The following is a 60,948-nucleotide window of genomic DNA, read 5'->3' as shown; positions in this document are numbered from 1 at the left end:
GACCTTTGAGAACGATTGGTCCTTAAGTCCCTCAGTAGTCACCTAGTCATAATCAATATGAAATCCCATCAATAAAAATAAATAATAAAAGGTTCATAATCTAAAACCTCACTCCCGGGGCCTCAAATCGTACCAAAACGGTTAGTAGATTCGATCCTGAGCCTTTGGAAATGAAACCCCGGGCCTAAACCCTTGAAAAACTCCTCCCTGACACAAAAGGAAGGGGCAGGCCGCGACCTGGCCTAGTGACTCACAACGCTCCCTCAAGACATAGAGCAATCTATCTGGGGTATCAGGGGCGGGCCGCGACTTGGCCTAGTGAGTCGCGGCGCGTCTGCCTAACAGAGCCCAGGGGAGGCTCTGGCTTGGGTCCAAGTCGCGACTTGCATGAACTTGGTCGCGACTTGACCCAGCGAACCCAACTCCCCCGACCATCTTCTCAATTCAAACCAACCAAAATCTTTACCAATTAAATCCCAAAATCACTGCCAAGCATTACCACAACATATCCATCATTTAACCAACAAAACCTAAGCTTTTTAACATTTAAAACCTCATCAAATAACCACTTCTAAGATCAAAACTCTCAAGCTTAAGAACTAACTCAAAAACAGAGCAAACCAGAAAACTATGGCTGAAATCTTACCTTAAACACAGGTTTGAATCCCCTCCAATGGCTGATCACTAGTCTAAAACCTCAAGCTTTGATTCCCAAACTTGAACCCTCAATCTTGTTTCAAAATTCAAGCCAAGAAGAAGAAGAAGAGAAGAAGAAGAAGAAAGAATCGGGAGAGAGAAAGAGAAGTGTCTGTGTTTTGCTACTTAAACCTTCTACAACCAGCCATCCTAATTTAAAATATATCCCTTGGTCAAAAGACCAAAATGCTCCTAAGCCCATTTAATTTCTATACAACCACCCAAGGGCAAAACAATAATTTCTCATTTATCTCGCTAATTATAATTAATGTACTCCAATTCTTATTATTCCCAATATTCTCAAATAATAATTAAATCATAACCCATTACCCGTTCATTCCCGGTAATGTACTAAGCATCAAATTACCCCAAAACTTATCCCGAGCCTGGAAATTAATCCCGTTATGACCAAACTGCTAATCTTGCATTCTAGGATCGTCTCATGCCGAATAACTCGAACGTATCCACATTATAATGTGGTCTTATCCATAAATCACAAACATGCACATAAATATACAGATATGCAATTATCATCATATATTCCACATAATAATGCATTTAATCACATAATTGCATAATAAATCAATTATGACCCTCCTGACCCCCTAATCCAAGCATTAAACCTCATTATGGATTTTAAGACATTACAGAAATATTTACCACTCATTAAGATTAAGTTTTGTTTAAGTTTATAAAATATTAATTAAGATATATGTTGTTTTATTGTGTTGTTGAAGCCTTTTTGGATGTTTCAAACATTTCAGACAACTTGTCGAAATTTCAGACGAGGTGTCGAAAGTTTTAGACGGGCTATCAAAATTTCAGACGAGGTGTCGAAATTTTTAGACAGACTGTCGATATTGGAGACTAGTTGTCAATATTTCAGACGAGTTTGGTTTTAAGATTGGGTTTGCTTAGGAGCAAAAATGTCTTTTTGGATTTGGGACTAAGTCAAGATGAGGTTTTGGGCTAAACACTCTAGCAGATTCACGTTCATCCCCTCTCACTCTCACTTTTGGTCACTCTAAATAATACACTTAAGGAAATTCTTGAAAGTCTTTTGAAGTTTTTTGAGAAAAAGTGAGATTTGTTGATGTTAGGAGCTGTTGATGACACTCAATCATCTTATAGTCCGACGAGTTATTATTAACATGAATTTTTCTCTATCATGTATGTGTTCGGAGAGAGTCCCATTCAGGACAATATTTTTGTGGTTGATTTGGTTGAGAACAATTACCTTGTTGATAAACCGTTCGGTTTGGTTTTGGTCAATGAGCTTTTACTTTTTTATGGCTACTATTCTTTTGTCTGGTAAAAATAAAAACCCTAGCAGACCGAACTGAAAATGATTGTGATGTCATCGTAATTAAGTGTTGCTTTGATGACCTCTTCTTCAGTGAAGAATTTAAAGGTTGATAATGAGTTATCTTCTTGCCGAGAGAGTTTTTTCTTTAAAATTAAACCACCGTTTTGTTTGAAAAATTGTTCTTTGAGTTGCATTAGCTTTCTTTGCTTTAGAACTAAGTAGAGCCAAGAGCTGTTGATGAACAAGGTAATAAATCCGATTGCCACACCTATATAAATATTGCAAAATTAATTAATTAAGCAGCATTAATAGCACCTATAAAAGAAAAATATTCATTTAGAAATTGAATGTTTTGAGGTTTATTTAGTTTATGGGGATGGACTTATATATTTAGAATAACTTTCTATCTTTGATATATTTTTTTTAAATTACTTTCTATTCTTTCATTTTTTTCCCAATATTTTAAATTAAGTTATATATTTTTTAAAATAGTACATTTTAAATTATATATATTTAATTTTTGAAATAATTTTAGGGGGCAAAAATAAAAGAATAGAAAGTAATTAAAAAAATTAATAAAAATGAATAATGAAAAAGAAGGGAATATGTTTTTTTATTGTAACAATTTATTTTTTCTTTTAAAAAATATTTTTAAACTTAAATGTATTTAAAAATAATTTTAGTCTTTTATTGATTTTTTTAAATAATTTTTCTTTAATTTTTTAAGAACTAATAAAAAATAAATTTTTAAATTTTTATAATTAAATGGGGCACAATTTAGTAATTGTCAAAGTATGAGGGACAAAAATGTTAATTATTTTATGCAAATCATAAATGGGGCACGATATGATAGTATTAATAGTTCATGAGTAAATTTTAACCGACCGTATATTTTAAATGACACAATTTGATAGTGTCAAAAGTTTAGGGGACAAAAATATTATTATTTTATATGCATGTAACTGACTATTTTGAATTCTATTTTCGACATCATAAATTATTTAAAATTTTCTAAAAATTAGTGTAATGCATACTATAACTACAATGTATATCATCGTATAAAAAAAAATTAAATTATAAGTTATCATGCCAAAAACATATTTGTCTATACCAATAAGGACAAAAGCAATGCCCTAAAAATACCCCTATAAATTTAGAGAAAAAAGATAATCATTATGAAGGCAAATCAATTCATACATAAGATATATTAAAAAATGAAGACAACTATCCACTTTTTTTTTTTTTTTTTTTTGACAAATCCACCTAAAAATAACTTTTCTAGAAACACTGGTAGTATATAACTAACAAGCTTATGAAATAGAATATGACTTGGGGAGCTTTTTTGGTAGACTAATTTTTTCATTATCTGATAAATCAAATTTCAAACCGTTTGTATTACAAGTGCATAAAAAATATACATGTCTAACATTGCTATTGTATTGTCAAAGTTGAGATATAATTTAAAAAAAATTCATAAAAAATTAAAATTTAATATTCAATAAAAATTGATAGTATTTTAGTCACATTAAAAAATATTTTGCTTAAAATTGGGTTTAGGAGATTATATTGAATTGTTTGGTAAAATACTCAGGTCTAAAAAATATTTTTTTTAAATAGAGGATCTAAATTTGTAAAAATGCAAAACACAATACCAAAATAATATAATTTTTAGTATTGATAAATATAGAAGAATAATTTGACATAATTAAAAAATACAAAAATATAACTAAATGTTTAGAAAAACTAAAGGTAAGTTATAGTAAAATGGAAAGAAAAAAGAAAAAGAAAAGTGAAATGGTATCTTCAAAATAAAAATTGAATGAAATGTTGATTGTTCAAAAAAAAAGAAAAAAAAACATACCCACACATTTGTTGTTATTGTTGTTTTTTTTTTTTTTTTAAATAATTGTTCGACTGACGAGGAAATATATAAGTACTCAAAAAACAAACTAAGAAAAAACCAAAATCCCGCCAAAAAGTTGATCATGGCGATCGACTGTCTCATCCTTGGTAAGTGGTAAACCCACCGATGAATTCTGTACCATCTGCAATTCTAGGGCTTTTAGTTTGGTTACGGACCCATGATCCTTGAAAACTGTGGTTTCAGGCGCAGGGCAAGAGGTGGGGAAGAGCTGCGTTGTGGTCTCCATCAATGGAAAACGAATTATGTTCGACTGTGGGATGCACATGGGCTATCTCGATCATCGCCGATACCCCGATTTCTCTCTCATCCCAAATTCTGATCAAGGACGTTCCGGCTTCGACCACGCCATTGATTGCATCATCATCACTCACTTGTAAAACTGAGCTCTCTTCCGTATTTTCAATTCCAAGTTTAGTTTAAACTTATTGCGATTTTGATAAATTTGTGTTTGTGGGTTTTGGTAGTCACTTGGATCACGTTGGCGCTCTTGCATACTTTACTGAAGTTTGTGGGTATCGTGGACCTATTTACATGACGGTAAGTGTTTGATTAAATGTTTCACTCATTTTTTTGAGGTATGAGTTATATGCTAACGCGAGCTTGCTGAAGAGTAATTTTTTTTTTCTTTGGCCATTAATAATGCGTTGAATGAATTAGTCTGTTGACATTAAATTCTTCCAAGCTGAGTGTGGCTCAATAAGAACTATACTTTTATTTATTCAGTATCCAACGAAGGCATTGTCTCCGCTCATGTTGGAGGATTATCGAAAAGTAATGATTGAGAGGAGGGGTGAGGAAGAACAATTTACCTCTGATCATATAGCGGAATGCATGAAGAAAGGTACTTTTATATAAATTAAATTGTCATTCTTTAGTTCAGATAAGGGCTGTTGAAGGTTATATATCTTTAAAGGTAATTATCCCATTGCGGTTTCCCTTTTCCCTGCTTCATTATCTTCTCACTCTGGATCACTAACTTTGGGGATGGAGAGTCACATCTTTGCTTGGTTTGGTGAACAAATACAATCTTCTGAGTTTATCGTTTAATGTATCAAGCTAACCTGCCTAGGACTTAATTATTTGAGTGAAATGTAGTTTCCTCCTTTCTGGACCCGCCCCCTGCTTTGTAGCGGGCTTTGTGATCTGCATACTACTGGATTATATTATTTGCAATGCACAGACACTCACAATAATGTAACTTGCATGTTAACTGTTTTGGAAAATGTATGTTAGCTAAAGTCAAGTCTCATTTACAAAGGTTTGTGATTGCTCATTTTTCCATTGTGTCCTTTTACTCCTTCATCATATTCATTTTCCTCCTTTAATCTTTTGTATCTGCTTCTGTCTCTCTCTGTTGGAGATTACAAGAGTAGTTTACGTATTTATCAGACCTAAATGTAAAAGGTAAAAGCTAGGTATTTAGGACATTTATTTTAGTTATGAGTAAATAGAGTTTTACTTTGATTGGGATTCTTCGAATTAGACTTCTAATTCATTTAGAATTTGGAATTTAGTTTCCTTGTTGGTCAATGCTTTGTTTGCTAACAGGATAGTTGTGTTTACAGTTTTCATATTTGACAAGAAGTACTAAACACAGTTTTTGTCTGTCTAAGAATTTATTCTTTTTCTCTCTCTCCTTGTTTCTTTTATTGTTCTACACCACTCTCTCTCTTCCTTGATAAGGTTCTGCATCATTCAAATTAGACATACATTCATATGATGACACCAAATGTGATGGCATCCTTGCTCCAAACTGTTGATTATCATTCACATGCTGCATTCACATGATGGTCATTTCTGTGCTGTATACTCCAAAATTTTCTGCATCCTCATTCCAAACTCTTGGTTATAATGCTCATGCTAGATGCTACAACTAATAGCACGAATAAAATAAAATGACTATTATCTTTTTTTGGTACTCTGCTTGCCTATAAATATCACAAGTTTCTCATTTTCTTTCTTTCCCATTGATAGATGTTTAATATTAATATATTGATTTTTAAAGGATACTTACCACACTTTCTGTTCTTCGCTATTTTATTTTTTGCTTGAAAATCTGATAATATTTTTAGTTACTTAATATGTATCCTGGAAAGATATTAGATGGTAATCTTTTATTTGAGACACATGCTCTGCCATGGTCCATTTTTTTTTAAATCTTCTTCCTTTGTTTTTGTTTCTTTGCAGTTATAGCTGTTGATCTAAAGCAGACGGTTCAGGTTGATAAAGATCTTCAAATCCGTGCATATTACGCAGGACATGTATGCCCTCTTAACTTATGACTACTCACTAAGTAATTCAAAGTGATACTGGGACTTTCTCAATTCTAATTTACCCTCAACTAGAAATTTCTCTTGAGTTACATTTGTTCATCTGCTCTTTCATGATAATACTTAGACCATTCTTTTACAGTTGGTGTGTCGTAACCATCTTCCATGATATAGCGAGTGAATTTTGATTTTGTATATTATTTGAGAACACATCACTCATAATCAGCAGTTCTTCTTACACTCTATAAAACAGTTATTAATTTGTTATTGTAGGAAAATTTCATAACTGAAGTTCCTTGAGTCCTAATTGTTTAATATCTGAAGGTTCTTGGAGCTGCAATGTTCTATGCAAAGGTAGGAGATAGTGCTATACTGTACACAGGAGACTATAATATGACACCAGATAGACATCTTGGAGCTGCTCAAATTGATCGACTGCATTTGGACCTTGTTATATCCGAGTATGGAATGTATACCTGTGCTTTTGTAGACATGCTTACTGTTTGTCATCTAGCTTATTTGAAAAATGTATGGACTAAGATATATGCATTTCTAGTTTACAATTCTGTTTGTGTATATTTTTTTACCTATCTGTTTTGATTGACAAATATGTTACTAGACCTTCTTGTATTTTGTTGTAGTGACAGCAAAATAAAATTAAGATGCTTTTGTTTTCAATTCTTTTGTTTCAATTTGTTGTCTTAGGAGCATAGAGAACCAACTTATAATCGCTATTAATAAAATCTATTATCAACTGGGGATATGCTTATTCTCTTGTGGAATGGTGATGATTTATTACCTTCTGGTTTTGTCCTATGTATCTTATGGTTTTGGAATATCAATTTATTCATCCTTGTTAAATTATTTTGCTTAGGCTCAATCTCTTTGACACTAGGTGTAGACATGTAATGTACCGTACCTTCTTACATTCTTTAAATTGAGCAAATTTGTTCCCATTTGAATTTTGTTTGCTAGAGGCCACTTTGACTTTGACTTTTTGTTATATCCCTACTTTTATATTCTAGCACAAGGACATATGTGCATTTGTGAACATATCTCAATTATGTGTATTCTCTTCTCGGTCTGTTAATGGTAATTTAGGTTTCTCTTTTTTCTACTATTGTATCCCATCACAGGTCTACATATGCAACAACTATACGTGACTCAAAATACGGTCGAGAGAGGGAATTTCTCAAAGCGGTATGTGAATAACAAACACTCCTTTTAATGTTCTTGCTTATGTGTTTAATTCACATATAAATGATTATGTTTTAACCGTGCAACTTCTGTACTTCATAATATGCAAGTGTTAACATGTGATTCAGATCACCTGTAAGTTCTATCTTCTGCAACCGGTGGCAGGCTGGCAGCCAAATGTAGATAGATGTTTAAATATATCAATTTATTGTTGAGTGAGTAGTTGGTTTCTTTTAAGGGTCTCATTGTCTTCTATTGGAATTTATTTTGTTAAACTCACATTAGAATTCTAGATTGAAGGGCATAATTGAGCACCCGTCACACTGCTTTATATTATACAATGAACACGTGGATAACAATATTGTATACATTACACAATACTTGTAATACAAAAAAATCTTGAATTATAATATTTAATTGGTTGTACTTTTTTGCATGGTTTGTGCATGTATGTCTTCTAAGTCAGACAGAATAATCCATACATTTCAGTGGTTGAATTCTTTTTAACAGATTTGTACTATGATCTTGTGGATGGACCCTTTACCTTTTTGGTGATGTTTGCTTGATATGCCTGTGTCTGCTATTGTTATAGGGGCTTGCTATGTCATTATTGATTTTAGTATTTTCTCAAAATTAAAGCTTGACTAGTGTTTTAAGTTTTAAGCTTTTCTTTATTTTGGTATCTTGCTTTACTAATTCTTCAGTCAACTTTATTAGGTTCACAAATGTATCTCTGGGGGAGGAAAAGTGCTTATACCCACATTCGCTCTAGGAAGAGCTCAGGTATCCTACGTTGAGATTGTCACTTTGTTACATAATGACATGTTTGTTATGAAGTTCTACTCTTTGCCTATTCCAATTTTGAATAAAAAGAGTAAATGAAAAACTTTGAGCCTTGATCAATTGCTCAACATTGTTAAGTTATAAAAAGCTATGTAGTTTGTAGTCTGCACTCTGCGAGTTTATTGTTCTGACCTTTGGAGCTCAAGTTTTGTTTGAGGTTCTTGTTTAGATTTGTTTCTTCCTAGATACAGATAGTATCCTTGATATGTTTCGTATCAAATCTTTTTACTCATTTTAGTTTGCTAACCAGCAAACAGACAAACGAGGCATATTTAATATGCATACGAGTTGGGAGATGAAAGTGAATTTCGGACTCATTGGATATTTTATTCAATGCCTTGTTTTCTTCTGGAGATCTAGCAGAAAATACTTTGTGTTACATGTTGTCAGTAGATCATAATCTTCTGACTTACACTAAAGGCCAAACAGCAGTTCAGTTGGAACTTGGAACTAACCTCAGTCCAGTTCAGTTCTCAGCTCCCTAATCTATCGATTTTCTACATATATTGCTTGCATTGGTTGTTTCCTCAAGGGTCCAGTGACCTTTTATAACTATTGCATTTGCTTGTTTTCTGTAACCACTTGGATAAATTACATCCATCTGTTCATCATTTTCTTCTTATAAGCCATAAGTTGCTTTGTGCTGCTTTAGAGAGTCCTGAATTCACACCACCAAGCATAGATAGAAATTTGGAATCTATGTAACCTTTTCTTTGCTCTGCATTACTTGTCATTTTATTAATTTTTAAATGTCGATTTTTCTGTCACTGGAAGATTTTTGTCATGTGTTGACAATACTATCATCAAGCAGGAACTCTGCATCCTGTTAGAAGATTACTGGGAGCGAATGAATCTAAAGGTTCCTATATACTTCTCAGCAGGTGTGTTCCAGTTCTTTTGTACTACTGTCAACTGTTTGACCAATGACTGTAGTATTTGTTGTTCTTTCAAAATGATATTTCTCCTGTCCCTGCTACGTGTACCAGGTTTTAAAAAGCCATATGTACCTTCTGACCTTGCCCGAGGCTGTTTTTTTTTTGTATGTATGATGCGATTTGAACTTTGAAGTATATTGTAGCACCCTGTTGATGATCATAACTCTTTGCAAATTCAAAAACTTAAAAATGACTTACATCCTTATGCACAGTTTGATAAATTATTTTATTCATTTTTAACGTGTGATTGGCACAGCTTAAAGACTTGAATTCAAAAAATTTAATTGAGGCAAAGGATCTGTGACAATCTACATATTTTGTTCATCATAGACACTTAAATGCCCCATCTTCCAATGATAAAGTATAATCAGGAAGAAAAAACTTTAGGAACCGAATGGCAGAATGACCACTGCTGACATAGAAACTCCTCTGGTTTTATGCTTTGCATGTTCTTAAGGAGTACTTGCATTCTGAAATAGTTTTATTATGGAAATTTTAGGAATGACTGCTTCAGATGGTTTATCAATTTCTTTGGTGAATGTTTATTTTTCAATGTGTATTGGTGTTTCAAATTTCTGTGGAACTGGAACATTTACATGTGCTTTTTCAGGTTTAACTGTTCAAGCCAATATGTATTATAAAATGCTTATCAGTTGGACCAGCCAGAGGATCAAGGAGACATATTTGACCCACAATGCATTTGATTTCAAATATGGTATGTGATTCGTTTTTTACTTACTGGAAATACAGTATGTTTTCGGTATTATCCATCTAATTCTAAATGAGTTAAGTACTTTTCGGTTCAATTAATGATATATTATATATTTCCTTGTCAATTTCTATGGCAGTGTTCTGTATGGTAATGAGAGTAAAAGACATAAGAGTAGTATGTCTGCTTGATACCTAATCTTTTGAAAAAGCCATCCACCACTCATATGCATTTGGTTTTGATGATGCAGTTAAAGATTTTGACCGTTCAATGATAGATGCGCCTGGACCCTGTGTTCTCTTTGCCACACCAGGAATGATAAGTGGTGGTTTTTCACTTGAGGTTTTTAAACATTGGGCTCCTTCAGAAATGAATCTTATTACACTGCCTGGGTAGCTAACTTTCCTATCTTCTTACAATGAAAAAAAAAATGCTATTAGATCAGTGATTGAAAAAATGTACTGTACCTATTCGGTTGGTCCCTGAACAATGGTTGTAAAAACACCATATTGGCTTTAAGACTCGTCATTATCTGTGAGCAACATAGAAAATACATGTTCTTTCATAAAGTAAGCTCATCATAAACCTCAAATTATTAACCGAAAAAATCCAATCTATTTAAATGTAACATTTCTGCTCAGGGTTTACCATACCAATTATTTTTATTATGTTGTATGTGTGTCAACCATCAATACTCTGCATTTAACAAATAAACCAACTTAAATTTTGTTGCATGCTATGGTTTTCCTTACACGACTAATCCTGTTGATGTGTATCTTTGTAGGTATTGTGTAGCTGGAACCATAGGACATAAATTGATGTCAGGGAAACCTTCCAAAGTTGATCTGGACAAGGACACTTGTGTCGATGTGCGATGCCAGGTTTATTCTCATCTCTTACCTGCTACATATTATTTGCATCATTCACAAATTTTCTTGTATTACAGATATATCACTACAAGTTATGTTTCTTTTTTTTTTCAGAAAAATCTAATATAAACTTGTATACTTTGTATCTTCTTCTGCTTCCCTAATTCAAAGTAAATACAATTCATTTATCTGAATATATACAAGTTCAGTCAAAATATGAATGTGTTTTCCCTGAATAAAAGTTAAAGATAGAAAATGTGGAGGGGAAAATATTTTTGATGTTTGGTAAATAGGGATGAACGAAAACTAATTTTGTGCAAACTTTGTATTTTATCCATTTAAAATTATTTGTAAGTCTGGTGTATAAGGTTAAATTAGTAAAATAAAATCCCGTGACATGCATCAAGCAAATAAATTTCTGTTATATATATGAAAATGCAAATGCACCTAAAAGAAGAAAGTGATCCTCCCTCCAAAACATTTTCGATGTCTTTCAACTGTGCCTACTTAATTGTTTGTTTCACTTCCTTTAGAAGGAGCCGAGGAATCTTTTGCTTTTCTAATATATTATGTTTCTTTCTCTATGTGAAGATATAAACTATTTTTTTTGTTTTGTTTAATGCTGTCCCAATAATTTTTTCCCTTCTTCTTTATGTTGCTAGATTCATCAATTGTCTTTCAGTCCTCACACAGATGCCAAAGGTATCATGGATCTTATAAAATTTCTCTCCCCTAAACATGTAATACTTGTTCATGGTGAGAAGCCCAAGATGGCAACTTTAAAAGGTAGAATTCAGTCTGAACTAGGCATTCCATGCTATGACCCTGCAAATAACGAGACAGTATCAATTCAATCCACACAGTATGTGAAAGCAGTAGCCTCTGATGCATTCGCCCGGAGTTGCTTGAATCCAAACTTCAAGTTTTTGAAAAGCAGCTCAGACAACGGTTTGCAAGTTACTGATGAAAGGGTATCTGAGGGGATCTTTGTTCTGGAGAAAAGCCAAAAAGCAAAAGTCGTACACCAAGACGAGCTTTTGCTCATGTTGGGAGAAAAGGAGCACAAAGTTGCACATGCCTTTTGTTTTCCTGTTCATATCGGCAACGTAGAGAGCTCAGAGCGGTCTGACACAGGCTTTTGGCTTAGTTTATTATCTGCAAGACTTTCTGATGAGATTTCTGCAGGGATTGTCCAAGCTTTTGAAGAGCATATTCAAGTAGAGTCATTTCATCTGTCCATTTGCTTGAATGATAGCTGCCCTCATAGGATAACAGATAATTCTCAAAATAAATCTGAATTGGTATTTTGTTGCTGTACTTGGTCAGTGGAAGATGAGAAGATTGCATGGAAGATCATTTCAATTTTGAAAAATTTCAACTTGAATTCAACCAGCGGTCAACCGGGGCAACTACACACATCTAATAATTGAGGAACTTCTTGATCCGTTTTCTGAGCAAGTTTTTAACCAAAGATAAATCATTTTTTCAGTCGATCTAATTCTAGCAACTGACAATACTCAATAGTAATAGTTCTAAACTCCTCAATTTAACCCCAATCTCTTGTTGCATATTGGTGTAAGTTGAATTTGCAGGACTTTTAACATGTACACCTTTAATATTGTGAGATGTTGGTGCAGTTTTTTCCCAAAATTCCACATGCGGGTTCAAACTATGATCATCTCAATTAAGAAAGGAGCACAAAAATGATGACCTTGGAAAGGTTTTCATATATGGTCTTATTGTCTTTTCTTAATTTTAGCACATTTTTTTTAATTACACACGAGGAAAATTTGATTCATCAAATTCCAACAACTTAAGAAATTGATTACATTCATGGTTTTACTTTGAGGTTTGTTGAGATGCTGAATTTGATATTTAAGCTGGTTTACATCAACTACTGACTAGATTTGTTGGTCTGACTGACTCCTAAAATGGAGAAGGATAATCACATAATATTATTATTATTATTGTTATTATTATTACTACTACTAACAAAGTTGGTTCACTGTTAAGTAATAGAAAAAGACAAATAAAATAAGGCTTTTTATACAAGCATACAACTATTATAAAGAAATGATAATAATGATACACTTTTTCTATTTTCATTATTAATGCAAAAATAAGTTAATCATGGTAGAAAATCACAAAATGTGGTTAGCATTAATGGAAATAAAAAATCAATCATTACCATAAATAAAATATCCCTCATTACTATTCTGTTATAACTCAATTAACACCACACAAAAAATTGATCATTCATGCATCTGAAATTAAAGAGCAAGAAAAAATTATGTCAAAGTTGTGCCAAAAAATCATATATTCTGATGATGCAAAATTGTCTACCAATTGTAACATAAATTAATAGGTTTATATTATATTGCGGACCAATTGCAATATAAACCAATATGTTTATAATACACTACAATAATTCACAATAAATTAATAATTATGAAACATATATTTAACTAATTAGTTTATATTTGATCAAACACACTCATATTAAAGATCACATTTAAAAAATTTATAGGTTATTTAAATAAAAAAAAATAGAATAATATATCAAGAAACGAATATATTTATTTATATTTCATAAAAATATTTCAGAAAGGCTTACGAAATAGGGAGACTACTCTAAAAGCTTTATGGTTTATTAAATAACAATATAAACCAAATAATTTATAAGAATTTGTTTGAAAGAAAAAAAAAAAAAAAACTAAAAAGATATAAATCTATTACTTATCCATTAAAGGAAAATTTATTACACACTCAGCAAGTCAGCCCGGTAACTTCATCCGAATCCAAAATTGTCTGGTCCAACCACTAACTTCATCCTCTTCTTCATCCGAATCCGACCACCACCACCGCCTATCGTTCTCTCTCTAAGTTACTCAGAGACGAAGAGAGAAAAAACATGAACTCCCGCTTCACGACCCTAGGCCGAACCCTAAAATCGACCTCAAAAAAGCTCTTCTCATCTTCCACCCAATCCACATCCACCAGTTCCCAATTCCCTCAAACTCTAGCGGGGCTCCGAGCTCGATTGGCCGCCGAATCCCCCTCACTCACCGATTTCGCCGAGGATCTCAACTCCAATAGCCCTTATTCCGTCGAGGTTGGGACCAAGAAGAATCCCCTTCCCAAGCCCAAATGGATGAAGGAGGCCGTCCCCGGAGGCCAGAAGTATGTCCAGATTAAGAAAAAGCTCAGGGAATTGAATCTCCATACCGTGTGCGAGGAGGCTCGATGCCCCAATCTCGGCGAGTGTTGGTCCGGCGGTGAGACCGGCACTGCCACAGCCACGATCATGATTCTCGGTGATACTTGTACTCGGGGTTGCAGGCGAGCTTTTTTTTTTTTTTTTTTTAAGCTGAGATTTATTTGGGTTTGGTAATGTGCTTGGGATGTTTTCTCAGCTTTATTTGATTGAATTTGGTGGTACAGGTTCTGCAATGTGAAGACTTCAAGAACGCCGCCTCCACCTGATCCTAATGAGCCCACCAATGTGGCAGAGGCGATTGCGTCGTGGGGGTTGGATTACGTGGTGATCACTAGTGTGGACCGGGATGATTTACCTGATCAGGGGAGTGGTCATTTTGCCGAGACGGTGCAGAAGTTGAAAGAACTGAAGCCAAATATGCTCATAGAGGCATTGGGTATGTTTTTATTTTCTTTCTTTGTGGTGTTTTGAGAATCTAATGAATTCAAGCGCTGATATATGTCTTAAGTTGTTTTCTTTTTCTTCCCATGAATGTTGTTTAGGTTATGAGTTTTAATTTTGCGGTTAGGTTACAAATTTGTGTGCTGAAAGCCTGATACAGTGCGTATATGAGTGTATATAACCTTGGAAGAGTCTGATGAAGACTGTATAATGCATTTTAGTTTTTAGTGAATTTCATCACCGTTGAACACAGATTCATGTGTATGCAACTCTGTTTTCATATGGTTTGGATTAGTGAGCGTCAACTGTTCTATCTGATTTATGCTCATCCTTTTCAGTTTGGTCATATGCTTTTGTAATATAGTTTTGCTTCTGTATTGTGTAGTTCCTGATTTTCGAGGAGACAGCACGTGTGTTGAGAAAGTTGCAAGGTCCGGGCTAGATGTATTTGCTCACAATATTGAAACAGTTAAGGAGCTTCAGAAGGTAGTGCGGGATCATCGGGCAAATTTTGAGCAATCTCTAGAAGTTCTCGTGATGGCTAAAGACCAAGCTCCTGCTGGAACGCTTACAAAGACTTCAATAATGTTAGGCTGCGGGGAAACACCTGATCAAGTTATGAAGACGATGGAGAAGGTGAGAGCTGCTGGTGTTGATGTGATGACATTTGGTCAATATATGCGACCTTCCAAGCGTCATATGCCTGTTTCTGAATATATTACCCCTGAAGCTTTTGAGAAGTATCGCGTCCTCGGCATGGATATGGTATGGCTTTATCCTTTTGGTTTTCGTAATCTGTACATGCTAATGCTATAGGCTCTATATGTTTCATGCTATCACATTTTTCTCTTATAATATTTTGTCATTATGTTTGCGGGATTTACTTATGTTACTTTATAGTATAATTTTGTGGCTTGAGTTGATTGTGAACTTGATGTGGTTGTTAATTATCTAAATTCTCGTCAGCTCCTTAATGGTCAATGGTCAATTAGTTAATTGTCTTTCTTTTCCACTTCAAGTGCATGTTGGAGCTTGGAACCGTTGTTTTTCATGCATTTTATCTGTTCCTGTTGTGAAAGATTATCAATCTAGCTGGAATTGATCTTCTTCAGTTTGAAATTAATTGAAACCATATACTCTAGCTGCCTCCGAATTTGTTTGCTTATTAATATCATATACTTGGTTGTTGACTAGCTTGTCACCAGTGCTCTGACTTTGCTAACAGTAATTTTAGCTAATTTAAGAATATCTTTCTGCATTAGTTTCTCTACGGCCCTATACATATGTATTTCTCTGCTCTTGGTGCAACTGCAGCCGGCAATTGATGATTTTTCTGATCCAAGCAAGGTTGCATAGCTGTTCTCAATTCAGCTCTGGCATTTGTTTGCTCCTGCATTGTCAGATGTTGGAAGTATTTGACCTGTACTCATTATTTGATTAATGCAATCACCTTTTAAATTTTCAAATTTTCAACGACCATGAAGATGCACATTTCTTGGTTTCTCATGTAGTCATGATTAAGAAATTAGGTTAGCTTTGCAACGTGACAGCATTCATCATGCAGGACATAATCAATGCTCAACTATTACTATTTAATCATATGCTGTAATAATTGTCGCATGCATCAAAACCTCACCTCATTATTTTCAAACATTTGTTGATACTCACAGATATAGCATCTACCTCATGTTAGTAACATTAGTTTGTTTGATTTGATGAAACAGGGATTTCGTTATGTGGCTTCTGGTCCTATGGTCAGGTCATCATACAAAGCAGGTGAATACTACATCAAGTCCATGATAGAATCTGATCGAGCTGCATCCTCTTCTTAACTTTTCTCAAGTGACTAAGAGGTTCCTCACCCTTTTCTACCCTCTTGTACGTAATTTTTTTATTGTATCAATTCATAAATGGTGCCCTCGGGTCTATTTGTACAACCAATGATTTACACAGGCTCGAGATCACACACGGCCTCGTCATTGTACAATCGAGGTATTATTTCTTCGGGACACTGTCATTCATAAATATGCTTTGCCAATATCCTATTCCATAATAGTTTTATCATTTTTATTTATCAAATAAGTACGGTACTAGAAGAGCAGTGTAGCTGGAGTTGTAAGAAACTGGTAGTGGTCCGGATATAGTCTGAAATAAAGAATTCTTATGTTAACATGGTCTTCCTGTTATCCTTGATGAGCCAAAACCATATTCCTCTCTCGGAAGCTGTCCTTCCGCATCATGATCATTGAGTTGTGAATTGCATACATATCATGATCATTGAGATTGATTATTGTCCTTGAGTACAGTGCATTATGCATGAAAGCATGAACTGTTGTTATCTGTTGCAGTCTAAAGACTATAAAGATGCAATGTTATACATATTTGTTGCGTTGTGGACTTGTGGATAAGAATGTTTATACATTTATTAAAGCACATTTGTTTTTTATTATATTATTATCTATTTAATTTATGAAAAATAGGAATTGATATTAGTGAGAGATGAATTTGACAGAAAAATGTTATAAAAGATGATAGATTATCATCTTTAAATTATGACAAATTTATCAGTTAATCTTATTTATTTAAGGCTTGCGGTTTAAATTTCTAGGCAAGGTGTTTAAATTTAAAACATAGTTGGTTAAATAGAGTTGGATTATAAATAGAGCTTAATGGATAAAAATTTGATACCATTTAGCCTTGTGGTTCAAAATTTGATTCCATTTAGCCATGTGGTTCAAAATTTGAAGCCATTTGCATTGTGGTTTAAAGTTTTATGAGAGTGGTTTAAATTTAAAGCTTAGTGGTTTAAATTCTTAGGCAAGTGGTTTAAATTTAAAGCTTAATAGTTTAAATTTAAAACTTTGTTGTTTAAAGATACTTGGATTATAAACCATTTAGGCAAATGCCATTTTCCCCGCCGCGGCGCACAGAGGGTAGAAAAGGGCGAGGAACCTCTTAGTTACTTGAGAAAAGTTAAGAAGAGAATGCAGCTCGATCAGATTCTATCATGGACTTGATATAGTATTCACCTGCTTTGTATGATGACCTGACCATAGGACCAGAAGCCACATAACGAAATCCCTGTTTCATCAAATCAAACAAACTAATGTTACTAATATGAGGTGGATGCTATATCTATGAGTATCAACAAATGTTTGAAAATAATGAGGTGAGGTTTTGATGCATGCGACAATTATTACAGCATATGATTAAATAGTAATAGTTGAGCATTGATTATGTCCTGCATGATGAATGCTGTCACGTTGCAAAGCTAACCTAATTTCTTAATCATGACTACATGAGAAACTAAGAAATGTGCATCTTCATGGTCGTTGAAAATTTGAAAATTGAAAAGGTGATTGCATTAATCAAATAATGAGTACAGGTCAAATACTTCAAACATTTGACAATGCAGGAGCAAACAAATGCTAGAGCTGAATTGAGAACAGCTATTCAACCTTGCTTGGATCAGAAAAATCATCTATTGCCGGCTGCAGTTGCACCAAGAGCAGAGAGATACATATGTATAGGGCCGTAGAGAAACTAATGCATAAAGAATTCTTAAATTAGGTAAAATTACCGTTAGCAGAGCCAGAGCACTGGTGACAAGCTAGTCAACAACCAAGTATATGATATTAATAAGTAAACAAATTCAGTGGCAGCTAGAGTATATGGTTTCAATTAATTTCAAACTGAAGAAGATCAATTCCAGCTAGATTGATAATCCTTCACAACAGGAACAGATAAAATGCATGAAAAACAACGATTCCAAGCTCCAACATGCACTTGAAGTGGAAAAGAAAGACAATTAACAAATTGACCATTAAGGAGCTGACGAGAATTTAGATAATTAACAACCACATCAAGTTCACAATCAACTCAAGCCACAAAATTATACTATAAAGTAACATAAGTAAATCCCACAAACATAATGACAAAATATTATAAGAGAAAAATGTGATAGCATGAAACATATAGAGCCTATAGCATGTACAGATTACGAAAACAAAAAGGATAAAGCCATACCATATCCATGCCGAGGACGCGATACTTCTCAAAAGCTTCAGGGGTAATATGTTCAGAAGCATGCATATGACGCTTGGAAGGTCGCATATATTGACCAAATGTCATCACATCAACACCAGCAGCTCTCACCTTCTCCATCGTCTTCATAACTTGATCAGGTGTTTCCCTGCAGCCTAACATTATTGAAGTCTTTGTAAGCGTTCCAGCAGGAGCTTGGTCTTTAGCCATCACGAGAACTTCTAGAGATTGCTCAAAATTTGCCCGATGATCCCGCACTACCTTCTGAAGCTCCTTAACTGTTTCAATATTGTGAGCAAATACATCTAGCCCGGACCTTGCAACTTTCTCAACACACGTGCTGTCTCCTCGAAAATCAGGAACTACACAATACAGAAGCAAAACTATATTACAAAAGCATATGACCAAACTGAAAAGGATGAGCATAAATCAGATAGAACAGTTGACGCTCACTAATCCAAACCATATGAAAACAGAGTTGCATACACATGAATCTGTGTTCAACGGTGATGAAATTCACTAAAAACTAAAATGCATTATACAGTCTTCATCAGACTCTTCCAAGGTTATATACACTCATATACGCACTGTATCAAGCTTTCAGCACACAAATTTGTAACCTAACCGCAAAATTAAAACTCATAACCTAAACAACATTCATGGGAAGAAAAAGAAAACAACTTAAGACATATATCAGCGCATGAATTCATTAGATTCTCAAAACACCACAAAGAAAGAAAATAAAAACATACCCAATGCCTCTATGAGCATATTTGGCTTCAGTTCTTTCAACTTCTGCACCGTCTCGGCAAAATGACCACTCCCCTGATCAGGTAAATCATCCCGGTCCACACTAGTGATCACCACGTAATCCAACCCCCACGACGCAATCGCCTCTGCCACATTGGTGGGCTCATTAGGATCAAGTGGAGGCGGCGTTCTTGAAGTCTTCACATTGCAGAACCTGTACCACCAAATTCAATCAAATAAAGCTGAGAAAACATCCTAAGCACATTACCAAACCCAAATAAATCTCAGCTTAAAAAAAAAAAAAAAAAGCTCGCCTGCAACCCCGAGTACAAGTATCACCGAGAATCATGATCGTGGCTGTGGCAGTGCCGGTCTCACCGCCGGACCAACACTCGCCGAGATTGGGGCATCGAGCCTCCTCGCACACGGTATGGAGATTCAATTCCCTGAGCTTTTTCTTAATCAGGACGTACTTCTGGCCTCCGAGGACGGCCTCCTTCATCCATTTGGGCTTGGGAAGGGGATTCTTCTTGGTCCCATCCTCGACGGAATAAGGGCTATTGGATTTGAGATCCTCGGCGAAATCGGTGAGTGAGGGGGATTCGGCGGCCAATCGAGCTCGGAGCCCCGCTAGAGTTTGAGGGAATTGGGAACTGGTGGATGTGGATTGGGTGGAAGATGAGAAGAGCTTTTTTGAGGTCGATTTTAGGGTTCGGCCTAGGGTCGTGAAGCGGGAGTTCATGTTTTTTCTCTCTCTTCGTCTCTAAGTAACTTAGAGAGAGAAGGATAGGCGGTGGTGGTGGTCGGATTCGGATGAAGAAGAGGATGAAGTTAGTTCGTTGGTTGGACCAGACAATTTTGGAACACTTTTAGATTATGACGGGCCTTATTTTGAAAACTTATTTGGGCCATCTAATCTTGAAAAAGGGATTACTTGATAAATACCCAGTTTTAGGATTACTTGACTAAAATTAGTCATTAAATAAATTCAGTTGAATTTTACCCATTATTATAATGACATTTCCCATAATTATTATAATGACATTTTCCATAGTACCCTTGCTTATATACATGTAACTTAGGTATGATTAAAGGGTATAATTGGTGAACAAATACAATCATCTGTTTTTATCGTTTAATGTATCAAGCTAATTATTTGAGTGAAATGTAGTTTCCTCTTTTCTAGACCCCCCCCAATGCTTTGTGATTTGAATACAACTTGATTATTTTATTTTCAATGCAGAGACACTCAAAATAATATAACTTGCTTGTTGACTGTTTTGGAAAATGTATGTTAGCTAGAGTCAAGTCTCATTTAGATAGGTCTGTGATTGCTCGTTTTTCCATTGTGTCCTTTTACTCATTTATCATATTTATTTTCCTTCTTTAATCTTTTTGTATCTGCTTCTGTCTCTCTCTGCTGGAGATTACAAGAGTAGTTTACGTATTTATCGGACCTAAATGTAAAAGGTAAAAGCTAGGTATTTAGGACATTTATTTTAGTTATGAGTAATTAGAGTTTTACTTTGACTGGGATTCTTATAATTAGACTTCTAGTTCATTTAGAATTTGGAATTTTGTTTCCTTGTATGTCAATGCTTTGTTTGCTAACAGGATAGTTGTGTTTACAGTGTTCATATTTGACCAGAAGTACCAAACACAGTTTTTGTCTGTCTAAGAATTTATTCTTTTTCTCTCTCTCCTTGTTTCTTTTCTTGTTCTACACCACTCTCTCTCTTCCTTGATAAGGTTCTGCATCATTCAAATTAGACATACATTCATATGATGACACCGAATGTGATGGCATCCTTGCTCCAAACTGTTGATTATCATTCACATGCTGCATTCACATGATGGTCATTTCTGTGCTGTATACTCCAAAATTTTCTGCATCCTCATTCCAAACTGTTGATTATAATGCTCATGCTAGATGCTACAACTAATAGCACCAATAAAATAAAATGTCTATTATCTTTTTTTGGTACTCTGCTTGCCTATAAATATCACAAGTTTCTCATTTTCTTTCTTTCCCATTGGTAGATGTTTAATATTAATATATTGGTTTTTAAAGGATACTTGCCACACTTTTTGTTCTTTGATATTTTATTTTTTGCTTGAAAATCTGATAATATTTTTAGTTACTTAATATGTATCCTGGAAAGATATTAGATGGTAATCTTTTATTTGAGACACATGCTCTGCCATGGTCCATTTTTTTTTAAATCTTCTTCCTTGTTTTTGTTTCTTTGCAGTTATAGCTGTTGATCTAAAGCAGACGGTTCAGGTTGATAAAGATCTTCAAATCCGTGCATATTACGCAGGACATGTGTGCCCTCTTAACTTATGACTACTCACTAAGTAATTCAAAGTGATACTGGGACTTTCTCAATTCTAATTTACCCTCAACTAGAAATTTCTCTTGAGTTACATTTGTTCATCTGCTCTTTCATGATAATACTTAGACCATTCTTTTACAGTTGGTGTGTCGTAACCATCTTCCATGATATAGCGAGTGAATTTTGATTTTGTATATTATTTGAGAACACATCACTCGTAATCAGCAGTTCTTCTTACACTCTATAAAACAGCTATTAATTTGTTATTGTAGGGAAATTTCATAACTGAAGTTCCTTGAGTCCTAATTGTTTAATATCTGAAGGTTCTTGGAGCTGCAATGTTCTATGCAAAGGTAGGAGATAGTGCTATACTGTACACAGGAGACTATAATATGACACCAGATAGACATCTTGGAGCTGCTCAAATTGATCGACTGCATTTGGACCTTGTTATATCCGAGTATGGAATGTATACCTGTGCTTTTGTAGACATGCTTACTGTTTGTCATCTAGCTTATTTGAAAAATGTATGGACTAAGATATATGCATTTCTAGTTTACAATTCTGTTTGTGTATATTTTTTTACCTATCTGTTTTGATTGACAAATATGTTACTCGACCTTCTTGTATTTTGTTGTAGTGACAGCAAAATAAAATTAAGATGCTTTTGTTTTCAATTCTTTTGTTTCAATTTGTTGTCTTAGGAGCATAGAGAACCAACTTATAATCGCTATTAATAAAATCTATTATCAACTGGGGATATGCTTATTCTCTTGTGGAATGGTGATGATTTATTACCTTCTGGTTTTGTCCTATGTATCTTATGGTTTTGGAATATCAATTTATTCATCCTTGTTAAATTATTTTGCTTAGGCTCAATCTCTTTGACACTAGGTGTAGACATGTAATGTACCGTACCTTCTTACATTCTTTAAATTGAGCAAATTTGTTCCCATTTGAATTTTGTTTGCTTGAGGCCACTTTGACTTTGACTTTTTGTTATATCCCTACTTTTATATTCTAGCACAAGGACATATGTGCATTTGTGAACATATCTCAATTATGTGTATTCTCTTCTCGGTCTGTTAATGGAAATTTAGGTTTCTCTTTTTTCTACTATTGTATCCCATCACAGGTCTACATATGCAACAACTATACGTGACTCAAAATACGGTCGAGAGAGGGAATTCCTCAAAGCGGTATGTGAATAACAAACACTCCTTTTAATGTTCTCGCTTATGTGTTTAATTCACATATAAATGATTATGTTTTAACCGTGCAACTTCTGTACTTCATAATATGCAAGTGTTAGCATGTGATTCAGATCACCTGTAAGTTCTATCTTCTGCAACCGGTGGCAGGCTGGCAGCCAAATGTAGATAGATGTTTAAATATATCAATTTATTGTTGAGTGAGTAGTTGGTTTCTTTTAAGGGTCTCATTGTCTTCTATTGGAATTTATTTTGTTAAACTCACATTAGAATTCTAGATTGAAGGGCATAAATGAGCACCCGTCACACTGCTTTATATTATACAATGAACACGTGGATAACAATATTGTATACATTACACAATACTTGTAATACAAAAAAATCTTGAATTATAATATTTAATTGGTTGTACTTTTTTGCATGGTTTGTGCATGTATGTCTTCTAAGTCAGACAGAATAATCCATACATTTCAGTGGTTGAATTCTTTTTAACAGATTTGTACTATGATCTTGTGGATGGACCCTTTACCTTTTTGATAATGTTTGCTTGATATGCCTGTGTTTGCTATTGTTTTAGGGGCTTGCTATGTCATTATCGATTTTAGTATTTTCTCAAAATTAAAGCTTGATTAGTGCTTTAAGTTTTAAGCTTTTCTTTATTTTGGTATCTTGCTGTACTAATTCGTCAGTCAACTTTATTTTTTTGAAAAAGAAACAGAGGTCAAAGACTGACCTCAAATCAAAATAATAATAAAAACCCTCACTTGTGGCGGAGGAAAACCGTGGTTACAAAAAAACAACAAAACAGCCCAAAAAAACACCACTAACCCCAAACAACTAAACTTAAATCCAGAAATTGGCCCAATCTCTAATAAGTTCAGAGAAGAGAACCCCCTCAAAAAATTTGTTTCTATACACCCAAGTTGCCACCCAAAATTTTATCTTATCCCAAATAGTGTCTACAGAATTTGATATATCTTCAAATAGTCTATTATTTCTCTCTAGCCATAAGGCCCAAAAAGTAGCCAACACGGTAGTTTACCAAAGACGTGAAACTCGCTTGCCGCCCCCTAACTTAGTGAGAAACAATTGAGTACAGTTAGAGGGCATACACCAAAGAATACCAAACTCAGCTAAGGCTTTTCCCCACACTTCTCTAGAGAAATGACACTCCAAGAATAAATGGCTAGTGGACTCCCCTGCCTGCTTACAACAAACGCACCAAGCAGGGGACAAACAGTGATAGGGTCTTCTTCTTTGCAGGTTGTCTTGAATATTAAGTTTATCATTGAAAATCAGCCAACCAAACACTTTAACTCTTGATGGAGAGACTTTTCCACAAAGACTTCCCCCAATCCCAAACTGAACCCAACTGAGCGTAGCTTAACCTCCAAAAGGCCGATTTGCAAGAGAAAACTTCATTACCATCTGGTAACCACGCCCTTCGATCTTCTAAAACTACCGGTAACGCCACCCTTTCTAACAAAAGAAATAACTGAGAGAGACTGGTGACCTCCCAATTGAACAAATTCCTTCTAAAACGCAAATCCCAAACCTGACTTTGGAGGCCCGAACCCCTGTCTAAAAACACCATGTCCCTTATCAAAACATTTCTGGCCAACGAAATCAAAAATAAATCTGGGAACTGATCCTTTAAGGGAACACCGTTAATCCAAATATCTTCCCAAAAGCGGATTCGATCCCCCTCCCCCACCCTGAAACTAACAAACTGAAGATATTCCTCGTAAAGGGAGGAAATATCTTTCCACGGGCCCCGAACAGACAACCTCCTCCCTCTACCAGTGTCCCAAAAACCTCCATCCCCACCATACCTACTCAGCACCACTCTATGCCACAAGGTGTTCCTTTCCATCGGAAAGCGCCACAACCACTTCATAAGAAAAGCCTTATTTCTTGCATCTAAATTTCCAATCCCAAGTCCCCCGTGATCCCGAGATTTACAAACTTCTTTCCACGAAACCAGATGATCCGACTTAGACTGATCAGCCCCTTCCCAAAGAAAGTCCCGCATCAACTTTTCCAACACATCCACGACCCCTTTAGGGATACGAAATAGCGACAAAAAATACACCGGTATAGAAGAAAGAACCGATTGGATAAGAGTCAATCGGCCTCCCCTAGAAAGGAAGGCACACTTCCACCTATCCAACCTCTTAGCACAACTTGAAACCACGGGCTCCCAAAAACCTTTATTGCAGGGTGAATCCCCCAAAGGAAGACCCAAATACTTCATAGGCCACTGACCCGCCTCACACCCAATCTCCCTAGCACGAAGCTTCACTATCTCCTCCTCCAAATTAATCCCCAATAACTGGCACTTTTGCAGGTTAATAGAAAGGTCAGAAACTTCGCTAAAAACTTTCAGAATATCCAACAGGGCTGACAAGGAATCATTATCGTCCACAAAAAAATCGTGTCATCTGCGAACTGAAGATGGCTGACTTCCACCAAATCTTTCCCTACTTTGAAACCTCGCAAGGCGCAGACGCTCTTGGCCTTATCCACCATCCTGCCCAAGACATCAGCCACCAAGGTAAACAAGAAAGGTGAGAGAGAGTCACCTTGGCGAAGACCTCTAGAACCCTTGAATTTCCCCCTCGGTCTCCCATTTAAAAACACGGAGAAAAAAGTAGTAGACAAACACCCCAGAATCCACTTTCTCCAAACTACACAAAAACCTTTCTTATCCAGAACGAAACCCAGGAAATCCCAATCGACACAGTCATAGGCCTTAGCAAAATCAATTTTGAAAACCCAACCCTTCTTGCCTTTACTACGATACTCCTCCACTGCCTCATTAGCCACCAACACTGTATCCAAGATTTGCCTGCCCTCTACAAAAGCACCTTGAGTCTCAGCTATTGTATCAGAGAGAACCCCTCTAAGGCGACCGGCCAGGACCTTAGAAATGACCTTGTATAGGCTAGTGACCAAACTAATTGGCCTGTAGTCTCGAACACGACAACTATCCAGCTTCTTCGGAATGAGGCAAATGTAAGTTTCGTTGGTCCTCTGGTGAATAACCCCATCCTTAAAGAAGCCGTCGAACACTGCTTGGAGATCACTCTTAACCGTGTCCCAGTTATCCTGATAGAAAGCTAAAGAGAATCCATCAGGACCCGGAGCCTTAGACCCATCACAATCGAAAACTGAACGACGAATCTCCTCTTCCGAGAACGGCCTCTCAAGGAGAGAGGACAAAAAAGAGGGAATAGGCTCCCAAGAAATTCCTTCGACACCAATCCACCTCCTAGGGACCGAAGAATACAACGAGGAGTAAAAATCAACAATTGTCTTTTCTATATCAGCATCTTTGTCAAGGATAGTCCCATCTTCCTGCTCAATTCGAGAGATGAAATTTCTAGCTTTACGAGCGCTGAGGATACTATGAAAGAGCTTGGAATTTGAATCTCCTTGTTTGGCCCATTGACATTTCGACTTAAACCAAACTCCTCTCTCCTCTTCAAATACAACTTGGTGCCAATCTTCCTTAATCTTCCTTCTCTCCGAAAGAAGTTGATCATTCCACTGTCCACCTTCCTCCAACCTATCCAACTCGAACATCCTTCTTTCCAAAGAATGTTTAAGCAAACATCTTGAACTAAAAACCTCCTTACTCCACCCCTTTACTTTGTCTTTAACCAATGAAAGCTTTTCCATGAACCCATAACCCGGCCACCCCATCATCTTAGACGAATTCCACCACTTCTGACAAAACACCTTGAAGTCCTTATGCTCTAGCCAGGAATGAAAGGATAGAACTCAGTCCACGAGGGCGAAAATAAAAATCTATCGAGCCTGCTGCAAATAGGCCTCTGTCTGAAGTTAGACCAATTGTAACGGCCATTTTGGAGCTTAGGATCCACCAGGTTCATCTCTCTAATCAACGCATCAAAATTCTTCATACTTCTAGTGATGGACTTGCTATTCAATTTTTCATCTACTCTCCTAACCACATTAAAATCTCCCCCTAAGCACCAATGACTGCCACAAATGACCTGTAAACCTGCCAACTCATCCCAAAAACTCTCCCTTCTACCATAAATCACGGGCCCATAAACACCGGTAAACCACCAAGGGTACTTACCTTCAGCTTCAATACGAATGGAAACGGTGAACTCCCCAACCAAAGAGTCCGAAACAGAAACACTACGAGTATCCCAAACAATTAATGTCCCACCTGACCTACCCAAAGGCTCCTGATAAATCCAAGCTTTAAATCTGGACCTCCAAATACTCCCTATGAACCTCCTGTCTATTTTAACCTTTTTGACCTCTTGAAGCACAATAAGGTCAGGATTGACCTTGCAAATAGATTCTTTTATTGCCCTCCGCTTCTCTTTATTACCACTTCCCCTAACATTCCAAGATAAAATCTTCATGATAACTTACGACACCCAAACATTCTCCTATTCTCATAATTCACATTAAACTCTAGTTTCTTGAGTTCACGTGCACTCTTCTTAGGCAAAGATGAAGGGCTTCCTATCTCTTCCTCCCCAAGATAACTAGGTAGTAAAGAGATTCCAAAAGACTCCATTACCGGAACAAGCCTTGAAAAATCTTGAGGCCTGTCCTCCTTTTCCACTGTACCTGCCTCTAAACCCACGCCCTCTTCCTCACCATCAGGAGCCAGTAATAACTCAGAACTAGTCCTTTCCTCTTCTTCGCACCACAACCTTCTAGCTTGGACTACGATATCTTCCATATCCTCCTTGTCAACCTCAGAATCCAAGTCTAAATCCTCCTCCTCTGAACTACACATATCCGAAGGACCATCTTCCACCGAAATAAAGAAACCATCCTCCGCCAACTCTTGTTCTGTCCCCATCGTTGTCTCTAACTGTTCTTCTACAAGAGAATTACTCACTGGAAAAGCACCTTTTGGCTTACGATGATACACTTTGAAGTTTTTAGTAGAAAAATCAGAGGTAGTATCTTCCTTTTCTGAAAGTTGAAGAGAAACAGCCCCACTGCGCCGTGCCTTTACTGGCAGATCAGTCCAAAGAGTAACTTTTCCCTTGCCAAAGGCCTTACATGGTTTGGGGCTTCTTAATTTTCGAATGGGCCTGTTCCTAATAGTCTTAAAACCCCTCCATGGCTGGCAGCCCACACCCAAGACATTTGGATTGAAGAGAGTCCTAACATGTGATAAAATTATTTTAAAAGAGAAGGCTCTATTTTCCAAATGACCCACCGAAAAGGCCCAGCCCAAAAGACCCACCGAAAAGGCAATTTTAAAAACTCTTTTTGGACACGTGGGAACAGAAAAAATATAGCTTAGACACGTGCCCTCTCCTTTGTTTTCTGAGATGGATAGGTCTGAATGTAGTCTTTTGAAAATTGACTTTAAGGAATAGCAAGAATTCAGCAAAACCCCCCCTGGTTTCTCGCGATATGACTCCTGGAACTCCTGAAAATCTGGATCCGAATTAAATGCCCCTGTCGACTTGGAAACGCTCTTGCTGATCTCCGGCACCACCTCAACCTCTGCATCTCGTGACCCCGGCGCCACCGCGACTAGTCCTCCCTCCTTCTGAACCTCTGTCGGCGCCGACTGAAAGTCAGAAACAGCCAACGGATCCTGGGTTGTTTTTCTAACCCAGACTTTCCTCCTGGATCTTTGATTCTCCTTTGATTTTCCTTGATTTTCCTCAAGCCGTACTCCTCTATCGACAACCATATTGTTAACCCCCAAACTTCGGTCACCAACTTTGGTCTGTAAAGGCTGAACATCCAGATTGAACAACTTTAGAACTATGTTGCTACCTTCATACGGCAGGGAGATAGAACCCGGAATGAAGCCATTGGAATCTCCAAACATTCTCAGCCGTGCAAAAGAGATATCTCTCATCTCTAAAGAGCCTTTGTCCACTGCCATTAAACCACCACAAAGAGACCCAATCACCTTGAACACATGGGTATTCCAGATATTGAGAGGGATTCCTTCGATCCCAATCCAATTTTGGAAACAACTGACTTTCCTCTTTGCCACCTGATTATTCCAATTCCAAGGCTGAAAAAAAACTTGCATGTCTGCAATAGTGATCTCCCTTCTACGTAACAGTTCCTGTTGTAACCCTTCAAGAGGGCACCAAATAATCATTCTATCATCAGACACAAAAGTTGAATCCACCTTGACTCCTAAAACTTCCTGTAGACCGTCAAAAATTTTCCCCCACTGATGCTGGCTTTTGCTGCGAAACACCAGTACTGCATGACCCTTTTTGCCCGAAAAGACTGGCTCGATGGCTAAGCTTATCATCAATCTCCTTCTCTTCCTTCCCTGCTACCACGGAGGCCCACGACTTCTTAGATAGGCTCACTGTTTGATGAAGCTCCTTCTGAATGAATCCTGCTCGTCTCCCAACCGAACCCATAAGACAATTGTTCAGTTCTCTCCAGCAAGAATCCCAACCTTCATCCGGGATAATGACGCATCTGACAGCACTATGAGTGAAGGTTGAAACTTTGAGAAAAACTCCTCTAATATTTCTGAAACATTCAATTGTCACCCTCTGGTTGTTGTCCCTGAAAACGCTTCTGAATCCTCTTCTAATGGCATCCTTCGAGTCCGATAAACGCCTAATCTCATCCACCAACCACCTAGCGCCTTCTAAGGACAACCTAATCTCGAATCCAGATAACCTAGTTCTTTCACACAGTCGGACTGCCTCACCGACGTTGGTCAAAGTGACCATGAATACCTTGTGCTCTGTTCTGAAACTCCAATAACGATGAGGGTTGTTACTAGAATTATCGAGAACGGAAACATTTTTACGTCCAATTCCAGTGGGGAAATGGATATTTTGCTTCACAAAGCCAGTGGGGTTATGTGAAAAATTCGAACTTCCTATCATATCTCATTGACTCTTTGCACTATAGAGCATTATTCGTCAGTCAACTTTATTAGGTTCACAAATGTATCTCTGGGGGAGGAAAAGTGCTTATACCTACATTCGCTCTAGGAAGAGCTCAGGTATCCAACGTTGAGATTGTCACTTTGTTACATAATGACTTGTTTGTTATAAAGTTCTACTCTTTGCCTATTCCAATTTTGAATAAAAAGAGTAAATGAAAAACTTTGAGCCTTGATCAATTGCTCAACATTGTCAAGTTATAAAAAGCTATGTAGTTTGTAGTCTGCACTCTGCGAAGTTATTGTTCTGACCTTTGGAGCTCAAGTTTTGTTTGAGGTTCTTGTTTAGATTTGTTTCTTCCTAGATACAGATAGTATCCTTGATATGTTTTGTATCAAATCTTTTAATCATTTTAGTTTTCTAACCAGCAAACAGACAAACGAAGCATATTTAATATGCATAAGAGTTGGGAGATGAAAGTGAATTTTGGACTCATTGGATATTTTATTCAATGCCTTATTTTCTTCTGGAGATCCAGCAGAAAATACTTTGTGTTACATGCTGTCGGTAGATCATAATCTTCTGACTTACACTAAAGGCCAAACAGCAGTTCAGATGGAACTTGGAACTAACCTCAGTGCAGTTCAGTTCTCAGCTCCCTAATCTATTGATTCTCTACATATATTGCTTGCATTGGTTGTTTCCTCAAGGGCCCAGTGACCTTTTATAGCTATTGCATTTGCTTGTTTTCTGTAACCACTTGGATAAATTACATCTATCTGTTCATCATGTTCTTCTTATAAGCCATAGGTTGCTTTTTGCTGCTTTAGAGAGTCCTGAATTCACACCACCAAGCATAGATAGAAATTTGGAATCCATGTAACCTTTTCTTTGCTCTGCATTACTTGTCATTTTATTAATTTTTAAATGTGGATTTTTCTGTCACTGGAAGATTTTTGTCATGTGTTGACAATACTATCATCAAGCTGGAACTCTGCATCCTGTTAGAAGATTACTGGGAGCGAATGAATCTAAAGGTTCCTATATACTTCTCAGCAGGTGTGTTCCAGTTCTTTTGTACTACTGTCAACTGTTTGATCAATGGCTGTAGTATTTGTTGTTCTTTCAAAATGATATTTCTCCTGTCCCTGGTACGTGTACCAGGTTTTAAAAAGCCATATGTACCTTCTGACCTTGCCTGAGGCTGCTTTTTTTTTTTTTTTTGATGTATGATGCGATTTGAACTTTGAAGTATATTGTAGCACCCTGTTGATGATCATAACTCCTTGCAAATTCAAAAGCTTAAAAATGACTTACATCCTTATGCACAGTTTGATAAATTATTTTATTCATTTTTAACGTGTGGTTGGCACAGCTTAAAGACTTGAATTCAAAAAATTTAATTGAGGCAAAGGATCTGTGACAATCTACATATTTTGTTCATCATATACACTTAAATGCCCCATCTTCCAATGATAAAGTATAATCAGGAAGAAAAAACTTTAGGAACCGAATGGCAGAATGACCACTGCTGACATAGAAACTCCTCTGGTTTTATGCTTTGCATGTTCTTAAGGAGTACTTGCATTATGAAATAGTTTTATTATGGAAATTTTAGGAATGACCGTTTCAGATGGTTTATCAATTTCTTTGGTGAATGTTTATTTTTCAATGTGTATTGGTGTTTCAAATTTCTGTGGAACTGGAACATTTACATGTGCTTTTTCAGGTTTAACTGTTCAAGCCAATATGTATTATAAAATGCTTATCAGTTGGACCAGCCAGAGGATCAAGGAGACATATTTGACCCACAATGCATTTGATTTCAAATATGGTATGTGATTCATTTTTTACTTACTGGAAATAACAGTATGTTTTCGGTATTATCCATCTAATTCTAAATGAGTTTAGTACTTTTCAGTTCAATTAATGATATGTTATATATTTCCTTGTCAATTTCTATGGCAGTCTTCTGTATGGTAATGAGAGTAAAAGACATAAGAGTATGTCTGCTTGATACCTAATCTTTTGAAAAAGCCATCCATCACTCATATGCATTTGGTTTTGATGATGCAGTTAAAGATTTTGACCGTTCAATGATAGATGCGCCTGGACCCTGTGTTCTCTTTGCCACACCAGGAATGATAAGTGGTGGTTTTTTACTTGTGGTTTTTAAACATTGGGCTCCTTCAGAAATGAATCTTATTACACTGCCTGGGTAGCTAACTTTCCTATCTTCTTACAATGAAAAAAAATGCTATTAGATCAGTTATTGAAAAAATGTACTGTACGTATTCGGTTGGTCCCTAAACAATGGTTCTTTGTAAAAGCATCATATTGGCTTTAAGACTCATCATTATCTGTGAGCAACATAGAAAATACACGTTCTTTCATAAAGTAAGCTCATCATAAACCTCAAATTATTAACTGAAAAAATCCAATCTATTTAAATGTAACATTTCTGCTCAGGGTTTACCATACCAATAACTTTTATTATGTTGTATGTGTGTCAACCATCAATACTCTGCATTTAACAAATAAACCAACTTAAATTTTGTTGCATGCTATGGTTTTCCTTACATGACTAATCCTGTTGATGTGTATTGATAACTCTAGGATTTAGAGTTATTTTTATAATCTTTGAACTTGCTTTTCAAAACTAAAAAGAGTAATGAGTCCTTATTTCATGTAATTTTGTCAGTTTTAGTGTGTTATTCTAGGTAGTGAGTCTGGGTAGGAGTTAGGTTTGTATTGTAATATTTTCCAGTGTTTTTTATGTAAATTACTGTGTTTGTGTTAAGCAGGAAAGGAGGCTGGAATAGGTGATCGGGAACTTTGGATCAAGAAGGGGAACAAATCTGGAAATAGCATGTTGCTGTTCTATTAATGCTATAGCAACCACAACGTAGCAATCGGCAGGGACCAGTGAAGAATCGTGACAAATTCCAGCTGGACTTAATGAAGAATAAGTGATGCCTAGGTGGCGAGGATGTTGTACAATGAGTCAGCTGGATGGTGTGGCAGAGGACAAGAGGGCACAATTGACTTTGACTTACTAATTAGGGTAAACCAAGTACCCTAAAGAGGGGGCAGCCGAAATATTGCAGGGACGGATCATTTTTGGAGGATTCTGACTATTTTTTCACTAAGAAAAGTACAGAGAGAAGTAGAAAGAAAGAAAAAGAAGGGAGTACGAAATAGGAGAGGAAAAAGAAGACAGACGCCTAAGGGGGACTAGAGCTCAACACTCAATTCTCTCTAATCTCTATTTCTCTTTAATTTTGTATTATTTTCTCATCTCAATTTCTGTTCAAACTCCATGGAAATATTCTGTACTGGTTTTATGTTTACAATTTCAGCTATGAACTAACACTCTAAAGATTTGAGTGGTTATGAACCCTTATGTATGAACTAAATTTCTAAATGCATGGTGAAGTTGTTTATGTCATAGTTCAATTGAATGTGCTGCTATGTTAATTGAATGTTAATTACTGGCCATATTTAGCATTTATTAAGTTAGATCTAACTTGGAAAAGGGAAGTCTAGCTGAACCCATTCGATTGATGCAAGAGATTCATCTATTTTTAGGTGATTTTTAGTAGTGGAATAGGACTATTTTGCTGCCTTGTATAACTTAAAGATTTGGTGTTTGATGGATTGTTTATAGTTTGTTTTAATACAGGAATGTATTGAGGGAGGTTATAAACAACAGATAGTAAGTTTTGGGAAAAACTTATTGGGTTTTACGAAATCTGTTAACTGTGACATAAATTGTTGAACCATTGCTGTAGCAACTGGAACGAACAAAGGGGAATTAACCACCTAAATCTATTTTTCTCATATCTGAAATCCACCCAGAATTCTTTCATTTTAATCTCTGATTTTTAGTTGAATTAATTTGCTCATTTGCATTTATTTTCAGAATTAATTACACAACCTTTCTCTTGATTTGGTTACTGTATTATAAGCTGTTTTCGGTTGATTTTACGTTAATTTAGTTGAAAAGTCCCTGTGGAGACGAACTTTGATACATTATCACTATATTACTTGTTGTCGATTGTGTATACTTGCGCATATTTTAATCATTAGAAAATTCACAACATGTATCTTTGTAGGTATTGTGTAGCTGGAACCATAGGACATAAATTGATGTCAGGGAAACCTTCCAAAGTTGATCTGGACAAGGACACTTGTGTCGATGTGCGATGCCAGGTTTATTCTCATCTCTTACCTGCTACATATTATTTGCATCATTCACAAATTTTCTTGTATTACAGATAAACAAGTTATGTTTCTTTTTTTTTTCAGAAAAATCTAATATAAACTTGTATACTTTGTATCTTCTTCTGCTTCCCTAATTCAAAGTAAATACAATTCATTTATCTGAATATATATAAGTTCAGTCAAAATATGAATGTGTTTTTCCTGAATAAAAGTTAAAGATAGAAAATGTGGAGGGGAAAATATTTTTGATGTTTGCTAAATAGGGATGAACGAAAACTAATTTTGTGCAAACTTTGTATTTTATCCATTTAAAATGTAAGTCTGGTATATAAGGTTAAATTAGCAAAATAAAATCCCGTGGCATGCATCAAGCAAATAAATTTCTGTTATATATATGAAAATGCAAATGCACCTAAAAGAAGAAAGTGATCCTCCCTCCAAAACATTTTCGATGTCTTTCAACTGTGCCTACTTAATTGTTTGTTTCACTTTAGAAGGAGCCGAGAAATCTTTTGCTTTTCTAACATATTATGTTTCTTTCTCTATGTGAAGATATAAACTATTTTTTTTGTTTTGTTTAATGCTGTCCCAATAATTTTTTCCCTTTTTCTTTATGTTGCTAGATTCATCAATTGTCTTTCAGTCCTCACACAGATGCCAAAGGTATCATGGATCTTATAAAATTTCTCTCCCCTAAACATGTAATACTTGTTCATGGTGAGAAGCCCAAGATGGCAACTTTAAAAGGAAGAATTCAGTCTGAACTAGGCATTCCATGCTATGACCCTGCAAATAACGAGACAGTATCAATTCAATCCACACAGTATGTGAAAGCAGTAGCCTCTGATGCATTCGCCCGGAGTTGCTTGAATCCAAACTTCAAGTTTTTGAAAAGCAGCTCAGACAGCGGTTTGCAAGTTACCGATGAAAGGGTATCCGAGGGGATCTTTGTTCTGGAGAAAAGCCAAAAAGCAAAAGTCATACACCAAGACGAGCTTTTGCTCATGTTGGGAGAAAAGGAGCACAAAGTTGCACATGCCTTTTGTTTTCCTGTTCATATCGGCAACATAGAGAGCTCAGAGCGGTCTGACACAGGCTTTTGGCTTAGTTTATTATCTGCAAGACTTTCTGATGAGATTTCTGCAGGGATTGTCCAAGCTTTTGAAGAGCATATTCAAGTAGTCATTTCATCTGTCCATTTGCTTGAATGATAGCTGCCCTCATAGGATAACAGATCATTTTCAAAATAAATCTGAAATGGTATTTTGTTGCTGTACTTGGTCAGTGGAAGATGAGAAGATTGCATGGAAGATCATTTCAATTTTGAAAAATTTCAACTTGAATTCAACTAGCGGTCAACCGGGGCAACTACACACATCTAATAATTGAGGAACTTCTTGATCTGTTTTCTGAGCAAGTTTTAACCAAGATAAATTACTTTTACAGTCGATCTAATTCTAGCAACTGACAATACTCAATAGTAATAGTTCTAAGCTCCTCAATTTAACCCCTCTCTTGTTGCATATTGGTGTAAGTTGAATTTGCAGGACTTTTAACGAAGAATATGTCAAAATGACCCTGTAACAAGTTGAAATTTGCAAAATAACATTTTATTTTTTTTTATTTTTAATTTATTAAAAATTAATAAAGTGGCACTCAATTAATTTTAAAAAATCACATTAACAACAAATCCTAAAATCACGATATCCTTCTCTTCTCCTCACTATTTGCTTTCTTCCATTGCTAAGACCAAAAAGATCAGCCCTCCACTCCAAAAGTCCCTAAAGTCACGTACCCTTCTCTTATCCTCTCCTTTTGTTTTCTTCCATTGCTAAGACCATAAAGACCAGCCCTCCACAAGTTTTTCTCCCTAAAGTCATGATACCTTTCTCTTCTCCTCTCCCTTTGCTTTCTTCCATTGCTAAGACCGAAAAGACCAGTCCTCCACTCCATTTTTTTCTTCCTCTGCTAAGACCAAAAAGACCAGCCACAGTCAATACCTTTCTCTTTTCCTTCTTCTTCTTGTCTTCTTCATTAATAAGACTAAAAATACCTTTCTCTATTTTTAGTAAGACTAAAAATACTCTTATCTTCTTTTCATTCTTCTTCATTCTCCATTAATATTTTTGAGATTTTGTTCTTCATTCTCTTATTTGCAATAATTATTCCTCCATAATTGTAATAGAATCAACCAATGATGTATTAACTACAGTTCCCACACCATCAAACGAACGTGAACAAGTAAGTATTATGATTTTTCATTTTTTTTCTACATGAAAATTAGTGTTTGAATGTTATCTTTATCATATAGAAATGAAAGAAAAAAATAGAGAAAATGCAACAATCAATTTTACACTTTGCATTTCGAAATTTTCATTATTCAATACTTGAAAATTAAAAAAAATGAAGTTGATTCATAGTAACAATTTGCAAAAAATATGAAAATATAGACTATACAGTGCGACCCTATGCGACCCACATGGTCACACATGATTTGCGAAATATATGAAATATACTGTACGACCGTGTGTGACCTTGTGCGACCCTATGCGACCATGTGGGTCGCAAATGGTCGCACATGGTCGCACAAGGTCTTTTAGTTAAATTTTTGGTCGCATAAAGTCACTTAGTTAATAAATTTGGGTTGTTTAGTTAAATTTGTAATTCATGTTATAGTTTTTATATTTATATTCTTATTATTTATATATTTTTATTCATTTGGAAAATTATTATTGTAGATGCCCAGAACTGTATTAACGACAGAGCTTCTTGTATACCCCGTGTCATTACTACTAATGCAGTTGCAAAATCTAAAGTTACCATCAGATCTCCGCTGAGTGTAATAGACCAAATAAAAGATTGGCTTTCAAAGTCTGACAAGGTCGTTTGTTGGACCTCGACACTCGAGGCTCTTTCCCTGGCACCTTAGCAAACCAGATAGTTTTGAGGATGGTAGATTGCCAAAAGAGGCATGAGTTATGGTTTTTGATTAATGGCAAACCTATGAGATTTTCTCTCCAAGAGTTTGCAATAGTATCTAGATTGTACACTAGTGGCAGACCAACACCTGAAGAAATGAAGGTTGTTTCTTTTGAGAACAATTTAAAGAAAAAGTACTTCAATGACAAGATGTCTATTAAAGTAGAGGACGTAGCTAGTGCTCTAGATAGCATATCGAAAGAATGTAGGACTAAGGACAGAGTGAAGTTGTGCTTTATCTATTTACTCAGCGCATTTCTAATAAGGGATATTTGCGGCGAAAATACCTAAGTTTTTCACTTTATAACACTTAAATACCTAAATCTTTTTTTTTTGCGGTTAAAATACCTTCCGTCAACATTTTTGGCAGCCGTAGGTACCTCACCGTTAACTGCCAAGTAAACTCACACGTGGAAGCCTTTGATTGGTCCACGTTATTTATTATTTATTTTTATTCAAAAAAATCATTTAAAGATTTAAAAATTAAATAAAAATATTAAAAACATCATAAAAAATTAAAAATGATTTTAAAAATTAAGAAACTTAATGCCTAAATTAAATTTCAAACAAAATTAATTAGATATTTTCTTTTCTTCTCTCTCTTCACGGTTCTTCTTCTTCTCCTTCTTTTTTCTTTTTTTTTCGTCCATGCTTGAAGCTTTTCTTCTCTCTCTTTGCGGCAGGTTTGAGGCTGGAAACTATGGAAGATGGTGATGTCGGGGCTCAGTTTGGAAGAGCCCAGGCGAGGTGAGGCAAGGAGAAGTGAGGGGTTGGGTTCTACTTTTCAGATCTGGTTTCTTTTTGCCTACCACATTTATTTAAAAACGAATTTATGTCTGGTTTAGAAGATCCCAGGCGAGGTGAAGGCAAGGAGGTTGCCGTACATAGAGGTTGTCGAAGCTTGGCCGTGGCCGGAGGTTTTCGAAGCTGGGTGTTTTGTGGGTCTGAGTGTTTGTGGGTTTGGGTGTTTGAAGGTGCACAGTGGGAGATGAATGACAACAGAAAGACATCGACAACGACCCAGGTGGGAAAAACAGAGGGTCAGGGTCTGGTGCTCAGGAGGAGCAGTAGTAGCTGCGTGGAGATCAAGCAAAGTGGGTTTTGGAGATTTGGGAAATTTTTCAGAAAGAGGAAGGAAAAAGATTGTGGGAACAAAAGCATTGGTGGGTTTGATGACAAAAGTGATTTATGGCTCATTGATCATAATAATTAGGGGGTTTCAAGATTGAGATCTTTATGTAGTTTGAGGGGTGGTGGAGGTGGTGGGTGGTTCAGATCAGAGGAAGACGAAGATTTGATGGTCTCTAGCGCTCATAGCTCGATTTCGGGAGCCCGGAGTTCGAACGTAATAGCTTGTATGGTTTTGGACTTGGGAAGACGAAGTGGGTTTAGTGAGGCAGAGCTCGGAGTTCAAAAAAATCATTTTTAATTTTTTATGATATTTTAAATATTTTTTATTTAATTTTTTAAACCTTTAAATGATTTTTTTGAATGAAAATAAATAATAAATAACGTGGACCAGTCAAAGGCTTCCACGTGTTAATTTACTTGGCAGTTAACGGTGAGGTACCTATGGCTGCCAAAAATGTTGACGGAATGTATTTTAGCTGGAAAAAGAAAGACTTAGGTATTTAAGTGTTATAAAGTGAAAAACTTAGGTATTTTCGCCGCAAATATCCCTTCTAATAATGCCAAGTTCTAATTCGATAGTAGATCTTAAATGGCTACAACTAGTGGACAAGTTAGATATATTTGACAAATATTGTTGGGGGAAGCTGGCATATGAGAAACTAATAGAGCAAATCACGAAAAAAGATATGAAGAATAATCCCACTGAGAAGGAGATTAAGTGGAACTTCTTTAGTTGTCCTTGGATATTTATGGTAAATTTTTTTATTATGATCATATTTTTATTAAGTTTATTTATTTTTGGATATTTTTTATTATATTTTGTGATATGATTTTAATTATTGTTTTGTCTCTTATAGATATGGATTTGTGAAGCAATGCCAAAGTTGGGCAATATGGTAGGACAAAGAATCCCAGGAAACCATATTCCTCGATGGCTTGGTTAGAAAATAAATGATAAGCATAAACTCACAGTTACAAGAATATCAAAAGTAATAGAAAATGATGTTGAGGTATTTATCCACATACAAAATTATTTATTGTCTTGTATTAAAAAAATATGATTAAGGCAACTTATGTTAGTTTATTTTCTTTGTGTATTAGTTTTTTGTGCGACCTACATTAGCTCCAACTTCAAAGGAGAAAGCAGAACTTTTTTATGAAAGACTTGGTTGCTACGAGGACAATGAAGATGATGTAATTGATCAGATTTCTTCATTTTTAGTGGGTGATGTCATTTTACGTGATCCACAGTGTTCTGCGCCACATGTGGAGCCTCCATCTTCGGGTGTGGAGCCTCCATCTTCGAATATGGAGCATTCACAATTCACTCCAATTCGTCAAATATCATACTTGCATCCATCTTCACAGCCTCCCTCTTCTTATGATGCTCGTAGTGAGTTATTGGATTCAGTGAAGCGTTTGATAGCCGACCAAGAAAAGTTGCACGATGCAAGATATGAGGAGATTGAACGTGTAAATAAAGAAAGGCACGACACAATAATGACAACCATCGCCGACCATGCTTACTTGAATAGAGTGAGGCATGAGACACTATTAGAAAGATTTGATGTTTTGATTGACATCTTTCGACCTATAGCTGCACAACTTTCTAGAGCTAGAGGAGAAAAGACTAAAAAAGTTAACCAACAAGTAAATTTTATTTGCAATAACTTTAATATATCTATTTTTATTGTCATCTATATTTTTATTTATAATAATATGCCTTGTAACTTCATGGTTGTAGGATTCACCATCTTATGCACACTTTTTTGGAGATGGATTTGTAACACCTATAAGAGAAAGGAACATGGAGGGTGGCCAAGCCTCCACACCTGTAGGAGAGAAGATTGTTGAGAATACAACATCTGGTTTTCCTACACAACCTGCAGAAAACAAAGTCACCACATAGTCTCATGTGTCTGCAAATTCCTATGAGACACCGCCATCAATTATTTATGAAGGAATTACTAATGAAGAGCCTGGTGACGAGGTAGAACAAATCGTTCGAGATGGTCGACCGTTGAGGTTAAGAAAACGGGCCCCAAGCTTGAAATCACCATTCACACTGTGGCCGAGGAAACGTCGATACTCTAAGTTAGAACCTCCTATGTTTGACCCTTTTAGGCAACCTATTGAAGATGATGTGCAAGCATTCTTTAGGTGGTACAATGGCGATACAGGTGGTACAAGTTATATTCGTTGTGGCCAGATGTCACATGACAGAAGTTTTTTTGAGATATTGTTGGCAAAGCAACGATATATTGATAGTGGTATCATTCAAATATATCATAATAATTATATAATACTAATTATATTCCCATCATAATTAATAATTAATAAATGTTTTTTTGGCAGCATGTCGATGAAATTACCTATTTATTTAGAAAACGTATGGATAAATTTCATAATATCTTTCCAAAAGATATATGCATATTGACTGATGAGTTTGGACAACATGTGCGTGCACTATACCACGCGTCTTGACAGGAAAATAGTAATGTATGTAAAAAAACTCCAGAGCTAATGTTGTTTGTTGATGGAATCAGACCAGTTAGGGCGAGAGTTTGGTCGGACGTCAATTACTTCTATGTGCCTTGGAATGACGGTGAACAACACTGGATGTTAGTGGTAATGGACATCCGTAACTGGACGATATGGATTTATGATTCGATTCCAAGTCACTGGATCTCTATAGAGGCCATGAAAAAATCTGTGCAACAACTTGGAGAATATTTTCCTTTTTCACTTCAAGACAGTGGTCATTTTGAAAACTTACGTCATCAGTGCAATCGTCACATGAATATAAAAGTAGCCCCTGCAAATAATGTTCCTCTTAACAAGAGAACGTAAGTTTTATTTTATATATTCATTTTTAAATCCAAACTTGTAAAGATAATACTAACGTAGTTAAATTTATCTTTATAGCGAAGATTGTGGTATATTCATGCTTAAGACAATGGAAATGCACATTGCCGATAAGTGCGACTGTAACGACCCAAATTTCCTAATAAGGTTTAGGACCTTGATTAGGAGGCCGGGAGGGCCATAATTGGTTTACTGTGCTATTATATGATTATGTGCATGATTATGTGGGTCATATTACTATATGATGATAAAGGCATGCATGGGGCTATATACTCTGCTATGAGGGTATTTTGGTAATTTGGCTCATTGAGAGCGTAATTGTGTACTTGTGTGTATATTGGTAGGCTAATTTTGAGACCACATTATTATGTGGATATATCTGTGATCTGTGACCCGAGACGATCCTAGTGAGCAGATTAGCGAAAAAGTCATGGCGGGGATTTATACCCGGCTCGGGGTGAGCCTGGGGGTATAAATGGGAATTTAGTGAGTATACTGGAGTCTATTCTGATATCGAGGAATATTATTGGTGATTAATTAGGTATTGGGTAGTAAGCGGTAAATATTAGAGACACTCGATGAGTTAGCGGGAATTGGGGTGAAATGACTAATATGCCCCTTAGTGGACTAAAGGGTTTAGAATTAATAGGGAGGGCATTTTGGTCAATTGGATTTTTAAAGATAGATACTATTGAGGATTTATGCTAGTGGAGGTGGTAGAATGTAACAGAAGTCTGAAGAGAAGGAAAAAGAAAGGAAGGGAAAACAGAGTAGTTTTCCTAGAGTCGGTTTGTGGTTTTTCTCACCATTTCTCTTCATTCTTCTTGGAGCAAAATTCAGAGGAGAGCTAGGTCAACTATGTGATGTCCCAACTATTCTAGACTCTTGGACCATTAACGAAACTATACATACAAATTCTTACTAAAACTTACATTTGCGAAAATACCATAATTTTATTAGAAAACTTATAGAAATAAGAGTTACTTACATAAATACCAAGAAGGATATGGGATCCCATTGTTTGAAAAACAAAACATAACATGATTTATAAAATAAAGGGATTACATAGTAAGTGCGGAAAATACATGTAAAGATCATAAAAAAAAATAAGACTACATCCTCGAAATCGAACTCTCGACTCCTTGAATCCATTCACCACCGATACACAACCCCAAGCATCCACGAACCTTACCGCCACTATAGCTATTTTCCTGCACATAAAACAAAAAGGAATGAGCCTAATGTCCAGCAAGGAAAATCTAACACATACATCATGTACATAAATTTCATAATAAACATAAAGACATAACATAACACTTATTACATACACATACTATAATGGCCATTATTACTTGGGGTCCCATAGACTAAACAAGTCATATGCCCATGAGATTAGTGGGGTCCTACTAGCTAAGTAGGTCATATGCCCATAATCTATTTGGGGTCTTGTTAGTCATATGGGTCATATGCCCAAGCCTACAAACATACATATTTCATAACACTTATCATAACACAAGAAACATAAGATAACATATAGAACATATAACATATGCATTTCTATCCTATTTTCCTTACCAAAGTTACCGGGATATGTGGACAGCGTTGGGACTTTGGAACACTCCTAATAACCATTATGAAAAAGAGTGAGTCTAATGAAGAAAAAGAGATGAAAAGGAATGAGAAGACTAAACCATTGAGAAACATACTTGCCGAAACTTATGTGCTCAAGAACTTAGATTTCCTAACCAAAATAAGAATGAGGTTAGAAGACTGAGTAGAAGGCTATGAGAAAGAAAATAACATAAAACCAATGAACTAGAGTTTTGGGTTACCTTAAAGACTTGTAAGACCAATCTACACCACAAACCGAAATACTATAGAACCTTACTTCCCAAAGTGTTTGATAAGCTTATGAGGATCAAGCTTATGATTTCCCCAAACCAGGTGTTTACACTCTCACACTCACTTAGCACTTGCAGCCTCTGAACTTAGAGCAAAAGATGAATAATGGCTGGGTACTAGGTCCTATTTATAGAGTTTAGGAATGAAAGGATCTTGATTTTACTTGAATAAAAATAATATCTTTTTAGGTGAAAATAATTTGAATAATCGTTCAACAGAGGCTGAAGACTCGTTCAAAAAGATGCTGGACTTATCAAGAGGTTGAATGGCTGAATGGAAAAAGAATTCAAAAACTTTCAAAACATACTGAAGGAGGCGATATATCGCCCCCTGTAGGCGATATATCGCCTGGGCCAGTATGCCCGAGGCAGTCGTGCATCGTCTCGTGTTTTCCGTATCTACGTGCTGCGATATATCGCCCCCTATAGCTGTGATATATTGGCACACGCTGATTAATTAAACACGAAATTACACATTTTTAGCTAAGTTTGAATGGAGTAAACAGCCTTGACTAAGCCCTCAACGTATTCAAAGCTACTGACTGACCTTATAGCATTCAAACTTTACTCCTTATTAAATTTAATCCTCAAAATACTTAATCCTTAATCACCCATTCATAACATGTGCTTAAAATCCTATTGGTCCTCATCTAAACCTTATAGTATAATAAATATTATCCTTAACATCAGTCATATAATCAAACCTTAGGTTAAAATTAATATTCTTAAATTATAGGTTAAACTTAGAAAATCTATAAGTACTACTATGAGGGTCCAAATAATTCCCGGTCTGAACCAAAAATCCACAGTTACAAAGATAATACTATACATACTATAATACTACTAAATATTTAGCTAAGTAAAGTTCTTGGACTCTACAAACTAAGCCATAAGGTTCCTGAGCTAAGCTTGAAGATTTGGCAAGGGTTTAGCAAGGATAGGTCATCTACTTGAAGGTAAAACCTTGAAGTTTCTTCAGTTCTGGTTTTTAACTAAGGTATCTAAGCTGAGTTGATGGGGAATTCTAGGGAAGTTGGAGCCAAGAGTTGAGGAGGAGCAAGCTAAGGAAGTCTAGAGGCAACTTGAGGTCGAATTTCCATCAGAGGTAAAAGTTATAAGCTTTTAACTTTGATGTTTTGACTGGTTTCTGCTGAGTTTTGAAGTCTAGAAGTGGCTATGGTGAATTTTGAGATTAGGGATGCATGTGCTTGGATTTTGAGTATTTGGGATGCTTGGGATGAGTGGAGTGTGTTAATAAGCTTGTTTTTGAGTTTGGTGAAGGTTTGGGGAAGTTTTGGTTAAGTTTGGTTCAAGGGAATCGCAGGAGGGAAAACTGGGGTATTGCCAGTCTGTGACTGGCGCTACAGCGCTAGCCTTTGGGCGCTGTAGCGCTAGGCCAAGCTTTCTGGGGGAATTTGGTTCTGCTTGTAGCGCTGTAGCGCCCTCCTAAGAGCGCTGTAGCGCTGCCTTGTTTCCAGAAGGGGATTTTAGTGTTATTTGAAAGGGTTTTTGACTAAGGGTTTGGGGTTTGGTTCCACCACCTTGTTTGATGGAACTAGGACTTCCCGGGGGTTCGGGATTGGTCCCGAGGCTAGGTTTTGGACTTGAGGTTTGGTGATAACTTTGACCTATGATTGTGTTTAGGTGAGCGCTAGGGCTCGAGAGGGATCGTGCTCAAGGAGTCAAGTGATCAAAGCTAGCGAATCGAAAGGTAAGAAAGCTGCACCTGATTATGTGGCTAGGTTGGGACTAAGTGTTCCCTATGTTTGTATGCATTGCTATGTGAATGTGATTAACCATGTGGACACGATGGGACTAAGAGCTCCCTACATTTGTACATCATGTCATGAGATGGTATTATTATGCCATGGGACATGCGATAACCGGCCTAAGAGTATCGGAATCAATATTTGCGCACAGGGCGCGGCTCGGCCACTGGTAGCTGAGGCAGCTTATTTATCACTGAGCTCGGTTAAGCTGGCCGGAGTCAGTGAGTATTACACTGGGGGTGGCCCAAGAGAGCTAAAGACAATGTGTTAAATAGAGGGTGCGACTAAGGGCGCTGACCCTGAATATCATTTGATGATGTGATAAACTGTTGATTATGATCGTGAATATTGTGTTATGAACGTGATTTGTTGGCTGTTTGGATGAAAAAATGTTAATCTGTTGTGTGTTATCACTGATTGGATAAATGTTATGAAATGTTGAATTCCTGGTTGTGCATTGTGGGATATTTGATAAATGATGTTGATCTTGCTATGTTATCATGCTTTCTTGCTGGGCCTCGGCTCACGGGTGCTACGTGGTGCAGGTAAAGGCAGGGGCAGGCTGAGTCAACCATGAGTTGGAGAGCTCTGGGGGCGAGGTGTACATTCTCAGCTGCTCGGCCGCCACGGTCGAGGAATTGTACAGGGACGGAAACCTAAAATGTATATTTTGCCATTAGAGTGGCTTGAATTATTTGTAACTCTAGAAATTTGCTGTAACTAAGTCATCTAAACCCTGTTTTGAGTTTCCATGTATTAAACTGTCATTTTTAATGAAAATAGCCTGTTTGTGACCAAAATCTTTTATTCCTAATCCGTTGATGACATTGGATTCACATTTTGTCTAAATGGCTTGATTAGCAAGTCTTGCACTACTTTAAACGCACAGTGTAACGGTCTTGGTTATCCAGGGCGTTACAGCGACAAGTCAGCTACATTGGTGCTCAACGACAACAACATAGATACATTCAGACAGGCATATGCAGTTCAATTATATGTGGGTAGTGCGGATCCTTAGCTAGCTAGACATACATAGTTTCTAATTTTTGTATACTTTTTGTGGGAAAAATTACTTTAAAAGACCTTAATATAGTATATACGACCATCATGGTCTTTTGGGTTCTGAATTTGCACTATGCGACCCAAAAAGACCTTGAATTTGCACTAAGCGACCATCATGGTCTTTTGGAGTTCATAAGACCTTGAATTTGCACTATGCGACCATACAAGACCTTGAATTTGCACTAAGCGACCATCATGGTCTTTTGGAGTTCAAAAGACATTGAATTTGCACTATGCGACCATAAAAGACCTTAAATTTGCACTAAGCGACCACAAAAGACATTGAATTTGCACTAAGCGACCATCATGATCTTTTGGGGTTCTTCCACCATTTTAAAGAAGACCTTGTATTTGCACTAATTAAATGAAATTCATAGATAAAATCACTTATAACATAGTAATTAAATGGTCTTATACTTTTATATTGTAATTCAATGATGTAATTAAATAGTTACAAAGTCATATATAATGTACTTTAATGGTGAATCACTTATATAATCTAATTATATATTGTAATTAAATGATTGACTGACTTACATAATGTAATTAGATGATTACAAATAATTATATAATATACTTTAATGGTGAAATCACTTATATAATATAATTATATACTTTTTGTGGGAAAAATGACTTTAAAAGGCCTTAATATAGTATATACGACCATCATGGTCTTTTGGGTTCTGAATTTGCACTATGAGATCCTAAAAGACCTTGAATTTGTACTAAGTGACCATCATGGTCTTTTGGAGTTCATAAGACCTTGAATTTGCACTATGCGACCACAAAAGACATTGAATTTGCACTAAGCGACCATCATGGTCTTTTGGGGTTCTTCAACCAATTTTAAAGAAGACCTTGAATTTGCACTGAGCAATCATAAAAGACCTTAAATTTGCACTATGCGACCATAAAATACCTTGAATTTGCACTAAGCGACCATCATGGTCTTTTGGGGTTCAAAAGACATTGAATTTGCACTATGCGACCACAAAAGACATTGAATTTGCACTAAGCGACCATCATGGTCTTTTGGGGTTCTTCCACCAATTTTAAAGAAGACCTTGAATTTGCACTGAGCAACCATAAAATACCTTAAATTTGCACTATGCGACCATAAAAGACCTTGAATTTACACTATGCGACCATCATGGTCTTTTGGAGTTCAAAAGACATTCAATTTGCACTATGCGACCATAAAAGACCTTGAATTTTCACTAAGCGACCATCATTGTCTTTTGGAGTTCAAAAGACATTGAATTTGTAGTATGCGACCATAAAAGACCTTGAATTTGCACTAAGCGACCATCATGGTCTTTTGGAGTTCAGAAGACCTTGAATTTGCACTAAGCGACCACAAAAGACATTGAATTTGCACTAAGCGACCATCATGATCTTTTGGGGTTTTTCTACCATTTTAAAGAAGACCTTGAATTTGCACTAATTAAATGAAATTCATAGATAAAATCACTTATAACATAGTAATTATAACATAGTAATTAAATGGTCTTATACTTCTATATTGTAATTTCAATGATGTAATTAAATAGTTACAAAGACTTATATAATGTACTTTAATGGTGAAAGCACTTATATAATCTAATTATATATTGCAATTAAATGATTGACTCACTTACATAATGTAATTAGATGATTACAAACAATTATATAATATGGTCGCACATGATCACACATGGTCACATAATCTAATTATATATTGACACACTTAGATAATGTAATTAAATTGTTAATCAAACTTATATAATGTATATAAATGATGTCATCACTTATATATTGTAATTAATTATCAAAAAATTAATTAATCAACTATGGTCGCATAGGGTCGTACATGGTCACATATACCAATATTAGGATATACTCTGAAATACACCATGGTCGCACATGATCGCACAGGTCGTATAAACCAATAGTATGATACACTTTGAAATACACTAAGGTTACACAAGCTTTCTCAAGATCCCCATTAAGCACTTTAATTAGCATAAATTTGACAGATAGATCTTAATAAAGTTTGCATAGATCAAATACAAGAAACATTAAATATAGTATTTAGAGAACTAAATAATAATAAATCACACATGAGTTGTGCTTCTAACATCTGATGGCACTTGTCGACTAGGACCTTTTTTTGAATTATGTCCTGATTGTCCACATGCTCCACAATTATATTTTTTCTTAGGGACTTCACCTTGGGAAGGTATGCGATTGATTTTTGGTCTTCCTTTACCCTTTGTTTGTTAGGAAAGAAAAATGGGAGGAAAGAAAGTTTTGGAGAGAAAATTGGAGAGAAGCAAAAGTGAAAGTTGTTTGGTAGAAGAGAAAAGGTGGAGGGAGAGAAAAGGGAGAGGAGAAAAAAAGGTGGGACCCACAACAAATATTTTCTCTCCAAATTGGAGAGAAAACTAGAGAGAAAATTATTAATAATTTTATTTGACTAAAATAACCTTGTGTTACTCCAATATTTTTACTATTTCCTTTTTAATAAATTAATTCTTTAAAAATATTTTTTTATTTTATTTATACATAAATATCATTACTACTATCAATATAAACATCCTATTTATATTTATTTCATTAATTTGTTCACAATATATATTTTTTTAACTTTGTAAGTTAAAATCATTCATTTATTCTTTATCTTCATGTATATATATATTTAGCTTTTTATATTTGCTCGTTTATTTATTTTTAGTCTAAATTTTATAATATAAGTTATTTATATGTTTTATTTCAACAATATGAAAGAAAAGAAAGAAACAAAAATAGAAAAGGGTAGACATAGTTATTTATTTTTTTTATAAAAAATCTAATTTTTAATAATAGACACGATAATTTATAAAACTTTGGAATCAAAATTAGAAGTAATACATATAAAGATTAATATGAGTATAAATAACATATAAATATAAGGGCAAAAATGTCAAAATATATTTCTTCCCTCTCAATTTTAACTCAAATACCAAACAAAGGAAATTAAGTAATTTTCTTTCCTCTCTTTCTACCAAACAAGTAGGTGGAAAATACCTTTCTTTTCTTTCTTTTACTTTTTCTATCCACTTCATTTTTTCTATCTTTCCTATTTTCTTTCCACTCTACCAAACATAGGCTTAGTCTTGTCTTCAGGAGGTGCTATCACTTGTACTGCAATAACATCTTCAGGAATGTCGGTCCATTGTGAGTTTGGAGGAACAAGATAAATAGTTTCAGCATATGCTAATAATCAATATTCTGACGTGTAGTATTTTGAACACATAGAATATATGAGTTCCCCAGTATTTTGGGGTTGTGCCTTTCCTGCTGCTGCTATTGCATGGATACATGGAAGGTTCTCAATATTGAAAAATTTGCACGTGCAACTCTTTGACCTTATATTTACTATTGCATCGAGTTCTCCACACATCACATTGTACTCATTCTCGTTTAACTGGAGAGTTATCAATGAACCGACTTCATCCCATCTTTTACGTAATATTTCTTCCCTCCTCGGTGTCAATGGAGTTGTCACTGCATATGCTTCCCGTCGACGTTCAAGGAACCATTGTCCCATCGTGCTTATGATAAAATCAGTCATAGCAATAATAGGGTACTCTCTTGCCTTTCACATCAAATTGTTCACTGACTCAACTATGTTAGTGGTCATGACTTCATATCGATTACCACCAAAATGTGCTCTAGACCACTTTCTGAACTTAACATCATTCTCAAGATACTTAGCGACACGTGGATATATTTTGCGAAGTTGGTCGAAGTGTTTATTAAACTCTTCGATACGGTACGTTATTGCAGCTTTCTTATACAATTTAGTCCCTGCAGCACTTTTGAAACAGTGTTTTATATTCTGTCTTACATGCCAATAACATGCCCCATGAGAAGCCATAACATAAACATGACGAATTGCATGTTTGATACTTTGATGTCTATCAGAAATAAAACATAAGCCTGAGCTATCAGGTATCAACTCCTTCAACTTCTCTAAGAACCATGTCCATGAAGCGTTATTCTCACTGTCAACCAAACCCCATGCAATGGGGTAAGTATGATATTCACTATCTTGTGTAGTTACTACTAATAACACACCCTTATGCTTAGTTTTGATCCAAGCCACATCAATACCAATTACTTTCCTCATGTAAGTGAACCTTCTTATGGCCACACCTAAAGCCATAAAAAAGTACTTGAACTTATTTTCTGAATCAAGTTCAATGTGGGTAACTGTACCTGAATTTGCCCGCTTCAACATGTGACAATACGAAGGGAGCAAGGCAAAATTTTCTTTGGCCGTTCCTCTAATCAAATTTTGAGCCCATTGTTTTCCTTTCCAAGCTTTCCAATAACTGACTTGAACTTTCATTTCCTCACGCATGAATCTTGCGAGGCTTCTTGGGTTGAGTGGGTCTTTACTATTCTTAAAGTGTCCCTGTACACGAGAACCAATAACACGACTGGATGCTTGTCTATGATTGGCATTTCGGTTCATTAATGAGCAACTGTGAAGACTATAGTATTGTCAAATGACAAAGAAATGTGAATCTTTCATCTTTGTAGCACAGACTCTCCATGAGCAATTTTCACTAATATAACGAACCTTCTTTACAGACTTGGTTGATTTGGTTGTTCGCATTTTAAATCTCCCATTAATGGCGATGATGCTAAGATAATAACTCAAATCATCCTTACTCACAAAGTGTTGACCCACTTTTAAATCAGATCCATCATGTCTGCCACTATTTTGACTTGCTTCTCTATTAAATTGTGCAAAATTTCCCATAAACGTATCAAAATGTTGATAAGGGATAATCTGACCTCCCCCGACTATATTGTCATTCCCAATTACATCATTATTTTCTTGAACTACTTAATCACATTCCTCGAGTACATTGTTACCTCCCTCATGTACTATATCATCTGGTGTGGGATTGGAACCAATGATGTCTTCACCACTCTGCGCTATATCTTCACTCGGGACATAGCTTGGATCATTTGGAAATTGATCTATTACATGACACCCAAAATAGTTATCGTAAAAGCTTCCATTATTAAAAACATCATCATCACAACCAAATTCAACATCATCACCAGTGAATCCATTACCATCACCATCATTGACAAGCTTCATCTTTCCTTTATCATTATTCTTTTTGACGCACACATACAAAGGAATCACTTATTTAGCTTTGTACAACTCCTTCAACAGATCCTCTACATCAGAATCACCACAAATCTTACTTGGTGCCATCTTGTTGAATGTTTCACCAGCCACCTTATGAGTTATTTCAATTTCATATAAATTTCGATCAACACCTACTTTTTCATAGACTTTATTCACTATTTGATGAAACTTGATACTCCGGTCAACCACAAATCCCTTGTTGCAACCAGTACCAAACCATTCCCAAATACGATTACTTGTAATCTTCCACTCACCATTATAGTCCATGCATATAGAGATGTGATCCATACCTGTCATAAAGTTAAATATTCAAATTAACAAGTGTAAAATAAGAATACCACATGTGTGAATATGAAAATTACACTAAGGTCGCATATGGTCGTTTAGTATAGTTTTTCGATTACACTGAGAGACCATGTGCGACCTACATGGTCGCATAGTATAGTTTTCCATTTACACTAAGTGACCATGTGCGACCAAAGGGTCGCCTTTGGTCGCATATGGTCGCATATTACAGGTCGTCTTCAACCTCGAACTGAGGTTATTTTCACACCAAATTTTTATTTTTTTCTTAGAAAAAACTAAATTTATGCTTCATATTGTTATATAATTGTAAATAACAAATACTCAATCGTTAAACGTGAGATTATAGTCAATTACTAACCTTTACAATTCTTGGATGGAATTTTCACTTCTTCTTTAATGGTTTCTTGATTTTCTTAAGTCAAAGGTGAATATGAATTTCATTGACGAAGAAAGACTTGAGTACTGTAATGGAAATGAAGAAAAAAACTCAATGAAGATGAAGAAAACTTTAGAAAATGTGGAGAGAAAGATCTTCAAGCGAGGTCATGGTCTTTTTCCTTAGGGTTTTACTCCCTTTTTTTTTTCTTTATATGATAAGGAAAAATTAATTTAATGTTAATTATATTTATTAATTAATTATTAAGTTAAGTTAAGTTTAAAAGGTGGTCATTTTGCTAATAAAAATATTTGAAAAATCATTTTGCTAATAAAAGTTTTCATTATGATCATTTTGCCAATGCACTCACTTTTGACATGCACACCTTTAATATTGTGAGATGTTGGTGCAGTTTTTTCCCAAAATTCCACATGCGGGTTCAAACTATGATCATCTCAATTAAGAAAGGAGCACAAAAATGATGACCTTGGAAAGGTTTTCATATATGGTCTTATTGTCTTTTCTTAATTTTAGCACATTTTTTTTAATTACACACGAGGAAAATTTGATTCATCAAATTCCAACAACTTAAGAAATTGATTACATTCATGGTTTTACTTTGAGGTTTGTTGAGATGCTGAATTTGATATTTAAGCAGGTTTACATCGACTACTGACTAGATTTGTTGGTCTGACTGACTCCTAAAATGGAGAAGGATAATCACATAATATTATTATTATTATTATTATTATTATTATTATTATTATTATTGTTGTTGTTGTTGTTATTATTATTATTACTAACAAAGTTGGTTCACTATTCACTAGATTAGTAATATAAAAGGACAAATAAAATAAGGCTTTTTATACAAGCGTATAACTATTATAAAGAAATGATAATAATGATACACTTTTTCTATTTTCATTATTAATGCAAAAATAAGTTAATCATGGTAGAAAATCACAAAATGTGGTTGGCATTAGTGGAAATCAAAAATCAATCATTACCATAAATAAAATATACCTCATTACTATTATGTTATAACTCAATTAACAACACACAAAAAATTGATCATTCATGCATTTGAAATTAAAGAGCAAGAAAAAATTATGTCAAAGTTGTGCCAAAAAATCATATATTCGGATGATTCAAAATTGTCTACCAATTGTAACATAAATCAATAGGTTTATATTATATTGCGGACCAATTGCAATATAAATCAATATATTTATAATACACTACAATAATTCACAATCAACATGCTTGTTAATAAATATGAAACATATATTTAACTAATTAGTTTATATTTTATATAAGCAAACACGCTTATATTAAAGATCATATTTAAAAAACTTATAGGCTATTTAAATAAAAAAATAGAATAATATTTCAAGAAACTAATATATTTATTTATATTTCAGAAAGGCTTACAAATAAGGAGACTACTCTAAAAACTTTATAGTATATTAAATAACAATATAAACCAAATAATTTATAAGAATTTGTTTGAAAGCAAAAAAAATATATATATAAATCTTTTACTTATCCATTAAACGAAATTTCATTACACACTCAGTAGTCTTCACAGTAACCTAAAACGAAGAGATGGAAAGAAGGGGAAGGTGAAAAAGATGTATTTTGTTTATCTTTTTTACTTTTATAATATTTCTCATTCTAATTAAAAATGCAGTAATAATGGTGAGGAATTTAAAAATAGAAGATATTAATAAAATAATTGAGGAAAATGTGGGTGATGTATAGAAACTAAATATAAATTTTATATTTTAAAATAAATTGACCTTCAAATTTAAATTAGACATAATTGTTAATTTTTTTTAAAAACATAACCAATTTCATGTAAATAAAACATATAAATAGAAAAAAAATGTTTTAATAGTGTAAAAAGATTTTTTTTTTTAGTAAAAAGTGTGATTTTCCCAATAAAATATGTAACTTTGTTTTACAAATGCTATAAAATTTCATTACAGGGGAAGATACGATAATAATTGGTTTTTTCTAATTTTTTTATTATGGTATTAATTGTGAAGATACAAAATTTCAATGCATAAGAATCTTAAGAGGCATTCAAATTCAAAATGTTTAAGAGTGATTATTAAGAGTGATTATTTTATAATTATGTTTTCTGTAGTTTCTTTATTTCAATTATATAGGTACAATGCATAAGAATCTTAGTTTTTCTTTTGGATATTGTTAAAGTCAAAATGTATGTATCTCCTTAAGTCTTAAATTGAGTATATGCTATCTTTTACATATCTTGTGCCTTTTAGGCTTGTTTTTTGTGCCTATTTGTAGGCTTGCTTGTGTCTATTTGTAGACTTATTTTTTGTGCTTGTTTGTAGGCTTGTTGTGCCTGTTTGTAGGCTGGATGAATTGGTAGTCAAACACATAATATTGACTATTATAAAACTGTAATCAGGTTGCTAGTGGCTTCCTTCAATTCTCTTTGGGTCAAAAGGAGTTTTAGCTATCTTAATTGATTATTTTTAATTATTGGATGTGGTTGTTTTCTTACTTTATTATTCTCAATCTCACTAGACAAAATTAATGGGGTTTAACCAAAGAGTAGCCTTTGATTAGACCCTTAAACTTAAAAATTAATTTTATTTTTAAAATTTGAATTGAGGGAAAACCAAAAGATGGAACTTTGGCTTGGTTTCCTATATTATAAAAGATTTTCTTTTATTTTACTTTTAAGAAGTTACTTATATTTGTTGGTTTGTGTTGCAGGTTTACTTATCAACTTTTCAAGCATAAACTCTGGTGACACTAAAAAAGACTTTTCTATGCTCAAGATTTGATATTCTTCTTGCGGCAGTTTCTTTGATTTTTCTCCAATTGTTTTTGGCTTAAAACAATAGTTCAACCTATTAAATTATCTGGGAGTTAGTCATTTTGATATGAAAATTCTTTTGTCTAATTTCCAAGAGTATCTTTGCATACTCTTTGACTAGACAATGAGTTTTGTTGGCTAGAAGAATTTCATTCCCCAATTTGTACTCCTTATATTATGCATTCTGAATAAAATAAATTTATTCCCCACCAAAAAAAAAAGTTTAATCTTTCCCTTTAATAAATTGGTAAATAAACTATAGGAAATTTTGTGAAAAAAAGAAAAGAAAAAAGAATTGGGAATTTCTTCAAAGTACCTAATGGCGTTCTCAATATTAATGATATATTTTGCTACAAAAAAATATTAAGATCATATTTGTTTTTAAAATGAGTTTATATATTTTTTGATCTTGTGTTTTGTCTCATTACCTTTTTAGACTCTGTATTTTATAAAATAATTAAAATAGAACCCTAAACTTAATTTTGATGAAGAAAAAATTGAATATAACAACACAGTTTTTAAGCAGAATGATTTTATTTTTGTTCTGAATTGTTAGTTTAGTAAATTATTTGTAATTTTAGTTGATAAAACATTGACAAAAATTGGGTTTATGGTTCTATTTTAACTATTTTACAAAATATAAGGTCTAAAAAATAATTTATCAAAATACATGTCCAAATAGATAATGGGAAAAAAGATAAAGTTTTTTAAAATTCACTAATACTATTCTTTCAAAAAAAAAAGAAAAGTAATACTATATTGTAATTTATTTATTAAATTATTTTCTTTGGTTAACATGATATATAACTCGACCCGACCCGACCCGACCCGACCCACCATAATATCAGTTAAAATAGTTACTCGCCCAGTAGATTGTGTTGACTTGAGATGAGAGCTTGGAGTGAAGATGATACGAGCGGTAATGGTGATAAACACTCAAGGCAAGCCTCGCCTTACTAAATTCTACGATGATCAGGTCCATTCCATTTTACTCAACAGTCTCTCTGTTTCTCTATTCCTTTTACCATTTGGCTTGTCAATAACCGCATTTGCTGCTTCCGATTTTTGAATTCAGCCACCGGAGAAACAACAGGAGCTTATTCGCAACATCTTTGGAGGTTATCACTCTTTCCCTCTGCTGTAATTGATTTTCATTTTCTTCATTAAGTGCTGGTGGATCTCTCGGCATCGCATATGCTGTTTTGCATAATTTTTCCCCATTGATGTTGCTACAGTACTTAGCAGTAGGGCTGAGAATGTAAGCAATTTCATTGAGGCGGAGTCCTTTTTCGGTCCGGTAAGTCACTTCGATCATCGAAATTCTAATAAATTTGAAGGTTTTTCGCTATTAAGAGTTAATTGTTTTTCTGATTGCTGTTGAGCTAGTTCTTTGGTTTGAAGTCTTTGAATTTGAACATTTTATTCATGTTTTGATTATGATGCGATCTTTTTATTGTTTTCTTTTTCTTTTGGGTGTTAAATTTAGTGGGTGGATTTTGTTCTAGTATTTCTCAGTTTCTTTGTATGCATTTCAGGATACTCGCCTTGTATACAAGCACTTTGCCACTTTGTACTTTGTGTTTATATTTGATCGTTCTGAAAATGAGCTTGCCATGCTTGATTTGATACAAGGTGCGTCCCTGCGCTTCTTCATAACATGATATTATCGGAACCACATGTAGTTAAGTTTCAAAGATTGAAAATTTGGCAGTTAGCACCTGCTATTATTTGGTTGCAAATCTGCCAAAACCTAAACTCTTACTCTTAGCACATAAATAAATTTCAAGGATAAAATTTGTTTGCAAAAGAACACGTTATGTCTAATACATCAAAGCAAAGTTGACTTGATATTTGAAGAAATTATTTCTAAATGTCTTACTAAGACAATTAAATTCACGTTGTTTTATCTCTAAAATAAGGCTGAAAAACAACAGAAATTGTTGAATCTCTCTTATGCGGCATGAAAATTAATTTTATTTGAGTTATGGTAAACATTTGGAGATTGATTTTTCATTTTTTGGAGATAATGGAATATAGAGCCATGCAATGCAGAATGCAAGATTTGGTACATGATCTCTTGTGCGATGTTGAGTGGCCAGTAGAGTTGGTGTACCAAGCATTGTCGTTCTTTTTAAATGTTTAATTAGCTGAGATTGATAGCAATTTACCATCGAAGATGTATATTGTAAGTAAATTTTATTCTCAATTTTAGTTTCTTGTTTTTATAATTACTTACTTTCATAACTTCAGTATTTGTGGAAACATTGGACAAATGCTTCAGAGATGTTTGTGAGCTTGACATAGTGTTCAACTACAGCAAGGTTATAACTCTCATTTTGTCTTTTCTTCTATTTTTTTTAAAGGAAAAGAGTTTTGTTATTATCCTTCCTTTCTAAGTGAAAATAATATTACCTATGATAAATGCATTTCTTTTTCTTTTTAAATAAGAAATAATTAGTAATTACTTAATTGTTAAATTAGCTTAGCTGAGATTTGAACCCCAGACTTCTCACACACAGTATACACCCAACCATTTGAGCTAGACTCATTACCTATGAATGATGCATGAACACATCCATACAACTCAAACTTGCTAGATTTTTCAAATAAACACCAAATTCTACATTGTGATGGGGTATTATAAGAGAAAGGGTAGCACTTCTCTAATTGTCTCTAGCAATTGATTTTGTTTATTACTGTTTTCCCTTAAGCAGTGCAGAGATCTCAGTTCAACTAAATTTTGAGATAAATTATCATAATTGTTATTATTTTTCAGATGCACACCATATTAGATGAGATTGTATTTGGAGGTCAAGTGTTGGAAACAAGTTCTGCGGAAGTTATGAAGATCATTGAAGAGATATCCAAGTACTCTCTCTCTCTCTCTCTAGATACCGTATTCTGATTCTTTTCTGGGGCACTGCTGAGTTTGTGAAAAAAAAAATAATTATTATCTTAATTGTTACATACATGATGCAGGTTAGAAACAGCCTCAAATTCTATCTCTCTTGTCCCGAAATCTGTTTCCGGTTGGCGGAGTAGGTAGGTAGCATAAGCTTTTCGATGATCCAACAGATATTTTCCTGGTTTTGAGTCACAGGTGCTCCTTAACAATTAGTGTTGACCAATCTTCAAAGTTTTAGATTTGATGCAACTGGTTCATATTTTGTGTACATCTGTAAGTTTGTGTTGTGACATTCAAAGCTCAATGTTGTCTTTTATGTGAATAGTTCATGACTCATGAGTTGATTTACACAATCAGCCATTTTTCAAAAAATTATTTAGTGCACTTAGTAAAATGACCCGCCTTTGAGTTTTCTTATTTAATAAACTACATTTTATCAGTTTTGATCGTGATTTATATACTATCGCCATTGAATAAGTTAGCAGTACTGGTACACACAGGAGTGGAGCAAGGCTTGGCATCAAGTATTTTAGTACGGTCAAGCAAATCACTTGGTTTGTGTAAGATACAAGCTTGTTTTGTCACCAAAAACTTCACATCCAAGAAAGTAGTTAATAGTCTTGAGAGCAAAACGAGTGTTCAAATCAATAACAACCTTAAGGACTTGGGTCTTGTTAATCCCCGTTGATATTAGAATGGTCATTTTCAGCTCATCAAACCAGGCACGAGAAGCTTGTTTCACCACTCACCAGTTGACCAGCATGATTAGCATCAACAAATCCACTTGGCTGCTTCATATACACAAGTTCTTGTAAATCACCATTCTAAAAAAGCATGATTAACGTCCACTTGTTGAATATTCTAGTCATAGTGAACAGCTGTAGTGAACTCCAATAGTAGAAGAATTGACCACTGGACTGAAAGTTTCCGAGTAGTCCAAGTATTTATAGCGTTGAACAGTACCATTTGCATTGAATTTCACTTTGAAGACTCATTTGTTGTCGACATGTATGTCTGGAGTGCTTGATACTAACTTCCAAGTATTGTTCCTAAATCCTAATCCAAAAGCATCATATTCCTCAGCCACTGCTTGTCTTCAATTAGGAGGACCCTTTAACGCAGCAGAATCAGAGTTTGGTTCAGTACCATTGGGATGGGTGGAGACAGCACTAGGTCGATTCAAAGTAGTATGAGCTGGAATAGGCAAGCTGAACTTTATGACCAATCTCAGGAAGCTAATCTTGATCATTAGCAGACCTAGGCAAAGATGAACTAGGTGACGTCGAACTTGCATAGAGAGATCTTGGCAGGGAAGAACATGTTTGTTATGGAACAAACATAAGTTTTGGTTGAGTACAAAAGGAAATAGGAACAACATGAAAGGGAAAACCATCCGTAAAAGAAAATGTAACTCATCATGGACCACATTGGAACTTTTATGATGCTCACTATTACTAATGGGTGATGGGAATATGTTAAAATATATATATATATATAGGCCGCGACTATAACGTATTCCCTTTTTTTGCAACACCGGTGCATCTTTTTTCTATTTTGGCACCTGAATAGTTATAATCCAAAAAAATTTTATATGATGGTGTACATTATAGTTATCTAAAACATCCTACAAATTTTCAAGAAATTCTGAATAAATTATGGTACCGAAATAGGGTCTAAACTGTCTGTTGCACACGTGCCTGTTTTTTTGTGTACGCATGTAAAATTTGACAGTTTGAACTTTGTTTTCGGCTTCGTAAACTATTCAGAATTTCTTGAAAATTTGCAGGATATTCTAAATACCTATAATGTATACCGTTATATAAAAATTTTTGGGATTGTATCTATCCAGGTGCCGAAAATAGAAAAAATATGCACCGGTGCTGCAAAAAAATGTGATGCGTTGTAGTCGTTCCCTATATATATTGTGAATTATGCTTATTATAATCTTATAAGTAATTAAAGTATATATACAATTTTATATCTTTAATTTCATTTATACAATGAAAATGTTCAACAACTACAAATTATATAAAATTTTCAGACTTAGATCATAAAAAATCGTTTAAAAAAATTATAAAAACAACAATACAAATAATTTTTTTTTAAAATATATATCTTTTAATTATTACAAAAAAAGTACTGCGTGAAATCGGTTATATTTTTTCTGTATCTTCTATATAAAAAGTGTGTAGATACTGGAAATTGTTGGTTTTAAAGAATTATTTTGTTAACTTTAACAAAATATTCTAAATATTTAAGTGAGCATACTTTTAAAACTAATTAAAAATAGAATTTACTAATTATATTAATATAAATTTAAATATTATAAAATATCATTATTATATTAATATTTAATATGAGACTACATATATAATAATTATATTAATGCAAATTCAAATATTATAAAATATAATTATTATAATAATATATAATACAAAACTAGATATTTAATAATTATATTAATATAAATTTAAACGTTGTATTATGATAATAATATATAATCATAATAAGTATCGGGTTGTTCTCTTCCATGGCGAAGAAGAAGAAGCTGATTCGTAGGCCTGAAATTCATGTAGACGAACAGGTTGAGCTGTTGTTACCTGATGTACAAGAGTCGATTATTTCAGGCACTGAGGGAGTGGGAATTGTGGGGCAGGAGAATGATGGTCTGATTGCTCTAGATGTGATTGGGTCTGGGGACTCGAATTTCGTATATGAAGCTGAACGACCGAATATCAACACCCAGGGGTCTGTGGCGAAGGGAGATGGAATTGGTACGGGTCCGACTAGTGCATCCTGGGCGGATAAGGTAGATGAAGGGGATAGGGCGGATGAAGGGGATTTTCAAACATCGACCCAGCATCAATGGCGGAAGTTCACAGCGAGTAAGCTCTCATTTTCTGACCAGAAACTAGAATTTACTGAACTTTTGTTTAGAGATGGGCAGAAGTTTGCTAAGGTCGATATTGAAGAGGTTAAAGTTCAATCTATGAATTGGAATTCGGCAGTGATATGCATGGTGCTTGGTGCTAACCCTCAAATGACTGTTTTGGAAGGGTTCATTAAAAGAGTTTGGGGCCATCTAGGGATTGCTCAAATCGCTAGAATGACGATGGGGCTAACTATGGTCAAATTCAACGATGAAGCAACGAGAGATCATGTATTGGAGAATGGTGTACTTCAATTCGACAGAAAACCTGTTATCATTAGGCCATGGACAATGAATCTCAGTGCTATCCGATTAATTCGCTCAGTTCCACTATGGATTCGTTTACATGACCTTGGGATTCAATATTGGGGCAGTAAGTGTATCAGTGCATTGGTGAGCACTATTGGCAAACCGCTTCTTGTAGACAAGTTTACTAGGGAGCGTTCAAGAATTCAATTTGCTAGGGTTCTTGTGGAGATGGAGATAACTGATAATCCTCCTAGAAGTATTCAGTTTATCAATGAGTATGGCCAGATTATGGAGCAGGGAGTAGAATATGAATGGTTGTCTACTAAATGTAAGGTTTGCTCTGGGTTTGGGCATTCTATGGTGGACTGTCGTAAGGAGCTCAAAACTCAGTGGGTGAAAAAAGAAGCTGTGGTTAAATCTGAGGTAATAGACGAGAAGAATAAAGTTTCTAAGGGGCCTGATGAAGAGACACCTGAAGGTTTGTCTAGGGCTACTGCTGTAGAGGATTCGGTTCATCAGTCTAAGGAGTTACAGCTTCCAGGTTTGGCTAAGTCTGATCAGTTGAAGGAAACAAATAAGGG

The 60,948-nt window shown here is 35.0% G+C and overlaps 4 protein-coding genes across 12 annotated transcripts; 3 read left to right on the top strand and 1 right to left on the bottom strand.

Annotated features, from left to right (window-relative positions):
• Nucleotides 1-3,877: 3,877 nt before the first annotated feature.
• Nucleotides 3,878-12,488, top strand: LOC133822028 (cleavage and polyadenylation specificity factor subunit 3-II). Its single transcript, XM_062254225.1, has 13 exons — nt 3,878-4,012; nt 4,110-4,299; nt 4,391-4,463; nt 4,650-4,767; nt 6,114-6,187; nt 6,521-6,657; nt 7,333-7,396; nt 8,111-8,176; nt 9,048-9,117; nt 9,782-9,886; nt 10,131-10,272; nt 10,665-10,761; nt 11,412-12,488. The coding sequence occupies exons 1-13, from the start codon at nt 3,988-3,990 to the stop codon at nt 12,177-12,179; spliced, it is 1,929 nt and encodes a 642-aa protein (XP_062110209.1). The 5' UTR covers nt 3,878-3,987; the 3' UTR covers nt 12,180-12,488.
• Nucleotides 12,489-13,510: 1,022 nt separating this feature from the next.
• On the top strand, nt 13,511-35,476 carry LOC133822029 (lipoyl synthase, mitochondrial-like). 9 transcript variants are annotated; one of them, XR_009887792.1, is made up of 11 exons: nt 13,511-14,088; nt 14,191-14,402; nt 14,793-15,172; nt 16,132-16,260; nt 21,454-21,527; nt 21,861-21,997; nt 22,673-22,736; nt 30,582-30,688; nt 31,359-31,463; nt 31,706-31,847; nt 32,434-33,072. XR_009887792.1 is itself a non-coding variant. In XM_062254228.1 (5 exons), exons 1-4 carry the CDS (start codon nt 13,661-13,663, stop codon nt 16,237-16,239), a joined length of 1,128 nt encoding a protein of 375 aa, XP_062110212.1. In that variant the 5' UTR covers nt 13,511-13,660; the 3' UTR covers nt 16,240-16,260; nt 35,139-35,476. The 9 variants fall into 9 exon arrangements, 2 of the variants coding, with proteins under 2 accessions (XP_062110212.1, XP_062110210.1); XR_009887793.1 differs by having other exon boundaries at nt 21,454-21,559; XR_009887789.1 differs by having other exon boundaries at nt 16,132-16,399.
• LOC133822030 (lipoyl synthase 2, mitochondrial-like) lies at nt 17,381-20,090 on the bottom strand. Its single transcript, XM_062254229.1, has 4 exons — nt 19,516-20,090; nt 19,204-19,415; nt 18,434-18,813; nt 17,381-17,488 (listed from the first exon to the last, which is right to left on the bottom strand). Exons 1-4 carry the CDS (start codon nt 19,941-19,943, stop codon nt 17,381-17,383), a joined length of 1,128 nt encoding a protein of 375 aa, XP_062110213.1. The 5' UTR covers nt 19,944-20,090.
• A 19,676-nt stretch (nt 35,477-55,152) lies between the features above and the next one.
• LOC133822032 (AP-3 complex subunit sigma-like) lies at nt 55,153-57,588 on the top strand. Its single transcript, XM_062254232.1, has 7 exons — nt 55,153-55,260; nt 55,360-55,402; nt 55,520-55,581; nt 55,820-55,916; nt 56,535-56,605; nt 57,061-57,152; nt 57,264-57,588. Exons 1-7 carry the CDS (start codon nt 55,192-55,194, stop codon nt 57,328-57,330), a joined length of 501 nt encoding a protein of 166 aa, XP_062110216.1. The 5' UTR covers nt 55,153-55,191; the 3' UTR covers nt 57,331-57,588.
• Nucleotides 57,589-60,948: the final 3,360 nt, after the last annotated feature.

The sequence above is a fragment of the Humulus lupulus genome, chromosome 3 (assembly GCF_963169125.1).
Source record: "Humulus lupulus chromosome 3, drHumLupu1.1, whole genome shotgun sequence".
NCBI lineage: Eukaryota > Viridiplantae > Streptophyta > Magnoliopsida > Rosales > Cannabaceae > Humulus > Humulus lupulus.
Note: the sequence above shows the minus strand (reverse complement) of the source record. Positions and strands in the feature narration are given on the sequence as shown.

Excerpts from the sequence above, each read along its gene's own strand:
- LOC133822032 (XM_062254232.1), top strand. The coding sequence starts at position 55,192 with ATGATACGAGCGGTAATGGTGATAAACACTCAAGGCAAGCCTCGCCTT. Across the intron at positions 55,582-55,819 it reads CGGAGTCCTTTTTCGGTCCG|GATACTCGCCTTGTATACAA; the intron begins GTAAGTCACTTC and ends TATGCATTTCAG. Across the intron at positions 55,917-56,534 it reads CATGCTTGATTTGATACAAG|TATTTGTGGAAACATTGGAC; the intron begins GTGCGTCCCTGC and ends TCATAACTTCAG.
- LOC133822028 (XM_062254225.1), top strand. The coding sequence starts at position 3,988 with ATGGCGATCGACTGTCTCATCCTTG. Across the intron at positions 4,768-6,113 it reads AGCGGAATGCATGAAGAAAG|TTATAGCTGTTGATCTAAAG; the intron begins GTACTTTTATAT and ends GTTTCTTTGCAG. Across the intron at positions 9,887-10,130 it reads TGCATTTGATTTCAAATATG|TTAAAGATTTTGACCGTTCA; the intron begins GTATGTGATTCG and ends TTGATGATGCAG.
- LOC133822029 (XM_062254228.1), top strand. The coding sequence starts at position 13,661 with ATGAACTCCCGCTTCACGACCCTAGGCCGAACCCTAAAATCGACCTCA. Across the intron at positions 14,089-14,190 it reads ACTTGTACTCGGGGTTGCAG|GTTCTGCAATGTGAAGACTT; the intron begins GCGAGCTTTTTT and ends TTGGTGGTACAG. Across the intron at positions 15,173-16,131 it reads GCGTCCTCGGCATGGATATG|GGATTTCGTTATGTGGCTTC; the intron begins GTATGGCTTTAT and ends TTGATGAAACAG.
- LOC133822030 (XM_062254229.1), bottom strand. The coding sequence starts at position 19,943 with ATGAACTCCCGCTTCACGACCCTAGGCCGAACCCTAAAATCGACCTCA. Across the intron at positions 19,416-19,515 it reads ACTTGTACTCGGGGTTGCAG|GTTCTGCAATGTGAAGACTT; the intron begins GCGAGCTTTTTT and ends TTGGTGGTACAG. Across the intron at positions 17,489-18,433 it reads GCGTCCTCGGCATGGATATG|GGATTTCGTTATGTGGCTTC; the intron begins GTATGGCTTTAT and ends TTGATGAAACAG.